Source organism: Arachis hypogaea, chromosome 4 (genome assembly GCF_003086295.3).
Source record: "Arachis hypogaea cultivar Tifrunner chromosome 4, arahy.Tifrunner.gnm2.J5K5, whole genome shotgun sequence".
Taxonomy (NCBI): domain Eukaryota; kingdom Viridiplantae; phylum Streptophyta; class Magnoliopsida; order Fabales; family Fabaceae; genus Arachis; species Arachis hypogaea.
Genome location: NC_092039.1, coordinates 10890701 through 10962789, shown reverse-complemented (window position 1 = coordinate 10962789; position 72089 = coordinate 10890701). Strand labels below are relative to the sequence as shown.

The 72089-nt window shown below is 32.2% G+C and overlaps 5 protein-coding genes, 1 long non-coding RNA gene and 1 pseudogene across 6 annotated transcripts; all 7 read right to left on the bottom strand.

Moving 5' to 3' along the window:
* Positions 1-4900: 4900 nt before the first annotated feature.
* On the bottom strand, positions 4901-6701 carry LOC112796256 (putative stilbene synthase 2). Its single transcript, XM_025838633.2, has 2 exons — positions 6423-6701; positions 4901-6099 (listed from the first exon to the last, which is right to left on the bottom strand). The coding sequence occupies exons 1-2, from the start codon at positions 6598-6600 to the stop codon at positions 5108-5110; spliced, it is 1170 nt and encodes a 389-aa protein (XP_025694418.1). The 5' UTR covers positions 6601-6701; the 3' UTR covers positions 4901-5107.
* Positions 6702-11014: 4313 nt separating this feature from the next.
* Positions 11015-12815, bottom strand: LOC112796257 (stilbene synthase 1-like). The gene is made up of 2 exons (XM_025838634.2): positions 12562-12815; positions 11015-12181 (listed from the first exon to the last, which is right to left on the bottom strand). The coding sequence occupies exons 1-2, from the start codon at positions 12737-12739 to the stop codon at positions 11190-11192; spliced, it is 1170 nt and encodes a 389-aa protein (XP_025694419.1). The 5' UTR covers positions 12740-12815; the 3' UTR covers positions 11015-11189.
* A 16030-nt stretch (positions 12816-28845) lies between these two features.
* On the bottom strand, positions 28846-30423 carry LOC112794637 (putative stilbene synthase 2; annotated as a pseudogene).
* A 2446-nt stretch (positions 30424-32869) lies between these two features.
* On the bottom strand, positions 32870-35927 carry LOC140184286 (uncharacterized). The gene is made up of 4 exons (XR_011880711.1): positions 35757-35927; positions 35612-35666; positions 35366-35524; positions 32870-33187 (listed from the first exon to the last, which is right to left on the bottom strand). It is a non-coding gene; the product is annotated as an uncharacterized lncRNA (long non-coding RNA).
* A 1792-nt stretch (positions 35928-37719) lies between these two features.
* LOC112796254 (stilbene synthase 3-like) lies at positions 37720-39685 on the bottom strand. The gene is made up of 2 exons (XM_025838631.2): positions 39416-39685; positions 37720-38927 (listed from the first exon to the last, which is right to left on the bottom strand). Exons 1-2 carry the CDS (start codon positions 39594-39596, stop codon positions 38104-38106), a joined length of 1005 nt encoding a protein of 334 aa, XP_025694416.1. The 5' UTR covers positions 39597-39685; the 3' UTR covers positions 37720-38103.
* Positions 39686-54652: 14967 nt separating this feature from the next.
* LOC112796250 (stilbene synthase 3-like) lies at positions 54653-56757 on the bottom strand. Its single transcript, XM_025838626.3, has 2 exons — positions 56501-56757; positions 54653-56007 (listed from the first exon to the last, which is right to left on the bottom strand). Exons 1-2 carry the CDS (start codon positions 56679-56681, stop codon positions 55016-55018), a joined length of 1173 nt encoding a protein of 390 aa, XP_025694411.1. The 5' UTR covers positions 56682-56757; the 3' UTR covers positions 54653-55015.
* Positions 56758-61244: 4487 nt separating this feature from the next.
* LOC112796251 (stilbene synthase 3-like) lies at positions 61245-63063 on the bottom strand. The gene is made up of 2 exons (XM_025838628.2): positions 62781-63063; positions 61245-62457 (listed from the first exon to the last, which is right to left on the bottom strand). The coding sequence occupies exons 1-2, from the start codon at positions 62956-62958 to the stop codon at positions 61466-61468; spliced, it is 1170 nt and encodes a 389-aa protein (XP_025694413.1). The 5' UTR covers positions 62959-63063; the 3' UTR covers positions 61245-61465.
* Positions 63064-72089: the final 9026 nt, after the last annotated feature.

Here is a 72089-nt window from a genome sequence, read left to right as displayed (position 1 = left end):
CGATTCGTCCACAGGAATTTCTCCCCGAGTACCTTGCCCATGTCCATGAGACGCCATTTTTGGGTCCTATCCACACCAAATAATTGATATTAAGATAATTAGTCTCAATATCTTAAGTCTAGTGCTTCAAATTTTCAAAAGTATGCTCATGAACAATTATACTATATTTGTCAAGCAGACATCCTAAATAGCATGTAAACACAACCCAGAGTATGCTTAGAAGCATAGTCAGTCCGTCATTCAGGCTCTTCGGGAATGAACTATTTTGATACCATAATGTAGCACCCTACCACAAAGATCTTTACCCCTAGGTCGTAAATCAAAGGTGGTGAGGCGTTGTGACCTCTAAAAGCAAAATACATACCTATATATAGCGAGGATAATATATCTAGGAGCCTTAAAAGAAAGGTACAAGCAAGAAAAACAAAAACAAAATCTCATCGCTCTGGAAAACATTGGGGGTGGGAAGCTTGATAGGAAACTAAAGAGACAAAGATATATAGATATATAATTCCAAACGAGTTATATAACAAGCTTTAGTCTCAACCTGCGAAGCAAAGGCCAGCTAAGAATATGTATAAAACCCAAAAGAAAGTATGACAAAAGTAAAATCATGTTTTCTCCAAATCAACCTCTAAGAGGGATATACAAGATAATAATAGAAAAGTGGAGAATATATATATATATAAATAAAATAAGCTAAGTATTCGCTTCCGAGAGCAATCCAGCATGCTTTGCGAGGTGCGTCACGTCTTGTATCTGAAAAGCAGAGATTTCGGAAAGGGTGAGAACCCTTCCAGTTCCTTACAGGGCAAAAGTTCCAAAGAGACGATGTAAAAGCTACACAAATCAACTAGGAAATCCTAAACTCCAACAGATTAGACTCAGGGTTATACTAATCCAAGATAGGATGAAATATGCTAGGCCCTTCACTAACCAGCACTCAATAATCTCCAATTTTCTCTCTGGCCTTTTTCTCTTTTCATCAATCTCAATCTCTCTCAGCCAGTCTCTTTTCAACAATCTCAATTTCTCTCATCCTGTCTCTTTTCAATTCTCTTAATTTTCACTCATCCTGTCTCTTTTCAATAATCTCAATACTACATAATTTCGGTATTAAGTTCAGTAAGTGCAAACACAAGTAATAATAAGCAAACATAAACAAAAGCAATTACAGCATATATAATCAGATAGCAGTTAGAAATTATACACATAGGCAATCCACGTACAATATGCACACTCAAAAAATTTCATATAAATGCATATAATGCATGCCTGTCCTATTGGCCATGAGCTCACGAGTCGGTTACTTTGCCAGAACCCGAGAAATCTGGTAGCTAACCTAGATATTGTCCCTCTGTTATTTTCTCGCATATATTTATACTATATGTGTCTCGCAGAGTGAGTGCCATGTACACCTCGCAGACAGAGATAATCACAAAACAAGCGGGATATCACCACCGTCCTTATTTTGGCATAGATCGTATCATCGCAAGCGGGATGTGATCATAGTCTTTGCCACATCCTTGCCAAGAGTAAACTGCAAAATCAAAATTACAAGCAAGACTTAACCCACGACCTTGCCTCGCAAGTGGGACGAACCTCTGTCCTTGCCTATCCAACCATTTAGGCCACAATCAATCTCATTATTGCTTTCTAGTTTTATTGATTATGATTCCTATTGATGTTGAGATTTCCTAAAATTTGATTCCTATTTAGTGAATTTAGGTTGATTTGAAACGCTGTTGGTTATTCTTTTCTAGTTTTATTGATTATGATTCCTATTGTTGCTAAGATTTCCTAAAAATTGATTCTTGTTTAATGGATTTAGTTTGTTTGGAATGTTGTTGGTTGTTGTTTTCTAGTTTTATTGTTTATGAATCTTCTTGTTGCTGAGATTTCCTGAAAATTGGTTCCTATTTAATGGATTTAGGTTGATTCTTTTTTGTGGGCTGTTGTTAGGTTTTTTGCCGAACCCAAATGTGTGTACTTAGGATATGACAAATGTCATCAAGCAGATGTATGACCAGCTCTAGCCCGCTACAACCAGGCAGCGCTGGTTTGAGAAATGGGTGGTAATTACTTTCATTGTTTCTATTTTAATTTTTTTAGCTAGTTTATATCCTCTATCTTGTCTAACTGAATTTAAAGCTTTTTTGTTGCAATTGCACTTCATATGTGATGATGAGCATGACCTGGCCATCCGGAAGATATTCGACTATAGAACGGGTCAGCGGCTCCAGCAGATGCTGGATGATGTTCGCCACGGTCGGGACTAGCAGGCACGCTGGCTCCGACCGGAGGTAAAGAAGGGCCTGTTCAGTCATCGGGAGACCGATGCAGGGTTCAGGCATCAGCGTCTCACCAACTGAGCTAACAGGGCATTGGAGAGGTTGTCAAAGTACACCGGCGGCTCGGCGACCTTCATGAAGACAAAAGCCAGGCTGGTATGTTGTTCCTTTAATATTGTTAATAACTTCGTTATGTTATCTGTTTTGCATATCATTACTAGGCATTCTAATAATTTTGTATTTCAATGCAACTTGTGTAGTTGAAATCGTTCGACCGCGTGGCCACATTGGCAGAGACTTTCAAATACACCCACATGCTGAAGGAGAACAAAGCAAGATTTGTTGATCAGTGGTCTCATGACCATTATGTGAGTAACATATGTCTGATTATATTCTGCCATGAAATTATTAGATATTAGCTATACATTTGTCTTAGCTTACTAATCACACAGTAACTTGGGTTAATTGCACAAGAGTCCTACACACAGAGACTGAAGGCCGCAACTCAACAGTCTCAGTAAAGTGGGGAGGATGTCGTCAATGGATCTGCGGCCTCAACCCCATACAAGAAATGGGAATACGGGATGGGGTCATTCTTCGCCTGTAGCCTCCGTACCTCGACGTTGAGGCCATCATCAGGCTCTGCCACCAGTCGAGCCGTCCAGCCCAACGAAGGTGTGGATTTGAGGCTCCTGGTGCAAGAGCTCCAACGTAACCTTCACAAGTAGGCTCAGAAGCTTAACGATTATCGGGAGAGGTATCAGAAGATCCTCACCCGTGTGACGTCTACAGATGAGCTCAAGCTGAAGTTTAAGGAGTCACTGGAGTGGATGCAGCTTATGGAGGCTCAGATGGAGGTGTACCAAGCCCAGTTGCGCGCCGCTGGCATCGATCCTGCTTGTGGCAGTGGTCCTGCTACAAGTGGAAGCGGTAACGCTGGTCGCACACGGACATCGTCACCGCGTCCTGCATCGCCAAATTAGGGCCACAGAACTGACGATGACTACCAAGATCTATAGATATTAGGTTTTTGTATTATTGTTTCATATATTTTTTTGGTGTACCTGACTTTTATTTTATTTGCACATTGTATTATTTATGAATGATCACGAATTGTACCTAACATGGCACGAAACAACTTTTTTTGGCGCCAACGTTACTGTCGGAAATATCCGTCGATAACAAATTGGTTTTCTGAGCTGGTAATCCGTCACAAAATTCGACATTAAACATTTACCGGCGAGGTTTATATTGCCTGATTATTTCCAATGGTATATTTGACGATGAATTCGTTACTATCGGATATATTTGAAGAATCCAGCAGTAAATCTGACAGTACTCAGCATTTTTCTTGTAGTGTTGTGCGTTCATCTTATCTTTAGCAGTTTTAGTAAGTGTTAAACTAACAAAAAATATATAAAACCATTTTTAGGTACAAATACAGCTACTTCAACTCAAGTATAGATAAAATATATTGATAAGTTTCAACAGGTGACAATGTTGGTCATATTAATTTAATTCTAAGAATGAATATGTTACTAGAATACAAAATTCAAAGTAGAATTTAACAAAAATAATTTTCCATAACAGTTTGTTTTGCTATGATAACAAAAAAGGTAATTCAAGAGAAAAAAAATTATCTCATGTTAGATTGTACTTGTTCAAATCGATTTTAAAATTAGTGTAAGAGGATTTGAAAGTTTTACTCATGAATCATAAAAAAATCTACAAATTCAACCTCTAACGTTATTTAAAAAAAAATCTTTGAAAAGATAGGATTCTAATATAAATATTTTAATTTAATCACAAACTACATATTATTATTAATAAGTGATTGTTATACTTTGAAAATAAATAAAAAATTATTAGCCGTTGATTTTCTTATTTTTAATATTAAAAATACTTAAACGTTTAATTTATTTAATTTTATAAAAATTTCATAACAAAAGTTACTATGTATGTTTTTATTTAAAAAATTTTAAAAAGTACTTATATATTTTATATTATTTCGTACAAAACACAAATACATATACCAATTAAATTTTAGAAAAAGAGATATCAATAAATATATACCTTAGTAGGAATAATATAAATTTCTTAATTTACTTTTTTGTATTTCTCTTTATCTTCATACTGAATTTATCGGCATCTCATTTTTAAAAAGTGTTGTCTTTTAATTTATTTTTCTTTTAGCTTTAAACCCTGTTGTTAATAAAAAAAAATGTAAATACAACGACATATAGTATAACTTTTTATGAGTAAATAGCCAAAATAATATATCAAACTTCACATATGTAATTCAAATTGATCTCCCAAAGTTTTGTAGAACCAAATTAGCACCTCGTTTTTTTAGAAGTTAACATCTCACTTTTTTTTCACATATATTTAAAATACAAAAATCTCTAAAAATCAGTATATTTAAATTAGAATAAAAATTTCCTAAAAATAAAAAACAAAACCCTAACAAACTAATCTAACAAGTCAAAATCACCACCAACCCTATGTACTCAAACGGTTTCATATGATTGAGAATAGGAGACATATACTTTTGAAATGTTGTGCACAGTGCAATCAGACTTAAATTACAACCCAATCAATAATGGCATGTGTTATGCTGCTCAATGGAAAAGAATTTGATATATTTTTCACTAACAATTACAAACTTTGATATTAGATCTTTGCATACAGAATTAACTTTAGACATCTTTTTCTAATTTTTTACTCATCTAATAATATATGAGCCATTCAGGACCTTATTTTAGAGCAAAAAAATTATTAAAAAATAACACAATCGCATATATGCAGAATTAAGTGTATTATATGGCCACGCTGCGGAGAACGACAGTTTCAATAGTAAGACCAGGACCAAAGCCAAAAAGCACACCCCAATCAAGTCCTTCTCCGGTAGTTTTAAGTCCTCTTTCAAGGGACTTCTTCCTCATCAAATCCATAATGAAGAACACACATGCACTTGACATGTTACCATAATTACTAAGCACATCTCTAGTGGCTTTCATCTTTTCTGGCTTCAAGTTCACCTTCTGTTCAACCTGGTCCAAAATTGCACGCCCACCAGGGTGTGCAATCCAAAATATTGAGTTATAATCAGATATACCTAGTGGATCAAAAGCTTTACTGAGTGCATCATTGATGTTTTGTGAAATAATATCTGGAACACTCTTGTTAAGATAGAATGTAAGTCCAACTTCACGAAGGAGACCACCAATAGCTCCATGGCTGTTAGGGACAAGTTGTTGATCAGTTGAAACAATCTCAAAGAGAGGATTCTCAACCTCTGGAATAGGATCAGAACCAATGATAATCGCAGCAGCTCCATCGGCAAACAATGCTTGCCCTACAAGACTATCCATGTCTGTCTCACTAGGGCCACGAAAAGTGACTGAAGTATTTTCAGAACAAACAATAAGCACACGAGCATCCTTGTTGTTTTCAGCCAAGTCCTTAGCCAAACGAAGGACAGTTCCGCCAGCGAAGCAGCCTTGGTGGTACATCATGTACCTCTTGACGCTTGGGTCGAGCCCTAAGAGTACGATGAGTTCGTAATCAACGCCAGGCAACGCAACACCGCTGGTGGTGCAGAAGATCAAATGTGTGATCTTGGACATTGGCTGGCCCCATTCCTTGATGGCCTTGGTTGCAGCCTCTTTTCCAACCCTTGGTACCTCCCTGATCATCATGTCTTCTCTTGCATCCAACGACGGTGCCTTGTATGCGCACATGTTAGGATTTTCTTTCAGTATCTCTTCTGTTAAGTACATATGTCTGTTCTTGATCTGTGTTCTCTCACCTGAAATAAAAATGTATAATTCACATCCATCATTACCTTTGATAAAGTTTAGAAAATGATATATAGTAATAATGTTATTCTTGAGTTATTTTTGTAGTGACTTAAATCTTTAAATACCATTTGAATATATAGTTTATATAAATTTATAATTATAGAAATAATGTTATATAGTTATTATTATAATTAATGTCAAACAGTGAATATAATATATTGTATAATATGTTATTTTTCTGTTTTAAGTAATATAAAAGTAAAAAGATAAATTTTTTTGATAAATATTAAATAAAATAAAACTAAAACACTTAATTAATAAAAATACATACAAATGCGCTGAAACTTTTTCTTAAGATCGGTCATATGCTCACTGTTGGTGACTCTAAAATAATAATCTGCATATGTACTCTGATCAACACAGTTTGGTGGATTTGCTGTGCCAATTGCTAATACAGTTGCGGGGCCTTCTGCCCTTTGAGCCGTGCGGATCTCACTAACAGCCACCATCTTTTCCTAGCTGTGTTCTTTGGGACAACAAAGCTTAGCTATGTTCTTTGGGAGAGCAAACTTTAGCTATGTGCTTTGTATTTTGGTGAAGACTTAGGCAGGGAGAAGGGGAATATTTATATGCATGAGTATGCCAGGGGCATATGTGGAATTAAATGGGGGAATTGGAAGTTACATAGAAAACGTGCTAACTCAAAGTGTCGTAATGGTGACAATGATTATTATTTAATTAGTTAACTTCAAAAACGAAGTATTCTGACTTATTGGTTGTTTAATTGTTTTGCTTTCACTTTGATTGATTGACTGTGCATGTATCATGTTACATATATTGTGTAGTTTTAGTGTTATTTAATTCATGATATTCTGTGGATGGCGGACCAGATTGGCGGCATATTTGTTTAGAGATCTTTTCGTCTTTAGTGATTGATGTATGGGTCCATTTTTTGTGGTTGGTACAATATAGTATTTGTTATTTCTTTTAATTTCCTCTTTTATCTCATGTATCCATCCAATCATATTATAGAAATCTTTTATTTAATGTCTGGCGGCTCTATTTATTTACATTACATATGTCTAAAGTATGAATAAGTGCATCCAGTAGGTAGTTGGGCACACGTGCTTATTAATCCATGCATTATATCAATGTCACGTTGAAATTAACTATCTTCGAAGCAAAAATATGTGTGTGATTTATTAACTAATAGTGTACTTATAGTATGTTTATAATTAAGGTGATTTTATTAAATTTCAATATTGAAAGCCGATGTGTTTGACTGGGTGTGCGAGGAGTTTGGTGGATGACATTGGAGTCTACCACCATATATGAGTCTGGTCTTTAGTTAATTAGTAGTCTTGCTTGAACAAATAAAATAATAATATAATTGACTATATTATTTTATACTACTAGAATTTTTATTACTATAGTCACTCTCTCGTCATTTTACCCATGGAAAAGATATTTTCATAAAAAAAAGTATACGTAGAAATGAGAATACTAAATAATGTGAATAATGGATATGTCGAATGTTCAATTCAATAAATATACAGATGATTATGTTCTTTATTTTTAATTGGATGGTTATTTCTTTTGATTCGATTTACTCATGCGCAGTTAACAATGGCTGGATGTTCAATTTACTAGGTATGCAGATAGTTATCTTAATGTTATGGTTTAAGAGGTAATTTAGGAATGGAGTGTTTTTTTTTTACTTTATTGGATCAATTTTAAAACCCATTATTCACATTATTGTTTACAAAAATCATTGTCTACCTAACAAAACCCTTTCGTAAAAAATAGTGCACTTCACAACTTATAAACTTGTAAAACTGTGGAATCACAGATACTCGTCAATATATATACCATCTCAAATATCCCAAGAATAGATTGAATTTAGCATAATATTAAGGACAATGTCATGGAAATTAAAGACCATACAATAATATTTTTCTTAATATCATAGTCATTGAATCCAAAACTCACTCTAACATTTTTAGCTTTAATTAAATTATCATACACAATTAGAAAATTGCTTATTATAGATAGATTTACAGACAGATTTGATCTTTATTACAGTCAAATTTTTAGTTACCGACAAAATTACCAACGGATTTTGTCCCTCTGTAAAAATTTCGTCGAAAATTACTTACCGACAGATTTTTTCTATTGATAATTCTTCTACACAAATTACCGACGAATTTTTGTCTCTCCCACTCTTTCTCTTTTGTATTTTACTTGCCCTCTCTATGAGATCTATTCCCCTACTTTAAAACAACGAATAAAAAAATTACTACAAAGGATATCTATCCCTAAATCCTTCTTCTTCTTGTGCACTAGAATTAGAATGGTAGCTATCGACTAAACGACACCGTCATGTCTTCTTATGTAACAGTTTCTTAACTGGTTTATTCCAGTAACAGTTTCCTAACAGTTTCCTAACATACAGTATATATATATATATATATATATATATATATATATATATATATATATATATATATATATATCATTACATGTTTCTCAATAAGAATTGGAACAAAAGCTATTTTCACATAAAAACATAAGAAAATCATAAGGCACATGTATAAACAACAAATCCAAGACCACATTTATATAATATTTTAATTAATTAATTATTTATTATTTATAGTGTATCTCACATGAGTGTCTTGAGAGCGCTTGCCACTTTTAAATCTGTGGATTTTCTAGAAAACTTCCTCGTCGGTTGGTGTACGGTCTAACCGTTTCTTTTATTTTACATAAAACACAAAATAAGAAAAATTTTACATAAATAAATGTCTATTAAATAAGATCTAAAGTCACTTAAATTATGTTACCATTCTCTCTATAGTTGAACTCAGTGGAATAAAACCACCGCAATGGACAGAACCACCTAAGAGTGACGCTCAATTTTCCTTTGCTTTTTTTCTTATATTTTTTCATTTCTCATCTATTTTCCAATACCTTTCCAACACCTTTTTATAAGCAGGAATTAGCCATTTGTGGGTTGTATCCATACCCTCACAGATATCCGACATCATTTTACTAAATCACTTACTTGTCCTATACTTGAAAGTCTCCCGAAAAAACTCCTCATTATCATCATCAATAAAAAGGTGGCTTTGCACGTAAAAAGCATACTATAATATAAGATAAGACAAGAAATTAACCTAGTTTGTTCTTATTAGAATAATTTATATTATTTGCATGATATATATGTTACTTTTAGTTTCCTTCTGACTCTCTTCCATCAATTCTCTCAATGCGATTTGACTCTCCGTCTTCTCCCCAGTCACAATACTGTTCCGGTGATGCAGTTTGGCTTTCTGTCTTCTCCCTTGCCACACCACCAGTGACTCTCCTCGCATTCCGGCAACACCGCCCCGTACCTCCCATCCTCTCCTTGCTCGCACCTCTCTGTTGTCTCTTGCCACCGCCTCTATGACACCTTGTAGTCGTAGCTTTTCTGTGCAATATCATCATCGTCCGCATTTAGTGCCACTACTACCATGCAAATTAGGATTCAGGTTTCTAATTTTTAAAGTTAGGGTTCAAGGATTTTAAATTAGGATCTTCAATGATTTTAAATTAGGGTTCAATATTTTTTGAAGTTAGGCTCTCTGTCTTCTTTGTTGTTGTTGTTAAATTTGAAGGAGAATTTTTTTTCTTGTTGTTATTGAATTTGAAAGATTTGAAATGTGGTATTGTTAGTGGTGGTGAGTGGTGACCATGGAGAAAGAGGCATTGGTGTGGTGATGCTGACAAAAGGTATTGTTATTGTGTTAAAACGGATAATTTTAATACTAAATGTCACGTTGGAGACTATTTTGACCAAAAAAAATTAAGAAAATTTTGACTTTAACCTCAAATCTTAAAGACTAAAATAGTACTTATCCCACCTTGAATAAATTCTGGGTTATATCTTGCTGTTATTACTTAATTGTAATATTTTGGTATCATTGGGATTTTTTTATAGGTTTTTCTTATAAACATTGTGATAATATAATGTAACTAAACTTGTATAATTTGAGACCTATTTATTTGGTGTCTAATCTAAATTTTACTGTAAATTTATATTTGTATTACATATATGAAAATACAATTTATCAAGTCAGATTTGCGCCTTTTATTAAACTTATTTGATACATTTTGTAGGATAGTTGAGAAAAAAAATATTTGGCTTTTCTTTTGACAATAACAAAAAACTTAAATGTCACGTTTATAAATTGCGATCATAGTCATCATATTTTAAAGAAAAAAAAGACCAAATAGCACTGTTTTTAACCATAACTATAAAATAGTCTAATGTCACAATTAAAAATTATGACTATAGAGTAAAGTTAAGGTCACAGTTAAAAACTTTGACAATAAAAAGATTATGGTCACAGTTAAAAGCTATGATTATAAAATGGATAATGTAACGATTAAAAATTGTAACTATGACATGACTAAGGTCACAGTTGTGAAATGGGACTATAAATAAAAAATGATGTTTTTCACTTTGTAAGAAAAGGATTGTGACCTTTTCTCAGAAGTCGTGACTAAATATATTAGTCACGGTTGAAAACTGTGACTTTTACTCAAAACAGTGAGTATAAATCAAACGTTCTAGTTTTTTTATACCTATAGTTACAATTTTAAAACGTGAATTAAAGCAAAAAATATTGTAGTGACTGAAACTTACCACCACCATTGTATATAATAATGATTGGAGTTTAATTTGTATATAAATTTTTATTTTTATTTCAATAATATCTTTTATTTTCATCTATATCTATTAATAAAAAACATGTATTTTTTATTATTTTAATATTCGAATTATTCAAGATCTGTTAAATGGGAACTCATACAAAGGTGTTTATAGTTGTTCTCACATAAAATTGCAACCCAAATATTGTTATGTGTCATGCTGCTCAATCAATCAAAAAGAATTTGAATTATACTTTACTAACAGTTACAAACTTTGACATTGAATTTTTGCATAAAAAAATAACTTTAGACATCATTGTCTATGTTTTCAGGATCTTATTTTGGAGCAAAAGAAAATTATTAAAAAATAACATATATACGTAGAGATATATAATTAACTACATCATATGGCTATGCTACGGAGAACAACTGTTTCAATAGTGAGACCAGGACCAAAACCAAAAAGAACACCCCAATCAAGTCCTTCTCCAGTGGTTTTAAGCCCTCCTTCAAGGGACTTCTTCCTCATCAAATCCATGATGAAAAACACACATGCACTTGACATGTTGCCATAATTGCTAAGCACATCTCTGGTGGCTTTCATCTTCTCCGGCTTCAAGTTTACCTTCTGTTCAACCTGGTCCAGAATTGCACGTCCACCAGGGTGTGCAATCCAAAATATTGAGTTATAATCAGATATACCCAATGGATCAAAAGCTTTACTGAGTGCGTCGTTGATATTTTGGAAAATAATATCAGGAACACTCTTGTTAAGATAGAATGTAAGTCCGACTTCACGAAGGAGACCACCGATGGCTCCATGGCTGTTAGGGACAAGTTGTTGATCAGTTGAAACAATCTCAAAGAGAGGATTCTCAACCTCTGGAACAGGATCAGAACCAATGATAATGGCAGCAGCTCCATCGGCAAACAATGCTTGCCCTACAAGACTATCCATGTCTGTCTCACTAGGACCACGGAAAGTGACTGAAGTATTTTCAGAACAAACAATAAGCACACGAGCATCCTTGTTGTTTTCAGCCAAGTCCTTAGCCAAACGAAGGACAGTGCCGCCAGCGAAGCAACCTTGGTGGTACATCATGTACCTCTTGACGCTTGGGTCGAGTCCTAAGAGTACGATGAGTTCGTAATCAACGCCAGGCAACGCAACACCGCTGGTGGTGCAGAAGATCAAATGTGTAATCTTAGACATTGGCTGACCCCATTCCTTAATGGCCTTAGTTGCAGCCTCTTTTCCAACCCTTGGTACCTCCCTAATCATCATATCTTCTCTTGCATCCAATGACGGTGCCTTGTATGCGCACATGTTAGGGTTCTCTTTCAGTATCTCTTCTGTTAAATACATATGTCTATTCTTGATTTGTGTTCTCTCACCTGAAATAATAATATGAAATTCACATCCATCAATATCCTTAATGACGTTTAAAAAATGATATATATATATATATATATATATATATATATATATATATATATATATATATATATATATAGCAATAATAATGTTATTTTTGAGTATCCTTATAGTGACGTGAACCTTCATGTCTCATTATTTTAATAGTTTATCCAAATGTATATTTATTAAAATAATTTATTATTAAGTAATTATTATTGTTAATATTAAGCAGCAAATATGATATGTTGTATAATATGTTAAATTATTGCATATTAATTAATATAAAAATAAAAGAATGAATTTTACTATGATAAATATTAAATAAAACAAATATAGAATGTTTAATAAAAATACATACAGATGCGCTGAAATTTCTTTTTGAGATCAATCATGTGTTCGCTATTGGTTACTCTAAAATAATAATCTGCATATGTATTCTGATCAATACAGTTCGGTGGATTTGCTGTTCCAATCGCCAATACAGTTGCAGGGCCTTCTGCCCTTTGAACCTTACGAATTTCACTCACAGACACCATCTTTTCTTAGCTGTGTTTTTTGGGAAAGAAAAGCTTAGATATGTTGTTTGGAATAAGAAAGGTATTTTGATTTGATGAAGACTTGGGCAGGGAGAGGGGATATTTATATGCATGAGAGTCGGGGCATTTGTGGAATTAAATGGTCAATATTGGATATATAGAAAACGTGCTCAACTTAAAAGTGTAGTGATGATAGTGACAAAATAAATGACAATGATTATTATTTAATTATTTAGTTAACTTCAAAGACGATGTTCTCAATCATATAGTATAGTAGACTCCGAATAATGTTCCTGGTCAGCAATAATGTCCCCGCTGCAATTCTTGACCAATAATGTTAGGGGACATGTGACTCTATTAGTCAAGTGATTTGTTAGAGAAATTTATTATTACCATCTTCTATTTTTATTTTTAAATAAATTATTATACATTATTTATGCTTTTAATTATTTATTATTTGTTATCTATTTTTTATTATATAACAAATTTTTATTCTTAAAATATCTTTTAATATATAATTTTTTATTAAAATAAATTTATACTTTCTAAGATTTCTTTGTGATAACGTGACGTTACTAGCTTAACTAATTCCAAATTTGTTAATTACGATATATATTTAATTTAATAAATAAAAAACGAATTACACTATATCTATAATGGCCATTAACCTGATATTCACTTAAAACATCTCTAATATTAGTTTCCATTTTATTTTCATTTTGAACATTTATAGAATCATTTATTATAAATAGTGATTTAAAATTGAAAATAAAATTTGTTTTTCTAATGCTTAATTTCAATTTAATTAGAATTTTATATTTTTTAATTATTTTATTAACATAATTATATGAGTGATGATAAAATTTTATCGATTTTCTATTAAGATAATACCGCATTACTAAAGTGATATCAATTTTATTTTATTAATAAAATTTTAATTTTAAATTGATACACTTCTTAAAAATTAAAAGTAATATTCTAAAAATACTCTATTAGAGAGGTTCAATTCTTATGTACGGAGGGAGACAATATTATTGATGAGGTCCAAGAAGCCATGGAGGAAGCAAACACTTTACAGTAATTATTTTGGTGGTATTATATCTCATTCTAAGGTTTTTTGCACAAGTTTAGAATTGCTAGATATCACATGTGAAATGAAAAGGAAATTTAGTGACACATTTTCTAGTTAAATTTGTCCTTACTATACTAAGTATAGTATGGGTGGAAGAGTACAAGTAAATAGGAGAGTTCAAGACTTGATAAAGTTTAAAATTTGGCTTGAATTCAAGACATATTTTATTGGATTTAATTTAAATTTATTATTTTTATCTATCGTTATTTTTTGGTCGAGTTCGAGTTATGATTCAAGCTATCTTACTATATATTTTAGAATAAAATTAATAATTTCATATTATACTTTTATACTTCAATTAATATTTATTATATTATATGATATTGTATTTATTTTAAAATAATTTATTTTAATATAAATATAATATAATATTTTAACAAATTTAATTTTTAAAATTAAATTTTTATTATTTTAATATATAAAATTTACAAATTCGTGTATATTAATTTTGTTTCGAGTCAATTCAGTTTAATTCGATTTATTTTTTGTCACTTTCTAATCAAACTAAAATAGATCTAGTGACTTTTTAAAAATAACGTCAGGGCTAATTAAACCTGATCTGGCCAAACCCATAAACACAGACCTCTACAAGCAAAAATATGTAATTTGACCTTTTTAATATTTTAGACTCCGTAGTTACTTAATTGGCAACTACTCCCATGAAGATGCCAAGAACATTTTCTCATGATGATCTTTGTTTAAAAAGTGTAACTTATTTATTTTGTAACACTTTAAATAAAGATAACACTTTTACTTCAAATAAAATCAAACTCTACAATCTATTATCTAATGGTCAAAATAATATATTTTCACATGATAACAATCATTAAATCTTTACTGGTATCATTATATCCATGTCATGTTAAAATCTCTTTGAAGCAAAAATGTTATTGTATATATTATCATAATTAGTGATACGTATTGTATATATTTATAAGTGATTTCATTATATATTCAAATTAAACATGCATGATGTAGTTTGACTGGGTGTATTTGTGAAGAGTTTGGTGGATGACACAATGGAGTCTACCACCATATATGAGTCTGCTGGTCTTAATTAATTAATTAGTCTTGCTTGACCAAATTAAATGATATTATAGTTGACAATATTATTTTATATAATTTAAAGAATTGGTTTTTTGACAATGTGCACAGGCAGGATTCATTTAATTGTGCATTACTTTTAAACAATATAATAACATTTTATGCCAATTGTATGTATTATGGTATATTTAAGAAAAGAAAAACACTAAAGCTACATTTGATTTGTGTTCTTTATTTATTTTTTTGTATCTTTTATTTTTTAAATTTTATAAAAAGTTAAAGTTAAATATTTTATTACTTTTATTATTTTTTATAAATTTTAAAAATAAAAATATTGAAAATGAAAAGGTAGATGAAACACACCGTAACATCCTATTATGCAGTTTTTGATTTGCATCATCAAGGATAGATGAATGTAATAACATGGCTGCAACCATATTGATATTGGCATATAAAACGTTCGGCAAAACAGATCACATTTTTTTAGATATTTCACTATTTATGTTCACATCAGCATGCAATAATACATTATACATCCTCTAGTGTATGTATAGTATATAGTAAGAGGCATATGTCGTTATCATGTTCTTCATTCATTGGCGATGCAACTATATAAATATTATTATGTTGTCCTTCTCTCTCTCTCTCTCTCTCTCTCTCTCTCTCTCTCTCTCTCTCTCTCTCTCTCTCTCTCTCTCTCTCTCTCTCTCTCTCTCTCTCTCTCTCTCTCTCTCTCTCTCTCTCTCTCTATATATATATATATATATATATATATATATACTTTCTTGTTAAGAACTACAGGTAAACGAAAAAAAAATAATTGAATAAAAAATTAATATTCTTTTTTTTTGTTAATTTTAAAAAATCTTAAATATTCTTTTGAGATTAAGATTCTGTATCCAAAATTAAAATTTAATTATTAAAGATAAATTGTTTTTTTTGTTGATTTTAAAAAAGCAAAATACTTTTTCAAGATTAATTATTAGAAAAATACTCTTTTAGATTAAAGTGATTTAATTTGTATTATACAATATAAATTTAAATTTAACTTTAAAAAGACTAAAATACAATGTAACTTAATTTTGAAAATATGAAAATTTTCTCTTAGAATTAGAATTTTTTTAATTGTACTAGACATTAGAAATTTAAATTTGATTATAAAAAGTCTAAAATACAAATTTGGTTAATTTTAGGAAAAAAAACTAAAATACCTCTTTCAAGATTAATTGTAAAAGACAATAAAATAAAAAAATTGAATTTTATTTTAAAGAAACTAAATTACCCCATTTAGGATTAATTTTAAGGAAAAATCACGTACCGAAACGATATTTAAAAATTTATATTGTTAAAATATATTAAAAGATATGAACGACAAATATATACTATACTACAAGAGACGCGCTGAATAACGGCGGTTCTTTTAGGGATTTGCAGCGGTTTTTAACTGCCGCGAAACGAAATTCTAACGGTTCCACAAGCGTCGCCTATTAAGAGGTGGAGATTTGATTTTGTGACGGTTTTAAAAAACCGCTAGCGCAACCGCTGCAAATTAAATAATTGATTTTGCGACGGTTGCAAAACCGCCGCTATTTTGGTCAGTGAATTTTAAAAAAATCAGCAGCAGTTTTAAAACCGTCGCAGATTTGGGTGGGTTTTTGTTTTATAAATAAAACTTCGGGAAGCTGATTGAGTATACAATGAGTTAACATTCAAGCAAAGTAAACAAAAAGTGACACTCAAAAAATACAGATATCTCTATCATGAAAATATTCAGGTCAGTAGCACACTTTAATGGCTATTAATTGCTATGAGATAGTCTGCATAATGCATCAACGAGCCCTATGAAATAGTCCGCAATATAAGCTCATAAAGTTCTTCCTGAATGTACAAGAGGAAATCATATCACACTATAAGACTAAGAAGACAATGCATTTAAAATGAGTAATTTCACTGTACATTAATAAGGAGCAAAAAGTAAGCTCTACACATTTAAATTTCATTGGCTAACATAAAGAGAGGAAGATGCCATGGCACAAAAAATAAGTTCTGAGGATCTCTTTTCCTCCACTCCCTTGTATCATTTGATATTCTTTTCCTAATCTCCCTCCCTTTAAAAAAACATTAAAATAAAACATAAAAAGGAGAAAGAGCCCTGTGAGATCCCTTGTGCCATGGCCAAGAGAAGAATATATTGAGAAACTTGAATGCCCAAACGTGCATGAACAAAGTTAAAAAAGAGCATATCTCGCTATTTCAACATATTTGCATCAACATAAATCTTCACTTCTTCCGTAATGCCATCTTATGATCTATCATGGATTCTTGTGGCAAGCCTTTTGGTTACTTATTGAATTTTCACACAAGTGAATCGATAAGAAAGTGGTACTAGCATACTATCTTGTTGAAGAAATCTCACTGACTACAAAAGTGTAGACAAATAGAAAAGTAAGTACTGAGAGAAACACCAAATAAGTCTTTGAGGCATCTGTTTCCTCACTTTCTTTACTCTCCTACTTCTTACAATCTTAATATTAAATTTTACCAACAAAAATAGGTGCCTTTCATTCCTTGCGGCCCTTGGCTTTCTTCCTGAATTTATAATAGATGTACAACTATATGTATACTCAATCCTCAATTAAAGATAAGGATGAACTTTCACACTTTCTTTATTTGGAAGATGGAGTTTTCTTTTATGTTTTTCTTAAAAAAAGATAAAAAGAAACATTAAGCAATTCATTCATGGATTTAGTTGAAGTGGCAAGAAATTTTAAGGCAAAGCTGAAGCACTTGAAACCCCAAATTCTAACTCCATCAAAACTTAAAGATGGGTAAAAAGATGTATTGCACAGGATCAGTTGTTACCTGTCATATACACTAAAAAATGCTCCACATATGTCACACACGTGTAGCTTCTATCTAGTCTGAGTAGTTATATATGAATAAGAAAACATAAGAATCAATTGATATAATATAAGGAAAGCCATTCACACCGACCAAAAAAAGGAAAAATGCTCATGAGTGCCAGCATACATGTGTATTTTGCTCTCAAAAAGGCACAAGTTGCAATGAAATGGTTGGATGCAAGAATATGGAAAAAGACTTGACATTACACATTTCATTTATTTTGATGCATCATTTGAAATGTAATCGAAATATGAGTGCATATTATCTCACTAAAGTTATAGAACAAAGGAAATCTACTTACAATCCGCACATCAGTAGCTGTATATTTTGAAGAATTTGAATTATCCACTACAGGCTCCTGCTTTGCCGGAAGCTGACATAAAATCAGATTGTTAACACACAAATCAAAATTAACAAGAAAAAATCACAGCAAGTATATATGAACTCTTCGATTTAAATAAGCAAGCAGTACCCAAAATGATTTCAATAGCAAGACAAACAAAACCATATTATAAAAAGTGAAGGACCTTCAAGTGCTTCGGCTTCTTCCAATGCTTTTTGCTCCTCATCAACCTGTCCTTGATCGCCTGTTCATTAATCCAAACTTATATATTGAATATAAATTAAAGGGCTTTTTCCTTAAAGAGGGCATCTCTCCTCAGTCTTCCAATGAGCTAAAGAATATCAGATCAATGGCTTACCAAGGTCCTCGGCTTTCTTCAACTTCTCATTTATCATCTCTTGTGTTCGAGGGACAGGAACAACAACAGGAATGGAGCCAAATGAGGTGGATTTGGTAGAGGTTGAGGTAAAGATGCCCTGTCTTTGTTAAAGGCATCTAATAGGAGCATGAACTGTTTGGAAATTGTTAGAAAGTCAAAAGAATTGTTAGTATGTTCCTCTAAAATAGTGATAAGACAACTATCTTAATAGTTTAATGACAAATGGAAAACAACAACAGAAAAAAGGTCAAACAATGATCCAGAGTTTACAACACTGACAACGACACATGGATCTTAGCATTCAAGGGTGATAACTAATAACTGACCTGCTTGTCTGCTCTTTTAGTTCTAAGTTTTTCCACAACCTCTAAAGCACGAATCTTGAGATCTGTCTTGCCTTCAAGATCTGCATCCAAATTCTTTTACATGGTGGAAAGATAAATAAAGACTTAAGTTTTCATCATGGAATACACGTATCAAAATATAATATCTCATATAACTCCATGCTCATCAAAAGGGGGGAATACAAAAATATCAAGCGTACACAAATGTTCAAATCCTAAACACTACAAATTTTTTTAAAGTCTCATAACCAGCTTTGGTGAAAGGAATAAACCCTTTCAACTAATGTGGTTTTACATGTAATTAAACTTGAAAATATATATTATGAATAGATGTAGGCTGCATAGCCATATTAAACAGGATGAAGGTAAATAAAGTTTCATAAACAAATCTCCTAAATATGCCACCAAGGATGAAATGGAAAATGACACCATGGAAATAAAATAAACTTGTTTCGTCCAATAACTATGTGGAATTACTAAAAGCAATTCAATTAGGCAAACCTGGGAAGAAGAAAAGCTACCACATGGAGGCCAGGTATGAGTAAGATCACTAACACAAAACAAAACAGTAAATTGATACCAAATCAAGAAGAAAAGGAATAATGTAGACCAATTTGAATTCTAAATTCAAAAGGAAAATAGAACAAAACAGAAAAAGGGGTTTTGTACATACCAGTAATCTAAACGAAGAAGCTGATCGGTGATGGACCCACCGACAACGGGAAGCGCAATGCAGCTGGTACTGACGGGCAGAAAAGAACGGCGGCAAGGATTTGTGTGCGGAGGTGTGTTTCGCGCCTCTACCCCTTTTGTGTTCGCGTGAGGAAGATAACAAACTATGAATCTGATTCTTGACTGTATATACCCAAATCAAGAAGAACAAGATCAATCTGAGCCAAATTGAAAAGTGAAACCAAAAAGAAAACTCAACCAAATTGAAAAAAGGGCTTAGCAAACCTAAGTTTCTGACCACTGTTAGAGGGAGGAGGAGCGGCTCAGTGATGGACACAGCAATGAGAAGGAGGAGACTACTGAAATTGATAGAGGGGAGCACCACGGCGGGGAGGATTCCCAGAGAATTGGTTTGTGCCCCTTCACAATTAACTTTGTGTGAAAAAAGGATTCTATGAACGTGCTATGTTAATTTCACGTTCATTGTCTTGCTTTCCAGCCATTGGAACGTGTCACCGCCGCTATGCTATTTATTTTTGGTGCAGTTGTCAAACCGCTACACCAACCATCGCTATCCTGCCAATTTGCGGCGGGTTTATAAACAGCAGCCAAGTTCCTACCGCAATTCTCCGTATCTGTTGTAGTGACTCGAACATTTCCATCCTCAAAATTTGATGATTTTGCTACTCGAAATAAAAATTTTACAAAAAACTGAAAAAATAAATTTAAAAGACTGTAAAAGAAGTCCTGTAATCAAATTTTGCTTTGATTTTTTTATGCATTACTTATCCAAATATTCTTACAAAAATTTAGATCAAATATATAAGTATTTTTTTTAAATATAAAATTCGTTTGTCATTTATTAAAAATAGATATTTTTGTGATTTTCATCACATACATATTTTTTGTCATGCTTTTAGTTCTTTCAAACTCTTGTGTGTTTTTTGTAACTACTTTTTAGATTCTTTTTGTTAATGAAATTAATTTTTGAATACCATTTTGATAATTTATCCTAATATCAAGGAGTAAATAGTCATTTCTGATCATGAAAGATTCGGATGCTAATATTTTTATCCATGAAGAATGGAAATTAAAGTTATACCCATGAAAGATGGGCTTTTGCAGACAAAATTATCCGAATTTTAAAAAATTAAATAAAATCTCCAAACTATCCTCTAATATAACCTAACTCAAACCTCTAATTTTACTCCACGTCACTACTTTTTCAATTCCAAACCCTACCCCCATTTTTCATCCTCAACTACCATTATCACTACCGTCGTCATCATCACCACCATGGTCATCAATAACATAATTGGATACTTAAGGTTTTAACATTATATCTTTGTACATGAACTTCACATTGATTATAACATCCCAAGTTTTTGAAAGTTAAATAATAAATTATTTATAATTTATTATATTTATTCAAGATTTTGTTTTCAGAAATTCTTTTATTTAAGATATTTAAAACCTGAATTATAGTAATTTGAGTTTAAAGTAATTATTACTTAGAGATTTTTATATTAATAGGATAATTTTCATATTCAAAATTTAAAGTTTAGCAATTGAAAAATAATGATGATTTGTTAATTTAACTTAAATATTGATATTTTGAATGTAATTTTAAGAATAAAAAATTAATTTATTTATCTCTATTTTAAAAATTACAGTACTTATTTGTTGAGTTAAGAAATTAACTAACATATATGATGGTGACAAACATTAAATTATTGAGCTAATTACCCAATTAGCTTTAATTGTTTTTGGTTGAGTGTTGCAGGCCAAATATTATTATTATAGCAGCCAAATATAAAACAAATGAAATCATGCTGGTGGGCTGATACGAAGCCCAAAAAGAAACAAAGCCAAAGAAATCAAACAGGTTGCTTAATAGATATCCGATCCAAACCCGTTAGCAAGCAAATCTATCCAAGTTGCTTCTTTCATAGCAACGTTCACTTTTTCCTGTCTCAGTCAGAAATCATAGAAGTAAGAGAGAATGCTTAGTTCCTAAGGTATTCAAAGAAGAAGAAAGAAAGAGAAGGTTAGGCAAAAAAGGCCGAGGTCAAATCAACAAAATCAAACCAAATCAAGCTAAGGCAAAGGTTAAAGGTGACTTTATTTCCTTCTACATGCATCTCATTTTCTTCTCTTCATCTTCAACGTTCTGCCTATCCATTCTGAGATACATGGGAAAGATGATCTCTGCTCCCACTGTTGTGCATCTACGGTCATAAATGAGTCTTGGGGACCAAGTAGCTTTTCAATGGCCAAGATCTGGGTTTACCATTGAGAATATCTGTTTCTGCTTTCCTATGGCTTTCGGTCAACAAGAGAAGGTCAGAACCAAAGTTTCTATTTTGAGGATTAATGGAAAAAAGTAAGATGGTGGGTTGGTGAAGCACAAAGCTCAAGAAGTTGACCTAAGGAGAGCAGCCCAGCAACATGCAAGGAGATCAAAGAAGTTTTTGTTCATTCAGAAGCTAAGGAGAGATTAAAAAAAGTGTTCTTGAGGTGTATGTTCTGAGAAGAGCTCTCTGAAGAAGTTCATCTAACTGGACATTGTTTTCTAGCAAAAGGAGCATTCCGCCAGAATGAAGAACTAAATCAGAGGCTAGCAAATCTGGTTTATCACATAGCAAAGAGAATGTTGAAGAGTCAATCTCCTTCATGTTTTACAGATTGTAATTTACTTTTCAATGTTTATCTTTCTGTAATTTCTTGAGTGAAAAGGCATATTGAGAGAGCTCAAGTAAAAGCCAATAAGTGGAAAGAGGCTGAGTGATACACTTGAGAGAAAAGTCTAGAGTTATTTCAGATTTCTTTAGGTAAGTCAGTGTCTTGTATCTTGTACTAGTGAGGTACCCCTTTCTTAGTTGGGTGAGCACTAAGAGTGAAGAGTTAGGTATTAGCATAGCCAATGTCAAGTTAGGTTAGAACTTGAGTGTGAAAGGATTTTGTTAATCCTATGGAATTGGTTTATGTAATACTTTAACTATAGTGGAAATTCCACCACTGTTGTGGTGGAGACTGGATGTAAGTTGCGTTGCACAAGGCAATTGAACCAGAATATATGATGGTGTCAACTTTTCTCTTCTCTGCTCTGTTCTGCTTTCTGATATTCATGAGACAAAAATAAAGTGTCTCATAAATTTTTCGCTGCTGAGTTCAAACAGAATCAGAATTAAAAATTTGTTTTAAATGGTTATTTCAGTAACATTAAAGAAAGGCATAGATTCAACCCCCCTTTTCTAAGCCTTCTACAACATTCATTATTTAAAAATAATTTGTAAATTAATAATTAAATAGTATTCTTAAAGATAATTATATTTGGTTTTAAATTACTACTCCACCCTCTAATTTTATTAAAATTCTTATCCTTACCCTCATAATTCAAAAACTCTAACCCTAACACACTTACCCTTACTCCTCACCCACACTCAGCGTCGTTACTCCCATTCCCACACACACACGTGAATGATAGAAAAGGGGAGAGAGGAGAGGGAGACAGCATCATCAGGGCTTGGTGTTGCCACCACCATCGCTGTCGCACGTGAGAGAGAGAGAGAGAGAGAGAGAGAGAGAGAGAGAGATGGAGGGAGTTGCTGCAGTTGAAAACACGAGCTAAATGAAGATGCGTCTCATCACCGCTACTACTGTCATGGGCCGTCGCCACCGTCGAAGAAGCCGTTGCCACCGAACCCTGGCCTCCGCCATCGTCGTCGAACGAGATAGAGAGAGATAAAGAGAACAAGACGGCCAAAGAGGAAGGAGGGGCTACTTGTATTGCCACTGAGCTGTTGCACTACCATCGAGCTGTTGTGCTACTGCAAAAGCTGCTCGGAGTTGTCGCTGCTGCTGTGCCACTATTGTTGTGAAAGGAGGCCATTGGAACTGGAGTGGTTCGCCGTTGCTGCAAGCCACACCGTGATTCTAGTTACCGGAAATGGCGTAGTTGTCGCCGTGAGCACCGCCAAAGCTATTGTTGTTCTGTTACGTCGTTCCTCCTTATTTACAGTAAGTTTTCTTATTTCAGAATCCTCACCGTTAGTGATTTGTTATAGTTTGTTAAAGATTTTAAGGTATCGCTGTCGCTGCGATGCTGCAGGGAGTCATCGGAACTGTTAGTACTGCTGCGTTGTCGCATTTATGTTGTTGCTGTGTTGTTGGGTTTCGACTAATCGAGGTAGGAGTTGTTTGTTTTTAACAAATTTAGAATGTTTCAAAAGTTTAGAAAATACGTGCATTTGAGTTTATGAGCATTTTATGGCCCAATTATCTCTATTAAAGCTTGATTGATTCGATTTTTATAATTTAAGATTTGTTTACAATGAAACTGGAAATGAATTAAAAAAGGGTTTAATACTCTAATAATAAAACTAATTAGTAACAATACTTGAAGCCTTTTGGTGGGTGGATTAGGACTTGAATAACTTGTTTGCTGATCTAATGTGTGAAAATTTAATAACTTAAAAATAATTAAAGATAACAAGTCAAGAATATTCATGTTGAAAATGGTTAGGTGTTTGAAATGATTGAGAAGGATTTCAGAGTGATTGGATTCAGGTAGAACCCTTAATGAGTGGAAACGTCCAAGTTTTAGGGGAGGTTCTGTAGAAAATTTTATAAGTGTTTGAATGAAATTGAACATTAAGAATAATGGAAACCGATACTATTGTCACAAACACTAGAGATTTTGTTTTGATGTTAAACTTGACTACTTCAAACTAAAGAATTATGTTTTTGGAGTTTTAGTGAAATCTAAAATAATAAAAGTGGATTGAAGAATTAACTTATTTTGGTTTGATTAATTATGAAAAGAATTATGTTTTGAGATGATTTAGTGAAATTTAAAGTAATAAAAATGATTATTTAAGAATAAAATGATTGTTGAGTCTTTTAGAAAAGTTTTAAACTTGAAAAAATTAGTTTTGGGAACTTGGTTAAACAAAATGAGTTTTATTTTATTAATTCTGATTAAAGAATTTTATTTTGGGCTCTTTAGCAAATTTAAAGCAATGAAAGTAATTGTTTTAAGAATAAACGATTATGATGTTACAATTAAGATTTTGATTAAAAGGATGGGGTGATTTTAAGTCTCTTTAGCAGAGTTTTAAACTTAAAATAAAAATGAAGTTAGTTTGATAACTTGGTTAAAGAAAATTGAATTTTTTATGGTTTTGGTTAATTTCTGAAATTGATTTGTGATTTAACTTATTTGATTTTGATTGAAAATGAAAAGAGTAAAAAAGTGATTAATGTTAACTTGAAAGGAGATTTGATTAATCAAATAAAGATTTATAAGGTAAATTATTTTTATCAACTAACGAGTTCGAGTTTAGGAAGTGTGAATATGAGATAGTATTAATGGAGCTAAATAATAGAGTTGAAGGAAAAAGAGATAATTGGGAGATACGTAATTAAGTTGTGATTCCTAAGAATTATGAGATACGGGTTGAGGATCTTGGGTGTACTTTAAAATGAACTTGAGACTCATGAAAGTTTGGCTTGTTAGCCCATAAAGTAAATAATTAAAGAATGAGATGATATATAAATACTTATAAATGATTATATTGTACTTGAGTTGGTTGAAACCTTGACCTCGAGTCTAGGGTATCTTATTAGATGCTTCATACCCACAAGCCATATGTAACGGCCTAAGTCTAAACCCGGTGAATATTAAAATGTGCAGAGTAGAGTTGATGATCATGATAACGATTATGTTTATTATGAGAGTAATGATGAGAAATCATGTTTGATTCAAGGCTTATGACAAAAGTGAGATTTATATGAGGCTTATGATGAAAATATGATTAAGATATGTACTAGCGATTATGATTCATGATGGATGATTATGTCATTGATGATATGATTGGTAAAGTGATGAATTTTACTATGGTGGATGACTGAATTGGCAAGGACAGAGGCATTGTCCCACTTGCGTGATTATGATTGAAGTGTGATTGTTGATTAGCAAGGACGAAGATTTTGTCCCACTTGCGTGATTATTATTATTGAGTACAATCTCGTGAGGATGGTGATACGTAACACTCACCTGAGATATTGTGTCTGAGGCTCAGTGGAGACGGCGATATGTAACACCCACTTGAGACTATGAGTACGGCTCAGTGAAAATGGTGATATGTAACGCTCATGGAAGGAATGTTTTCTGAGATAGTGACGGCAATATATGTAACACCTATTTCAGGAATGTTGTCGAGTGCAGGTAACCAATTGACACGTGACCTGATGGCTTGTACTTGGATAGGCATGCATCATATGTATTTGTTTGATTTGTTTGGGTGTGCATTTTGTTGTTATGTTATGTTTATGTGATTTATTTGATTATGTGCTATGTGATACATGTTTTATATGTGTTTGCTTTTGTGTGATTGAATTGTTTGACTTGGTTGTGTTTACTGGTGTACAGAGGTGATGGAGGTTGAGGCGGATTGAACTCGTATTGTCCTGAGACTCTGGTTTATGTGTCGGATGGATAAGAATGAGTGATGGTAGTCTATTGGGTAGAAAATCTGTAGGTGTATTTTGGCCCTTAACTAAGAGAATCAAAAGAGTTACTTTGCTATGTTGAAATCACATAAGACCGTCCAACTCTTGGATATAAAATTGTATAAGATAAGATTATTTGAAAGTATTTATATATATTGTATGCTTTGTTTTTAGAAAGAGATAAAGCAATGGCATATAGCTAAGTGAAAATGTTTTGAAAATAAAATACTAAAGAATGCAAGCTTTCTTAAAGATAATTTTTTCTGAGATGTAAGTTGACCAGGTGCATTTATTTATATTAAGTTTGCGTCATTCCCTTCTCCTACGGAGGACCTGTGGTTAGGTTCTCACTCCCTACAGCCTTATATTTTTTAGGATGGACGAGGAAGTCTTTGAAAAGCTTCCTGAGCACTGGACGTGCAGTAGTTTATTTTAAAGATTAATTTTGTATTTAGTTATTGTTCTCCCTCTTCATTGTTATTATATTTATAAAGAGGGATAGGAGTTGTAATTATACATATATGTAATATTTGTATGTTACTTATATAAGTTATTCTTGTGAATGTAATAGTGTTGTATGATGATACGAATGTGTGTATGTACGTATAGATTGAAAAATATTTTTTGGTTTTTCAAAGAAAAGTCGACACGGTTTTCAGGTAAAGGCTCTTACTTATTATTATTATTTATATATAAAGGTCGCCATGATATCTTCGTTATTAGAGTGGCGCAGTCGGAAGTGTGACATTCTGGTTGTGAAAGTGTTACATTGCTCCCAAGGGAAAGTGAACACTATTCCACCATGAAATGCAGCTCCAAAGTCCAAACCTCTTTGATTCATTCACATCAGGTAAATATTCCACAAAATTTACCATCGACAGATGCCAAGTGCCTCTGTTCTGCTAAATTCAAGTACTTCATCATATTTTAAATCATACACAAAGCCTCATAACTGTGTATATGAGAGAAAGACCAGTTAGTTTTCTTCGGCTATAAATGTCTCTTGAAACTAGCAACCAGAAAAGATGAAAAAGAAAGGATGAAGGAGTGTCTAACATTGTGTGCAAGTGAAAAGTCATTTTTTGTTTTGTTCCAAAATCAAATATATCCAGAAAACAAAGAAAAAGAACACAGCTCAAAGATTTCATCTTTTCCAATTTCTTCACCATTGGCCTCGTTTTCTCCTTCGCCCTATTCTTCATAATCCTCCCCTGATTTGGGGTTCCCAAGCGCTTCAGCTCTTTTCCGCTGCCACGGCCGCCGGAACCACCTTGCCTCAAAGCTCTTTCTCACCAATTGAAAGACCAACTAAGAAAAAATACCACTATGTGGCTAATGGAGGTCGCGTGACGGTGATTATGGTTGGGGATTAAAATTGTCATTTTTCGCCTAATGCGCCATGCTCGACGATCTTGGTTCTGCGGCTTGATTTGACAACGATGGAATGGGAAGAGGTATGGAGGATGCCGCTGGAGATGTTCCGGTGCTTCAAGGAGTGCAACAAGTTCAAGGTTTTTGGAGGCAAAGACAGGGTTTGGTGGTAGGTTTTGGGATTGGGGGAGTGGTGGTATGGAGTAAAATTAGATATTAGAGTTAAGTTATATTAGAAGGTAGTTTAGGAATTTTATTTAATTTTTTAGGGTTCGAATAATTTTGTTTGCAAAAGCCCATTTTTCATGGGTATAACTTTAATTTCCATCTTTCATGAGTAAAAATGTCAGTATCTGAATCTTTCATAGTCAAAAATGCCTATTTACTCTAATATCAAAACTAAAATACCCTTTTTGAATTAGAGTTGTTTAATTGAATTAAAATCTAATAATTTAAATTCAATTTCAAAAGTAGTAGATACCGGCAGTTGCAAAAAATGCCGCTACTTTTGAAACGTATTCTGCTTGTAGAGGTATAAAACCAGATAACCTGATAATGAATATATTTAAACTACTATATATGCTACTTTAATGTGTGTAACACAAGCTATGACTAGAACAATACAGAATAGTATATATGAAATTGAATTTTATTTCGTATTTGCTACAGCGTTAACACAATATATATGACATGAGTATTCTTTTTTCTATATAATTAATTTTATTATATTCAAGTTTGTACAATAACAGATTAAAATTTAGACAAGAAAGTAACATTATATTATATATAAGATATCTACCCTAATAAAGATGTTAAAAATATTTTTTTATAAAGATATTTATTTAGTCACACTTTAAAAGTGTATTTAATGAAAAAAAGTAACGGTTTAAAAGAAATAATAATATCATTTTTAAATAAAGATAATATTTTTATAATATACTAAAATTAAATCTAAAATCTGTCCTTTAATGATCAAAAGAAAGTATATTCACAAAAAAAATTATAAAATCTTCGTATATAATTATTTGAGATACTTCACACACACGATAATTTAAAAAACTACAAACATAATATTCTCAAGACTTGTACTATCATACATAATACTTTTTGACTTTATTTATATGGAACCTCGTACAAAGGTGTTTATAGTTGTTTTAAGATGAAATTGCAACCCAAATATTGAAATGTGTCATGTTGCTCAATCGAAAAAGAATTTGATATATTTTTTATTAACAGGTACAAACTTTGATATTGAATCTTAGCATAAAGAAATAACTTCAGACGTCTTTGTCAAAAATTTCACTCATCTAATCATGCGTATATATATAGGACATCAGGGCCTTATTCTTGAGAAAAAAAAATTATTAGAAGGTACCACAATCGTATGCGTAGAAGTGCATAGCATTATATGCCTATATTGCGAAAAACAACGGTTTCAATAGTGAAATTAGGACCAAATCTAAAAACACACCCCAATCAAATTCTTCACCAGTAGTTTTAAGTCTTTTTTTAAGAGATTTTTTCCTCATCAAATCTATGATGAAGAACACACATGCACTTGACATGTTACCATAATTGCTAAGCACATATCTAGTAGCTTACATTTTTTTTGGTTTCAAATTCACCTTCCGTTCAACCTCGTCCAGAATTGCACGTCCACCAAGATGTGTAATCCAAAATATTAAGTTATAATCAGATATACCTAATGGATCAAAAACTTTATTGAGCGCATCGTTAATATTTTACGAAATAATATCAGGAACACTTTTATTAAGATAGAATGTAAGTCCAACTTCACAAAGGAGACCACTAATGACTCCATGGTTGTCAGGGATAAGTTTTTGATCAGTTGAAATAAGCTCAAAGATAGGCTTCTCAACTTCTGGCACAGGATCAGAACCAATGATAATCGCAGCAGCTCCATCAGCAAACAATGCTTACCCTACAAGACTATCCATGTCTGTCTTACTAGGACCACAGAAAGTGACTGCGGTATTCTCAGAACAAACGATAAGCACATGAGCATCTTTGTTGTTTTTAGCCAAGTCCTTAGCCAAGCGAAGGACAGTGCCGCCAGCAAAGCAACCTTGGTGGTACATCATGTACCTCTTGACGCATGGGTCGAGCACTAAGAGTAGGATGAGTTCATAATCAACGCCAGGCAACACAATGCCGCTGGTGGTATAGAAGATCAAATGCGTGATCTTTACACGTTGGCTGGCCCCATTCCTTGATGACCTTGGTTGCAGCCTCTTTTCCAACCTTGGTACCTCCCTGATCATCATGTCTTCCCCTTGCATCCAAGGATAGTGCCTTGTATGCGCAAATGTTGGGGTTCTCTTTTAATATCTCTTTTGTTAAGTACATATGTCTGTTCTTGATCAATATCCTCTCACCTAAAATGATATATAATTCACAGCATTCCCTCACTAATGATTAGCACCTAAACAACAAAAACACAAATTTCACTCAAAACCAACACCCACCAAATTCGAAATTCTTAGGGCTGCAGAAAGGAAGGGAAAATTCAAAATTTTACCAACAAAGGTTAGATGAAAGTAACAGGTTCGACGAGAGCTTCGTATAGCCGCTGACGGCACGCGAATCGGAGTATCGTAACTCGAGTTATGGTCACCAGAAGAGAGGAGTGAATAGTGAAAATGGTAGAAAGCTGTCACCTCTCTCCTCACTTCAGCTACTGTTGTGTTTATTTAAGGGTTAATAGTCAAATTAGTCTTTGAAAGATAAGATATTTTTCAAATTCATCCCTGAAAATTTTTTTCAATCAAATTGGTTCTTCAAAGATTGCGAATTAATCATATTTGTCCTCCAATCACTCCATTAACAATTTTCTTCAAAGATTGATGTTGTAAAATGTTAATTGATAACAAATATAATACCTGATATGTCTGATTGGATATTAACCAAATATGTTAATGAAAATTTATTAATTTTGTCATTTTTCCCAATTACAAAAATCATATTCCTAATATGACTTAGTGACTAAATTGATAAATTTTTGTAAACATATTTAGTCAACGTCTAATGGAACATATTATGTGTCATGTATACTATCAATTAACATCTTACATCATCAATCGTTGACGAAAATTGTGAGTGGAGTAATTAAAGGACATATATGATTAATTCGTAATCTTTTAATGACCAATTTGATTGAAAATATCTTTCAGGGACGAATTTAAAGAATGTCTTATTTTTCAAGGACTAATTTGACTATTAATCCGTTAATTTAATGAGGAAGAATGTGGCTGAAATGGGTTCATTTGAGTGTCTTAATATGTTGAGCTTGGGCCAACTTGGACCCGGTCCAACCCGTTAGCGTTTTTGGCCCGTTTGGCACAACTTTGGGCAAACCCTTTTAAAATTAATGCCCGGTTTTTAATTCTAAATATTTTTCTAAGATTTTCTACTATTTTTATTATTCTTGCACAATACCGGACTGAGTTAAGGCGGTACTTCCGGTTAATTGACCGATTCGCGTTTTTACGCTATTTTCTGAAGAAAATTACATTTTTCACTCAGAAAAATCTAGTGAGTCCAAATATCATATTTATATTTTCTAATTAATATTCTAAAATTTTGAGCCTATTCTGGACAATTAATTTATTATTATTTTACGTTAATTAATCGGTTAATTAATTCGCGGTTCTTACAGTTTACAAAAGTTATTGTCTACCTAGCAAAACTCATACATCATTTAAAGTCTATTAACTAACTAGCATCACAACTACAATAAAATAATCTCTATTAAGACGTATGTTCACAATCTTCATCCTCTCCTATATTTGTTTTTCTACCTTCTAGTTGAGGAATTGGAATTTTAAAATTAAGCTTTTTCATCATTTATTGAAGCAAACGGTTATTGAGTTCAACTCTTTTTTCTGTCTTTTCCAACCTAATTTTCAAGTCATCGTTCTCTTGCATTTTCTTCATTATTTTTTCATGTTCTGACCTTTGCAACCAATCGGATGACTGAGAACTTGAGTCACGATAACTAGATCTTTTCTCAACTGTAGTGGATTATATTCTATTCCAAGTTCATAAATTCTTTCTTCTCTAACTCTGGCTATTTTACACCACACATCCATGATCCATCTCATTTGCCGTATTACTTCCTTCTTCAGATGTTTTTGCGTAGCATGTTTTATAACATTCTTAAATTTATCCTGCCAATATCAAAATCAGATTAATTATTAAACAAGACAATAAAAATAATAGGAATCACCATTATGCAGACAAAAACTAGGCACGTCATACATCACATAATATGATATATAAGCACAATCTTATCCTTTTTTTTTCAATAACAACGGTACTAACTAGTGAAACCATACATGCAGCAAATTAAAGTACATGTTAAGTGCTTTCTTGAAAACTAAAAATAAAGCATATTAAGTAACAAAAATAGAAATAAATCCAAAACTTTACTCATCCTAAATTTAATAAAATGATGATGTAAGGAGATAATAATTTAATAAGTACCAAAAATAGAACAAGAGAAAAAGTAAAATGTGAAAAAAAAAAATGGAGAATAGATTCTGCATAATTCTAGACTAACTGATATACTTGTTATCATCATCCTACAATAAAAAATATGTTAGCAAGATCACATATTACATTAAGCCATTAACTTCAATAACCAATTTTTTAACTTGCAAAGAGCTTAATCTCAATTTGCATTGCTCAGCAATACAACGTAGATAAAAAGACCAAATTAGACACTTAGCATACATACTACTAAAATACAACAACATTTAAAACTTTATTTTCCAAATTTAAATGTTTTAAATAATTGCAAAGTCAAAGTAAAGTAAGAATTTTAAAATGAATGAAGGTAAATTTTTTAGAGAGGATTAAATATTACAAATAAGATTTAAGTATTATTAATTTTTATTTCTTAAATAAATCAATTATATTAATAAAAGCATGCCCCCATAAAGTCTTATTATAAAAACACTACAGTATTGAAGCTAATCACATGTATTTGCCTATCAAATGCAATATTGTTTAATACATAATACATACAGAATAATCTCTTTGTATTTTTCATTCACTATTTTTGCATCATACTGTGGTGCACCACAAAATTTACATTCCTTTAAGTCTTTGCAATTTTTAGCATAGAATAACGTGCAACTATTAACACAACAATCAATCTTTACTGAAATTAACCCGAGTTTAAAAACTGTAACACCCTACCATATAGAGTCTTATGCTTAAGTCATAATTCAGAGATGGCAAAGTATTACGACCTCTAAAATAAAAAAAAAATTTAGTACGTATAGTAGTATGAATGATTGATCATAACTAGGAGCCTTTGTTGAAAAAGGGGTAAACAAAAACCGCAACTCAAAAGCGCAACACTCCGATCGATAACGTAACGAACAAGGATAAACCAACGCGAGATTATATATATACAAAAGAGTGTCAAAAACAGGAATATCAAGACTCAAAATCCGGCTGCGAAGATAACCGATCCGAGCATAGCAATATATACATATGATAAAATAAGGAAAACCCCAAAGAAAATCCCAAGGAACACAAATACATAAGACCTATTCTCCAAAATCTCCCATAAGAGGAGTCATCATAGTTTGTATTATTTAATGGAGATAAAAGTATCTAAGCAAAACATATAAACTAAATCAGAGTCCCCAAGAACAAGGAATCTTCGCAAATCTAGAAGTCTCCAGCATGCCTCAGCGGGAAACCACCCGTCCTGCATCTGAAAACCACAAAATCCGCATGGGTGAGAACCAGAGGTCCCCAGCATGGTAACAGCTTCCACATATATAATACATAATAATAGAGGAAAGCCGAAGGCAATCCTAATACTTCCTCCAGATAATATCAAAGCTTATAAACAAGCTAAACCATATAACGGTATCTGACTAAAGATTCTTCAGTCTAACTAATACTTCCCTTTCCGATTCCTTTAAACCTCCCAACCACCAGCAGGAGTATAATGTAGCAAACACAGTTATATCAAGCAAGAAATATACAATTAGGAACAAGTAAGGCGTTTAGACAATTAGCAAGTAATATGCAGTCAAATAGGCAATCTCAAACAATTCATATAGTATGCATATGATGAATGCCTGTCCCTAGTGGCTGATGATATCATCTGTCGGTTATAGAGCCAACCCGACAAGTCCTGGTAGCTAACCATTGGACTGTCCCTCTGTCACGCATCCCCAACTCGAGTTATACTCGTCATAAACTTGATCATAATCATGATCTATATCCATCACCTTCACTGGTGAATATTTACGGGGGCGAGCTCATCCGAGTCTTTCACAGTGCCCGGCCACACTTATGACATAGGGTTAAAAGAGCTTCGAGTCTCAACCTGGAGCACGTGGTGGCTAGCCACTGCTTCGTCCCAGGGAAACTCTCATCTCCAACAGTGGAAGTGCAACATTCACAATTCATTCAACATCATATATGCATTTGTACATGGCCATAATCATGGCTCCGCCGTAACACGGCAATAATCTAGCCATCCGGCTCACGGTTAAATCCATAACCAGCCCATTGGCATCATGGTTAAATCCATAACCAGCCATCTCATTAACAAATATGGCCTTTCGGCCCATGGCATAACAAGCACTTCCACCACCATCCTCCGCATCTCACATAATCATCTTTGATCCTCATTGATCATTCATTTTTCCCTTGCTTCACTCGCAAGTTACCACATTCACTAGCCCTTTTCTAATAGCTAGGCATATCATAATGATTTAAGACAAGAATGGTGAGATCGGAGGCTTAGAAGTATGAGATTTGGCTTTTAAAACTCAAAAATCAACTTTGGGATGAAAACAGGGCTACGCGTACGTGCACTCCACGCGCACGCGTGGATGGCCTCAAAAACTCATCGACGTGCAAGCGTCATGCACGCTAACGCGTGGATTAAAAATTTGCCAATCGACGCGTACGCGTCAACCACGCGTACGCGTGGGTGTTCTCGTGCCCCAGGCACAACACTGGCACAGTTCTGGCATAACTCTCTGGAAAATGGCTGGGCATTGGGTGCATCACAATCGGCGCGCCCGCGCACATCACGCGCACGTGTGGATGGCGCTTTCTGAAAGATCGGCGCTTACGCGCCAAGTGCGCCTACGCGCAAGGTGTTATTCTGCTAAAAACTTTCTAAGTTAAAAGCTGCAGAATTCACAGATTTAAACCCCAATCTTCCAACGGACATAACTTCCTCATTTTAAATTATTTTTCACCCGTTCTTCGAACGGCATGGACTTCCCGGATCCAATTTCATTTCTAAACAGATTTGGTACAAAACGGAGATCTGTAGTCCAAGTTATGTCCCACTAAAGTATGCCCAAAAACCATATTTTCATACAAAACCACAATATGCCATTTTCAAAACAAGCCATTTTCAACTCTTTTCAAAATCAATCAACACATGCCAATTTCATCCCTTTTCTTTGAAATCAATCTAAATATATCAAATTCAACATCAAGCCTCCTCAACTCACACATTGACACATTACCACAATTTACAACATCACTATCTCATCATTTTAACCCACTTCACCCAAGTGGCTCAAACTCAAACATATTGACATATCATATACTCTTCCTCATGCCAATTCTCAACAACACCAATTCCAATAAATCATCATTGTACACAATCAATATCATACTCACCATCAACATGGTTCAACCTACAATTCAACCATAACCAATCATCAAGCATATATCACAACATGCATATTCCTCATACATCATACCACCAAGGCATCAATAATCATCATCACATATATGATCACATCATATATCTCAATCATTCAACAACATCAACCATTCAATGCCTATTTTAGGGCCTCTAGCCTAAGTATTTCCTACCACATTACATATTAGATACGGGAAACCGAGACCATACCTTAGCCGATTTCCCAAGCTCAACCGGAGCACTTCCAAACCACTTATCCACAAGCTCTCAAGGCCTCAATACCTCCAAGAACAGATTTTTCACCACCAAATCCCTTTTTCAAGCTTTTCAAAATCACCAATCAAGCTCCAATATTCACATATACACAACCTAAGCCACAATTATCATACCCATACACAACATCTCAAAATCCAAACATCATAAAACAACAAAATACACTAGGGTTGAGAATCTTACCACACCCAAGGTCCAAGAAGACAAGATTAACCTTCTCCTTCAAGAGGGTTGGGTCCTATAACATCAAAGAGTCCAAAATCTCAACATTTCACCCATGAAACTCGAAAATAAGGGCTGGAATTTCGAACAAAAACACGTAGCTTACCTCATAATTGATTGTATGGGTTTTGTAGAGCTCTCCGCGGTGAACGCGTGGCCGCAAACGGTGCGACAATCGGAGCTCTAGATCAAAAGTTATGGTGGTTTGAAGATCAAGAGAGAGAAAGAACTTGAGAGAGTGTTCTTCCCTCCATGGCCTCCATTTTCAGCATGTGAGTGTGTCTAGTGAGGAGAGAGAATACTGAAAACTAGGGTTTTGGTCTAGTTATGTTGGGTCAAGGGCCCACTTTGGGTCCGGTTGGCCCAATTTGGCCCGTTCGGTCCAATCTTGGTCCGAATTCTATAAAATTGGTACCGAAATTCTCGTCTCAATCTCCTCTATCACATTTAGCCATAAAAATCACATTTTGGACTTTCTAGAATAAATTCTCATTTATGGGTTAATTAGCCGTTAATTAACTGGGTTTTACAAAAACTATTTTTTTTAGTTTCATAGTAATTTTCTCGGATTACATTATCTTTCGGGTGCGTGGGTCTCTCTCATAAACCGAAACAATTAATCGATAGATCGTTGAGAAATATTTTCTTTAGATTTAGTTGTCATTAATCTAACAGAAAATGAAAGTTTAGTGTGATTTGCTTCATTAAAATTGTTTAATTTGTATTATAAAATAGAAAACAACTAAATTTAGTTTTAAAAAGGCTAACATATACCATGTAATAAATTAATTTTAAAAAGATGAAAATTTTCTTTTAGAATTAGGGGTTGTTTAATCGTCCCAGACATTCGAAATTTGAGTTTGATTATAAAGAGTTTAAAATACAAGTTTGGTGAATTTCATTTCAAAAGGAGTAGATACCGACAGTTCCGAGAAATGCTGCTGTTTTCTAAACGTATTCTGCTTGTAGAGCTATAAAATGAGATATATATTTAAACTACTATGGGTGTGTTTGGATTTACGTTGGAGAAGAGAAAAGCTCGTTTGAGCTCCTTGAACGCTTCATCTTTATGTTTGGCAATGGTTTTATTCTGTAAACGTAGAAGTGATTTTTGTCTTCAACCCACGTTTACCAAAAGCTAAAAATTCTAGCTTTTCCGTTCAGCTTTTCACGTTGGATTAAATTTTATGTTCTATGTACCAATTATACCCTTTATTATTCATATATTTATTATTTTCTTTTTTATAATATATCTTTTTAATACTTTCTTATGCATATTATTTTTTATAAAACTTCTGTTTTTTTATATGAGTTCTTTTACTGTTATTGTTATTTCTTTTTTGTATAGAATATTTTTTTTACTTTGTATTATGATTCTATTAATTCTATTAGAGTACTAAAGAATACTGATAATACTAAAAAAATATTAAAATTTATTTAAATATTTAAAATAAAATTATAAGATAACATAAAATAATTATTTAAACTCATGTCCTTTTTTGTAATTTTCTATCTAAAAGTGATTTTGAATAATGTAATCCAAACAATATTTAGTTTACTATAATCCATTTTGAATAAAAATTACCAAACATAAACCACGTTAATACTAACTCACTTTTGATCAAAATCACTTTTACAAAATCAATTTTATACAAATCTCCGTTTGCAAACGGTAATCCAAACACACACTATATATGCTACTTTAATGTGTGTAACACAAGTTATAACTAGAACAATACACAATAGTATATATCAAATTGAATTTTATTACGTATTTCCTACAACACAAGATGACATGAGTTTCTATAAGATTAATTTTATTATATTCAAGCTTGTATAATAACGTAACATATTAAAAATTACACAAGAAAGTAACATTATATTATTATATCATTGCACCAGATACTTCAAACAAACGATAATATAAAAAACTAGAAACATAATAATCCCAAGCCTTGGACTATCATACCTAATATATACTTTGACTTTTTCTTTAATGGAATCTCATGAAGGTGCTTATTGCTGTATTTATAGATGAAAATGCAATCCAAATATTGGTATCTATCATGTTGCTCAATCGAAAAGAATTTGATATATATTTTACTATCAGTTACAAACTTTGATATTGAATTCTTAAACATAAAGAATTAACTTTAGACATTTTTAACTAAGTTTTCATTCATCTAATATTCTATATGGGCCAATCTGGGCCATATTTTAGAGAAAAAGAAAATTATTAAAAAATAACATAGTCGTATACATGCAGAGACATATAACTATATGCATCATATGGCCACGCTGCGAAGAACAACAGTTTCAATAGTAAGACTAGGACCAAATCCAAAAAGCACACCCCAATCAAGTCCTTCTCCAGTGGTTTTAAGCCCTCTTTCAAGGGACTTCTTCCTCATCAAATCCATAATGAAGAACACACATGCACTTGACATGTTACCCTAATTGCTAAGCACATCTCTAGTGGCTTTCATCTTCTCTGGCTTCAAATTCACTTTCTGTTCAACTTGGTCTAGAATTGCACGTCCACCAGGGTGTGCAATCCAAAATATTGAGTTATAATCAGATATACCCAACGGATCAAAAGCTTTACTGAGTGCTTCGTTGATGTTCTGCGAAATAATATCAGGAACACTCTTGTTAAGATAGAATGTAAGTCCAACTTCACGAAGGAGACCACCGATAGCTCCATGGCTGCCAGGGACAAGTTTTTGATCGGTCGAAACAAGCTCAAAGATAGGCTTCTCAACCTCTGGCACAGGATCAGAACCAATGATAATCGCAGCAGCTCCATCCGCAAATAATGCTTGCCCTACAAGACTATCCATGTCTGTCTCACTAGGACCACGGAAAGTAACTGCAGTATTCTCAGAACAAACGATAAGCACACGAGCATCTTTGTTGTTTTCAGCCAAGTCCTTAGCCAAGCGAAGGACAGTGCCGCCAGCGAAGCAACCTTGGTGGTACATCATGTACCTCTTGACGCATGGATCGAGCCCTAAGAGTACGATGAGTTCGTAATCAACGCCGGGCAATGCAACGCCGCTGGTGGTACAGAAGATCAAATGTGTGATCTTAGACATTGGCTGGCCCCATTCCTTGATGGCCTTGGTTGCGGCCTCTTTTCCAACCCTTGGTACCTCTCTGATCATCATGTCTTCCCTTGCATCCAACGACGGTGCCTTGTATGCGCACATATTGGGGTTCTCTTTTAATATCTCTTCTGTTAAGTACATATGTCTGTTCTTGATCATTGTCCTCTCACCTAAAATGATATATAATTCACATCCATCAATACTCTTTCTCAAGTTTAAAACATCATTCACTTATATCTAAAAAAAATTGGGTTTTGACATTTTAAATTTCGATCATTTCGCGTATCAAACCTTTCAAGTTATTCATGTAGTAATCTAATTTAAACTTTCAGGTTTGATTTAAATAGTTTATTAAAATTTAATTATAGATATAATGTATTAAATATAATTATATATGAGTAAATAAATAAGTATGTGAAAGATCAAGAAAGTATATATGACCAAATAGATTTGTGTATATTTAGGAACATAGGGAAATAGTAACTTGTTAGGTAGTTATTATTGTTATTGCTATGAGTTGGATATATATCATATTATGGTACAAGGTATAATATGTTAATTGTTGTGTATCAATAATTAATATCAAAGTAAAATGATGAATTTTAGGTTGATAGATATTAAATTAAACAACATCAAAATATTTGATAACAATACTTACAAATACGTTTGAACTTTTTTTTTAGGTCAGTCATGTGTTCGCTATTGGTTACTCTGAAATAATAATCTGCATATGTACTCTGATCAATACAATTTGGTGGATTTGCTGTGCCAATCGCCAACACGGTTGCTGGGCCTTCTGCCCTTTGTTGAACCTTGCGGATGTCATTCACAGCCACCATCTTTTGTTAGCTAAGTTTTTTGAGATAGCAAAGCTCAGATATGTTCTTTGGAATAACAAATGTATTTTGATTTGATGAAGACTTAGGCAGGGGTGGGATCATATTTATATGCTTGAGAGTAGGGGCATATGTGGAATTAAATGGATATAGAAAACGTGCTCAACTCAAAAGTGTTGTGATAGTGACAACGATTATTATTTATTTAGTTAGTTAACTTCAAAAATGATGTTCTGTGATAATGTCCCAGGTCAGCACTATTCGAAAACGATGTTCTCTGACTTTGAAAGGATAAACCCGCTGCAATTCTGGACCAATAATTTGGAGGCTCGGGGAGGAAATTTCTATTACATCACTCTCTTATTCAGTGATTTATTGGAGAAACTTATAAAAATTGTAAAGCCTTGGAGGAAGCAAACACTTATGATAATTATTTTGGTGGTATTATATCAAATCGTAAAGCCCTTTTGCACTTGTTTAAAATACCTATTTCTACTTAGAAGAAAAAGGGTAGCTGGGCTTATCACGTGCTTCACTAATATCATTATATCCATGCCATGTTCAAATCTCTTCGAAGCAAAAATGTTCGTGTGTTATTATAATTAATGATACTTAGCTTATTGTATATTTATAAGTGATGTTATCATTCTTACATAAATTTCATTATTAAAATTAAACATGATGTAGTAATTGTAGTTGGACTGGGTGTGTGAGGAGTTTGGTGGATGAGAGTGGAGTCTACCACCATATATGAGTCTGCTGGTCTTATTTAATTGACTATATTAGATGAGTTTAGTAGATGAATTTACTATGATGGCCGCAACCATATTTGATTAAGATATATAGCATGTCAGGCAAAACATATTTGACTAAGATATTCCACTATTTATGTCCACATCCCCACTTGTGTATGTATATTAAGAAGCATATATATGTCGTTATCATATTCTTCATTGGCAACTATATAAATATTATGTTGTTTTTTTCTTAATATATATAATATACTTTCTTGTTAAGTATTACAGGTAAACGAGAAAAACATAATTGAATAAAAAAAAACTAATATATCCTTTTTATTAAGTTTAATAGGACTAAAATGCTGTTTTTATTAGGATCAAAGTTCTGTATTCAAAAATAAAATTTTATTATAAAAGACTAAAATACTATTTTTTTTGTTGATTATAAAAGGATAAAATACTTTTTTAATATTACACTACAAGAAATTATTGAAATAACGACTGATTTAGCGATTAATTTAGCTATAAATTCGGGTGGTCACTAAAACCTTGGTTGCTAATCAGAAAATAGCGACCAACTTCAGCCGTTAAATATTAGTGACCGATTTATGAACAAGGTCACCAAACTCTCACCAAAGAGTATCAGTCGATAAATCGGTTGCTAACACAATCGGTTTGTGACCAAATTTTCTGTCGCTAAATCGGTCGCTAACTCAGTTGCTAATTTGCGACCAATGTTTCGGTCTCTAATTTAGTCGCTAAGTAGGGACCTATATTTTAGCAACCAACAATTCGATTGCTAATTCCTAACTAAGCATTTTAGTGACCAAATCTCCATGGCTGATCCTAATTTTTTAATTATCAATTTTTTACTAAATTTCTACATCTAGACCATCAAATATTGAAAAACTATCAACACAAAATATACACTTTAACACATAAAAGCCAACCCATAAGAGATATATCTCAAATAACATAACGCACTTAACCAATAACCAAAATAACTCAACAATTCAGTATCATAGTCAAGAACAATAATAAGTAAACAACACTTTCAAATTACTAATTACATTATTTAAAGTCTATTAACTAACTAGAATCACAACTATAATAAAATAATCACTCTTCAGATGTACGTTCACCATCTTCGTTCTCTCCTATATTTATTTTTCTACCTTCTAGTTGAGAAATCGAAATTTTAAAATTAAGTTTTTTTCATCATTTGTTGATGAAGCAAACGGTTTTTTAGTTTAAATCTTTTTTCTATCTTTTTCAACCTAGTTTTCAAATCATCGTTTTCTTCTTGCATTTTCTTTATTATTTCTTCACGTTTTGACTTTCGCAACCAATCAGATGACTGATAACTAAAGTCACGATAACTAGATCTTTTCTTAACTGCAGTGAATTCTATTCCAAGTTTATAAATTCTTCTCTTTTTAGTTCCGGCTATTTCACACCACACATCCATCTTATTTAGTGCATTACTTTTTTCTTCAGATATTTTTTGTGTAGCCTGTTCTGTAACATTCTTAAATTCATCCTGCCAATATCAAAATCAGATTAATTATTACATGAGACAATAAAAAGAATAAAAATTACCATTATCCAGACAAAGACCACGCACGTCATAGATCACATAATATGATATATAAGCACAGTCTTATCCTTTTTTACCAGTAACAACGGTACTAGCTAGTGAAACCATACATACAGCAAATTAAAGTATATGTTAAGTGCTTATATGAAAACTAAAAATAAAGCATGTTAAGAAACAAAAATAGAAATAAATCCAAAACTTCACTCATCTTAAATTTAATAAAATGATTATGTAAGGGAGATAATAATTTAATAAGTACCAAAAATAGAACAATAAAAAAGTAGAATTTGAAAAAAGAAATGGAGAACAAATTCTACATAATTCTAGAGTAACTGATTTACTTGTTATCATCATCATACAATAAAAAATATGTCAGTAGGATCATACATTGCATTAAGTCATTAACTTCAATAACCAACTTTTTAACTTGTAAAGAGCTTAATCTCAATTTGCTCAGCAATCCAACATAGATAAAAGACCAAATTAGACACTTAGCATACATACTACTAAAATACAACAATATCTAAACTTTATTTTACAGATTTAAATGTTTTAAATAATTGCAGAATCAAAGTAAATGAAAATTTTAAGATGGATGAAGGTAAATCTTTTAAAAAGGATTATAGATTTAAGTATTATTAATTTTTATTTCTTAAACAAATCAATTATATTAATAAAAGCATGCTCCCATAAACTCTTATTATAAAAACACTACAGTATTGAAGCTAATAATATGTATTTGCCTATCAAATACAATATTGTTTAATACATACAGAGAAATTTCTTTATGTTTTTTATTCACTATTTTTGCATCATAGCGTGGTGCACTATAAAATTTACATTCCTTTAAATCTTTGTAATCTTTAGCAAAGAACAACATGCAACCATTAACGCAACAATCAATATTTACTGAAATTAACCCAAGTTTAGAAATTACTTTTTCAGTTTTGTTCTAGTGTGGATGAATTTCTGGGCTATAGCTTGTCTCTTGCGCTGTTGTAATATATCTTTTCTTTAATGGAGTGAGTATAACTCGGACGACAAAGAACACAGTAGATGGGTACCTGCAAAAGACACTCCGAGCTCAAGTCAATAAGTATTTAAGAGGTATAAGAATTTTATGATTATAGAATGTTAAAACATGAAATAGAATATATCATATGGTTTGATGCGTGAGCATCTTCTCTATCTTTTCCTAGTGAATTTGCACTTGAATTGCTAAGTTTAATCAAGATTTAATATATTATAACCACTATGAATGCTACTTTGAGTTGTGTGCAATTCTGTTTACTGCAGGTAGCATTTTGGACAAATTTCATGGAGTTGAAGCCAAGGATAGAGAATGGAGAGAGTGAAAAATCAAGGCTGTTTCATCCACGCCAAACTTGGATTCCCCAAGTTTGGCGCCACAACAAGAAAGCCAAAGGAATGTGTGCTGCCTCCTCCACGCCGAACTTGAAGTTCTTCAAGTTTGGCGCCAGCATCAACTCCTCCAAGGGAATCGTGCTGCCTTCTCCATGTTCAGCGCCAACCCAGAAGCTCCAAGGAAAGCTGTGCGCACAACCTCCACGCCGAACTTGCAGCACCTCAAATTCGGCGCCAATGAAGAAACTCCAAGAAGAATTCACTCTGCCTATCCCACACCGAACTTGAAGTTCTTCAAGTTCGGCGCCAGCTTGAAAACCCCAATGGGGAGTTACATCAATCACTCCACGCCAAACTTGGATTCTGGAGAATCCAAGTTTGGCGCTAACCTTTAATACACATGTGGTCTCCAATTCGTATACATAAGGCTATGTGAATCAATTACAGAATTTTGATTAAACTTTATTACTTTTATAATTAGGAAAAAATATTATTTAGTTTTTAGGAAGTATATTTTACCTTAATTAGGATTAGATATAAAAGGAAAAAGAATCAGCCCTTTGGGCATTTCTTCTCTCAGACCTCATTCCACAATTTTCAGCTTTTCAGAATCCTTGTTTTCTCTTTGAACCATGAGCAACTAAACCTCCACTGTTAAGGTTAGGAGCTCTGTCTATTGTATGGATTGATACAATTACTTTTCTATTTTAATTCATGTATTGATTTATATTTCAAAAATAATTTCTCCTAAATTTCTAATTAGCTAGACTTAACGGGATACATTACATATAATCCTCTTATATTTGGGTAATTAGGGTTTTGTGGCATATAAACTAGAATTGAACTTTACCCTCTAATTGGAATTAAGTGACCAAGGAATTGGCGGTTGATGAAGGTTAGAGGAGACTAAAAAGATCTAAGGAATTAGGTCTTAGTCATATATAGTTTGCCACGAATTGATTCTTGCATGATTAAAATAGTTAGTAAGAAAAGTCAATCCGGAAGATAGATATCTCTGAAACCTTAACTATTTCTCCATATATTATTCATAACTTGTTTACTGCTTACTTTTCTGATTCTCTGAATTACTGTTAATGCTTTTGAACCTTCAACACCATTTTCTGTTTGTCTGACTAAGCAAATCACTTGACCATTGTTGCTTGATCTATCAATCCTCGTGGGATCGACCATCATTTACCTGAGGTACTACTTGGTACGACCCGATGCACTTGCCGGTTAGTTTGTGGATTATAAATTCCGCACCAAGTTTTTGGCGCCGTTGCCGGGGATTGACTGTGATTGACAACTATTTGTAGTTTGATTGCTTAGATTAGGTGTTTTTGCTTTAATTCCATTTAACTTATTTCTTTAATTTTTTTTAAAAAATTATTTTTTGATTTATTTTATTTAAAATATTCTTTTCTCTTAATTTCTTAAATTAAGTTTGGTGTTCCCTTAGTTATTTCATTCTTCCTAGTTATTTTACTTATTGAGTTTGAATTTTATACTCCTTTTTGCTTATTAGTTTTTTATTTTCTTAATTATCCAGTTTATTTTCTTTATTTTATTTTTGTTTTCTTTTATATTTTATTTTATTTTTATTTTTTTATTATTTTTATTTTTCTTTATGTTCTTTCTTCTTTACTTGTCTGTTTACTACATGGTGCATTTAATTCTGTTTGGTGTTTTATGCTAAGAAAAAATAATGAAGAGAGATCACATGGGTTACTACTCACACCCAAGGAGTGATTCTTATTATTGTGGATGGGGAAACTATCCAAATTTTAGTTGGCAAAGTCAAAACTAAAGAAACTTCAGTGCTCCATGTTCTAACTATCAAGAATCACCATCTCCATATTCATATCAAGAAGCACCATCTCCATATTCATACCAAGACTACTACCTCTCTATCCATATCAAGAACCATCATCTTTCTACCCATATCAAAAGCCACCATCTCCCTATTCATACCAAGAACCATCCTCTTTTTACTCTTATCAAGAACCATCGTCTCCTTTTTATTCATATCAAGAGCCACCATCTTCTTATTTATATCAAGAACCATCATCTCTTGAGCTTCTCATAAAAGAATTCACACATGATATAAGGATGAGTGTCAAAAATGTAGATAAATATGTGGAGTTAATTATCAAACCCCAGAAAGAGGAACAAGCAAATTCCTTCCCAAGAGATATAATGCAAGATCATATGGAAGAAAGTGAGAAAATCAATCAAAGGATTTCATACTCCAGTGAATTAGAGAACTCTCCACCTTCACACATGGAAGAAGAGGAAGATGCAAAAACAAAGGAGGAAGATACACAAACAAAGAAGGAAGATGCACAAACAAAGGAGGTTGTAAGGGATGAAAACAATTATGGGAATCTACACTCCAATGAAGCACAGAGTGGCATAGAGGGTGAGTTTCTTGAACCACCAATTCAAGAAGTTCTTGATGAAGGGTACAATCCAACCATCACACAACACCCAAGTTTTGAAATCAAAGAAGTGAAGACAACCAAGGAAAGCACTGAAAAGGGGATTGTGACCAAGAAACAGAAGAAAATATCCAAAAAAAAAGAGAAGGTCGGCAAAAAACAATCCAACCTCTATCCAAACAAGCAAGGTGAGTTAAGCTAACTACAATAAAAAAAGCTTGTTAGGAGAAATTTATATCAGAGGGCACTAATTTTCACCTCTCCCCCCTCCCTCCCCCCCACCTTGGAGACATTTCTTTTAACCAGCTGAAAGAAGAGGAAGAAAATTCAACAATCAAGTGTCAAGCTAGTGACATTAAAGAAGCGCTTGTTGGAAGGCAACCCAACTACTAGTATCCTTGGTTCTGCAGTTACTATGGTTTTAATTTTATAGTTATTTTGATTTTAGCATTATAGTTATTTTAGTTTTGGTTTTAAATTACTTTATCTCAGTTTTTTTTAGAATTTTTCTTGTTTTGCATGTGTTTTGGTCATGCAGAGTGATTAGAATAGGAACAGGAGCAATTAAAAGGAATTTTTGACACCTTGGAGTTTTTCTTTGCTTGGGGACAAGCAAACTTTTAACTTTGCTGTTGTAGAGTCCGCTCTCTGTTTAGCTTATCATCAGTGGCACCATGGGGAGATGAATGTTCTTCATGGAGGAGCACAGTTGGAGGAATGAGACGGCCACCAACATAACTGAGGTGGTTGAGTTCCTTTCATTCTATTTTCCCTTCTGTTCTTAGTTTGTTGTCTTCTATTTTCTGTTGCTTTGATTGCCTGCATGATCTTTAGTACTTTCAGTTCTAAGATTTAGGTTCATTCTGTTATTTGCTTTTAGTTAAAAAAAATTCCTTTTGTCTCATGTACCGCTCACTGAGCTTGAATATAAAAAGAAAAAAATGATGTATTTCATGAGAAATTGAGTTATATTTAAGAGTAGTCTTATTTACTTAAATGTGGTGGTATTATTTGTGATTCTGAATGCATGATATGAACGGTGCATAATTGAATTTGAATCAAGGGATGTTGGTGCATAAGGAATAGAAATTTAGAGAACTATTATGAATTTTTTGAATTAAACAAAATCTTAATCCTTGAAGCAAAAGAAACAGCAAAAGCAAAATAAAAGCAAGGTCCAAGGCTCTGAGCATCAATGACTAGGAAGGTCAGACATGATTAAAAGCTCAAAGAGTTGTTTCCCTAATCATATGCTTGTGGTGTAATTGTGTCAAGTAATCCTTGCGACAGAGCACTAAGAGTCGAGATCAAGTGCATTTAACAGAGTAAGCCAAAGGCTTTGAGCACCACTATCTGGGAGTAACTGAAAGAAAAATCAGTACCTAAAAAGAGTTCCCCAGTTAAGTGCTTGTGGTGTTTTTGTGTCAAGTGAAGCTTGAGACAAAACATTTAAAGTCATGGTTATGCTCAAGGTGCAAAGCACCTAAGAAAAGAGAATTAAAGAAAATTTGTTGTGTTCAAGGATTAATCCAAAGTATAAAGGCCAGAGAATTCATAATATGATCCGGATTCTAAATCCGAATGACAGTGACATTCCTCTAATTCAAAGGAGAGTGAGATGCCAAAATTGTTCAGAATTGCAAGAGATAAACCCCACTTTAAGGAGAGACATGAGCATAATTGAACTCTTACTTCTCATGCATATTCACATCTTAATCATGTACTAACTTTGGTTGCTCGATGACAAGCAACAATTCAAGTTTGGTGTTGTGATGCGTGAGCATCTTTTTTATCTTTTCCTAGTGAATTTGCACTTGAATTGCTAAGTTTAATCAAGATTTAATATATTTTAGTCACTAAGAATGCGAATTTGAATTGTGTGCAATTCTGTTTACTGCGGGTAGCATTTTGGATGAATTTCACGGAGTTGAAGCCAAGGATAGAGAATGGAGAGATTGAAGAATCAAGGCTGCTTCATCCACGCCAAACTTGGATTCCCCAAGTTTGGCGCCACAAGAAGAAAGCCAAAGGAATGTCTGCTGCCTCCTCCACGCCGAACCTGAAGTTCTTCAAGTTTGGCGCCAGCATCATCTCCTCCAATGAATCGTGCTTCCTTCTCCACGCCGAACTTGAGTTTACTCAAGTTTGGCGCCAACCCAAAAGCTCCAAGAAAAGCTGTAAGCACAACCTCCACGCCGAGCTTGCAGCACCTCAAGTTCAGCGCCAATGAAGAAACTCCAAGGAGAATTCACTCTGCCTATCCCACACTGAACTTGAAGTTCTTGAAGTTCGGCACCAGCTTGAAGACCCCAAGGGGGAGTTACACGAATCATTCCACGCTAAACTTGGAGAACCAAGTTTGGTGCCAACCTTTAATACACAAGTGGTCCCCAACTCGTATACATAAGGCTATGTGAATCAATTACATAATTTTGATTAAACTTTATTTCATTTATAATTAGGAAAAAATATTATTTAGATTTTAGAAAATATATTTTACATTAATTAGGATTAGATATAAAAGAGAAAAGAATAAGCCCTTCGGGCATCTCTTCTCTCAGACCTCATTCCACAATTTTCAGAATCCTTATTTTCTCTTTGAACCATGAGCGACTAAACCTCCACTGTTAAGGTTAGGAGCTCTGTCTATTGTATGGATTGATACAATTACTTTTCTATTTTAATTCATGTACTGATTTATTTTTCAAGAATAGTTTTCGTTCTTTATCTTATGAATTTTGGTGGAACGGAAGTATGACTCTTTTTCTAATTGAGTTCTTGTATAACATGAAAAAGTTCTTTATTTGAACAATAGCTTGAAAACAATTTCTCCTAAATTTATAATTATCTAGACTTAACGAAATACGTGATAAATAATCCTCTTATATTTGGGTAATTAGGGTTTCTGTGGCATATGAACTAGAATTGAACTTCACCCTCTAATTGAAATTAAGTGACCAAGGAATTGGTGGTTGATGAAGGTTAGAGGAGACTAAAGGTCTAAGAAATTAGGGTTTAGTCACATATAGTTTGCCATGAATTGAGTCTTGCATGATTAAAATAGTTAGTAAGAAAAGTCAATCCGAAAGATAGATATCTCTGAAGCCTTAACTGTTTCTCCATATATTATTCACAACTTGATTACTGCTTGCTTTTCTGATTTTTTGAATTACCGTTAATGCTTTTGAACCTTCAACACCATTTTTTGTTTGTCTGACTAAGCAAATCACTTGACCATTGTTGCTTGATCCATCAATCCTTATGGGATCGACCCTCATTCACCTGAGGTGCTACTTGGTACGACCCGGTGCACTTGCCAGTTAGTTTGTGGATTATAAATTTCGCACCATGGTTCTTCTTGAGATATAAAAATTGGTGCCTTTATAGGCATAGAATTGATGAATAGAGTTGATGTTATGACCTTTTGTCATTAAGTTAGAATAATGGTTTTTAAGATCATTCATTACAAACTTAGAATGAAGGCAAATAAAGTCGAGTTATGACTCATAGTGCATAATAAAAATCGAGCTATAAGGTGACGGATCACAGTCATCAAATTTTGTCTCCTGATCATATGATCCAAGCTAAGCTTAGAAAATGAAATGAGTTATAACTCGATTAAAAGATAAGTGAATAACGATATGGTGAACACCAAACTTAGTCAGGTTATTATGTCGGTATTTATTCAAAAAATAAATAATTCTACAATGAGTTTTATCTTCTCGAGTTAACTGTGAGATAGATACTTCGTCAATCTATAACAAGAGACCGATGATTATTTATTGCTCATCTTTAATTTATGATTATTGGCTTAACCAATAAAGATATTGTGAACTGAATATGATACTAAATATACATAAATTGTAGAATAAAATAAATGAATCGGTTACTCATATGCTAACTAGTGATATTTTGAATTAAAAATTTCTAAAGAATTACTATGAGGGTTAGAGCCATTTTGTATATATTGGCAAATTTGAATTTGAATTCATGACTTTAGTGTTAAAAATTCTACATGTAAATTCATGAAGTTGTCATAATAAGATTCAATATTTAATAAATGCAAGCATTTATATGATTTACTTGAATCCAACACCTTACTTTCTTAGTTTCTTAGCATGTAATTTCAAATGCTATGACAGAGAAATAGAATAATATTAATTAAATGAAAATGCATTGAAATATAGTGGTTACAAGCTACTATATTTATTGATTTTTGCTCCTATTCCTCTCAAATAAGAGCTATGCCACGAATAGTAGGTTCTAGGAATTAATATAGTAAAAATAAAGAAATAGTTAGTCATGGTCTCATGGAAGATAGAAAATACATAAAAAGAATTATGGATAGAGCATATATAGCTCGAGATCAGTCTTTTTAACCGAGCTTGGTGTTAAGATGTAATATGTATAAAATAGTAATTGAGAGAGTTTGTCCTTGTTTAGACAATATAGCCAAATGTGCTTCATAAGGTAGCCAAGCTTTGTTGTTGGATTGAGTAATAATTGAGTTTGTTCTCAAATTCATTGATAGCCGAGTTTGTATTCAAATTAATTGAAAATTGAGTATTCTGTTTACATTGATTGAAAATCGAATTCGTTTCAGATTGGTTAAAAGCCGAGTTTATTTTCGGATTGGTTGAAAGTTGAGTTTGTTCTCGGATTGATTATAAGCCAAATTTGTTCTCGGATTGGTTGAAAGCCGAGTTTGTTCTCGAATTAATTGAAAATTGAGTATTCTTGGATTGATTGAAAATCGAGTCTTTTTTCATATTGATTGAATCGTTGATTGACTATGATATATAAAATGTTATAATATGTAAAAGTGAGCGATTGGAATATATAAAGTACATAAAAAGTTACGATGTATTAAAATTTGATAAAAGATTTATACAAGCAAACTAGATTAGACATGGTTATACCGATGTATAAATGACTCGGGAATTTATTCTATTGAGGTCATTTGTCTTTCATTACCGAGGTATGAATGACTTGATAATTTGTTCTATTGAGGTCATTTGCCTTTTATTACCTATAATGGTTAAACAAAGAATTATCAGAATAAATAATAATCATGAAATTAGTATAATTATTACTTTGAGCTATTTCATTGTTTGAATGAATCTGTAGTTGTCTGTCTTTTCAAATTCAAGAAAAAATGTTAGTCATCTAAAGAGCAAACCAAATACTACAAAAGAAGCAAAGGAATAGATATTCTAGAATAGAAATAAAAATAATGTCAAGATTGATCCATTGGTCATGAATGTCAGTTTTTTTAGAGTTTATCCTCTCCTCATGTTTGGTACCTGATTAAATTTAGAGTAAAAAATAATAATTTTGGCTTTAAGCAGTTATGATGTTAGTAGAGGATGATCTCAAATCTTGATCTCTATATTGTTTGAATTTACTTTTATAAATATAAAATTAAATAATAATACAAAATATTAAAGATAAATTAAAAACAGTTGTCCCTTTATTTTGTAGATTTGGGCCAAATAAGACTCAATTAAGGGCGCTTAATAATGATGATGACAATTTGATCTATGAAAACTTAGTTAGATAATGATAAAGTAATATAACAGCAATTGTGGTATCGTTCTTCTGCACAAAGAACAAAAATAATGCAAACAAACTAGTGGAACAAAAGATTTGAAATCATCATAAAATTCTATTTTGTGCAATTATTTGGTGACATTATGAATTAAATGGAAGAGCTTTATAGTTTTGCAAAAAGTTAAAGTAAAAAAGAGAATGAGTGATAATTTCATAATTGCAAAAATCTTGTAAAATAGAGCACAAGAACTATAATTTTTGAGAATATATAATAACTTGTTATTTTAGTTTAATATCACCTAAATAGATGAGAGCTTGTTGATTATAGTTTGAGCATATGATTTTGTTAAATTTTTTAGAAAGAGTATTGTTCACTTTGGCTTCACGAGAGTTTGGATAATAAATTTATATAGAGAAAGATAAAGATATAGGACTATGCATGTGTAGTGTATATATACATTTGATTGTATGTGAACTTGAAAGTTCAGAAATATATATCCATTGACGGAATTGATTGTATGATCCGAGGATATAATGACTAATTGTCTTGGAAATTTTTCTGACCCAACTATTGATGAATTTCTCACTCAAAGCAATTAATTATTGAATATTTACAATTTATATTGAAGGTCATATGACATGAATAAGATAAATTGAGAAAATAAATATATGTATAAAGCTGCAATATATATTGAATAATATATATTGTAAAAGTAAAATAGTTCAAAATAGAAAGATATACCTTGAAAGTTGATAATTGTAGAGAATGAGACGACATATATGAATGTCATACATGCCAAATATGAATTTCTTAATTTTATTTATTAATATTTGAACTTTGTTTCGTAAAATCTGCATTAACTTGTTAATAAAGCAATAAAATAATTAGTCATTTAATGATATAATAAATTTTGTTTAGCTATGAAGTATATTTTTTGTGCTAAAATAACAAATTTGCATGTTTGTAACTATTTTTTGCTTAATTTTCAGCATTAAACAAATAGTAACATAAAATTTAATAAAATGAATAGTATAACAGTTATATATTGCTAGAGAATAAAGAATATATAATTAACATAATCAATTAAATGACATAGAGCTATTAGGATTTTTAGGCAATTCAATTTTAGATTTAAGTTCATGCAAAAATATATTCAAATTTATAAGTATTGTAGGAAAAAAGAATGAAGTATTAATAAAATAAATAATAGAGATTAAATTAATATAGTATTGTTGAATAATTTTATTATGAGTTTTGAAAGAATTTTATTTTATTCGAGACTTGGACTCATCTAATTGTATAGATGTTAATATAAAAATATTAAACAATAATAATATAATTTATGAAAAAAAATTAGCATGATCGTATAAAACTTATAATGCTATATAGTAATTATATGTTTGGAATTTGTTCATGTGTGATAATTGAATTCATATATAAATTGAAATTAAAAAAGTGCTAAAGAAATAATTAGCGAGTAATGTTCATGCTTTTAATTTGTTGTTGTAGTTTATCGAACTTTAAGAATGACTTTTAAAATTTTTTTAAATATTTGCATACCTTGACTTTGGAGATGTCCAATGACAAAATGAAGTCATCTTTCAAAAATGTGCAACTGAAGTATAGAGAGCAAAACATGTTCGACAAGTGTGACACATGGATATGAATAGCTAATGCAAAGAATGAATCATGGTACGTTTGGATTTAAAATAGCAATGATATATAGGGAGAGGTTTTGTCATCACTCTCATGACAATAGATAAAAAAAAATGTAAGAGATGAGGCTATTGTGTAGTAGATGATCCTAAGAGCTAAAAATAAAGTAACTATAAGTGACTATATAGCAAGTTTTGTATTCTTTCCGCTTTTGGTCAAGAATAAAAAAGATAGAACATGTCAAGTAATTAAAGAGCTTGAAGTTAAAGAAATTTTGTAGGTGACAATACATTGATTTATTTAAATTTTAGGAGTTTGAAGTGCATATTTTTAGATTTTGAATTATTGATAGAAAGTATAACAAATTAAAGATTAGTGTCAATAGTCTTTTTATTATTCTAAATAAATTGTTTGTAAAATCCTCAATGAATGTTATATGACTTTGTAAAACTGAGTTTTGAATAGAGATTGAGAAAAAAATTAGAATACATAAATTGCTAAAATATGTAAATGTTATTTGAAAATTGATTCAAGTATTTGAATATAATTCAAATTCTTTGAATCTATTCGGTGGAGCAGGAAATTAGTTTACCGGTCCCACCGTGGGTACCAATTGTTCTTGTGTAGATGAACTTCTGAGGTATAGCTTGTCTCTTGTGCTGTTGTAATACGCCTTTTCTTTAATGGAGTGAGAATAACTCGGACATGAAAGAACACAGTGAGTGAGTACCTGCAAAAGACATTCCGACGCTCAAGTCAGTAAGTGTTTAAGAGGTATAAAAATTCTATGATTATAAAATGTTAAAACATGAAATAGAACTTATCATATAGTTCTTCTTGATAGATAGAATTGGTGCCTTTATAGGCATAGAATTGATGAATAAAGTTGATGTTATGACCGTTTGTCATTAAGTCAGAATAATGGTTATTAAGATCGTCCGTTACAAACTTAGAATGAAAGCAAATAAAGTCGAGTTATGACTCATAATGTATAATAAAAACCAAGCTATAAGGTGATGGATCAAGTTTCCTAGAAGTTTCTTAGGACTACATTATCTTTCGGGTGGATCTCTCTCATGTGTTGAAGTAGTTAATCGATAGATCGCTGAGAAATATTTGCTTCAGATTTAATTGTCATTAATCTAACAGCAAATAAAAGTTTAGTATGGTTTTTTTCATTAAGATCATTTAATTTGTATTATAAAATAGAAATCTAAATTTAGTTTTAAAAAGGCTAACATATACCACGTAACTTAATTTTGAAAAGACGAATATTATCTTTTAGAATTAGGGTTGTTTAATTGTACTAGACATTCGAAATTTGAGTTTGATTATAAAGAGTTTAAAATACAAGTTTGGTGAATTTCATTTCAAAAGTAGTAGATACCGGCAGTTCCAAGAAATACTACTGTTATCTAAACGTATTCTGCTTGTAGAAGTATAAAACCAGATAACGTGATACTTAATATATTTGAACTACTATATATGCTACTTTAATGTGTGTAATACAAGTTATAACTAGAACAATACACAATAATATATATCAAATTGAATTTTATTACGTATTTGCTACAACACAAGATGACAAGAGTTTCTATAAAATTAATTTTATTATATTCAAGCTTGTATAATAACGTAACATATTAAAAATTACACAAGAAAGTAACATTATATTATTATACCATTGCATGAGATACTTCAAACAAACGATAATATAAAAAACTACAAACACAATACTCCAAAGCCTTGTAATATCATACCTAATATATATTTTTTGATTTTTTCTTAAACGGAATCTCATGAAGGTGCTTATAGCTGTATTTATAGATGAAAATGCAATCCAAATATTGGTATGTGTTATGTTGCTCAATCGAAAAGAATTCGATATATTTTTTACTACCAGTTACAAACTTTGATATTCAATTCTTAAGCATAAAGAATTAACTTTAGACATCTTTATCTAAGTTTTCACTCATCTAATATTCTATATGGGCCAATCCGGCCCATATTTTGGAGTAAAAGAAAATTATTAAAAAATAACATAGTTGTATACATGTAGAGACATATAACTACGCGCATCATATAGCCACGCTGCGGAGAACAACAGTTTCAATAGTAAGACCAGGACCAAATCCAAAAAGCACACCCCAATCAAGTCCTTCTCCAGTAGTTTTAAGCCCCCTTTCAAGGGACTTCTTCCTCATCAAATCCATAATGAAGAACACGCATGCACTTGACATGTTACCATAATTGCTAAGCACATCTCTAGTGGCTTTCATCTTCTCTGGCTTCAAATTCACCTTCTGCTCAACTTGGTCTAGAATTGCACGTCCACCAGGGTGTGCAATCCAAAATATTGAGTTATAATCAGATATACCCAACGGATCAAAAGCTTTACTGAGTGCTTCGTTGATGTTCTGCGAAATAATATCAGGAACACTCTTGTTAAGATAGAATGTAAGCCCAACTTCACGAAGGAGACCACCAATGGCTCCATGGCTGCCAGGGACAAGTTTTTGATCGGTTGAAACAAGCTCAAAGATAGGCTTCTCAACCTCTGGCACAGGATCAGAACCAATGATAATCGCAGCAGCTCCATCCGCAAATAATGCTTGCCCTACAAGACTATCCATATCTGTCTCACTAGGACCACGGAAAGTGACTGCAGTATTCTCGGAACAAACGATAAGCACACGAGCATCCTTGTTGTTTTCAGCCAAGTCCTTAGCCAAGCGAAGGACAGTGCCGCCAGCGAAGCAACCTTGGTGGTACATCATGTACCTCTTGACGCATGGGTCGAGCCCTAAGAGTACGATGAGTTCGTAATCAACACCAGGCAATGCAACGCCGCTGGTGGTACAGAAGATCAAATGCGTGATCTTAGACATTGGCTGGCCCCATTCCTTGATGGCCTTGGTTGCAGCCTCTTTTCCAACCCTTGGTACCTCCCTGATCATCATGTCTTCCCTTGCATCCAACGACGGTGCCTTGTATGCACACATGTTGGGGTTCTCTTTTAATATTTCTTCTGTTAAGTACATATGTCTGTTCTTGATCATTGTCCTCTCACCTAAAATGATATATAATTCACATTCATCAATACTCTTTTTCAAGATTAAAACATCATTCACTTATATATATATATAAAAAAAAAACGGGTTTTTACATTTTAAATTCCGATCATTTCGCATATCAAAGCTTTCAAGTTATTCATGTAGTGATTTAATTTAAACTTTCAGGTTTGATTTAAATAGTTTATCCAACTTTAATTATAGACATAATGTATTAAATCTAATTATATATGAGTAAATAAATAAGTATGTGAAAGATCAAGAAAGTATATATGACCAAAATAAATTTGTGTATGTTTAGGAACATAGGGAAATAGTAACTTGTTAAGTAGTTATTGTTGTTACTATGAGTTGGATATATATCATATTATGGTACACGGTATAATATGTTAATTGTTGTGTATCAATAATTAATATCAAAGTAAAATGACGAATTTTAGGTTGATAAATATTAAATTAAACAACATTAAAATATTTAATAACAATACTTACAAATACGTTGGAACTTTTTCTTTAGGTCAGTCATGTGTTCGCTATTGGTTACTCTAAAATAATAATCTGCATATGTACTCTGATCAACACAATTTAGTGGATTTGCTGTGCCAATTGCCAATACGGTTGCTGGGCCTTCTGCCCTTTGTTGAACCTTACGGATGTCATTCACAGCCACCATGTTTTCTTAGCTAAGTTCTTTGGGATAGCAAAGCTCAGGTATGTTCTTTGGAATAACAAATGTATTTTGATTTGATGAAGACTTGGGCAGGGGGTGGGGGGATATTTATATGCTTGAGAGCAGGGGCATATGCGGAATTAAAAGGACATAGAAAGCGTGCTCAACTCAAAAGTGTCGTGATAGTGACAACGATTATTATTTATTTAGTTAACTTCAAAAATGATGTTCTCAAACAAAGTATAGTAAACTCGTGATAATGTCCATGTCAGCAGACTCAGCACCATAGTAATCAGAACCGGACCGGACCGGCCGGTTCGACCGGAAAAACCGGTGAACCGGTGATCTGACCGGTTCGATTGATAAATTGGACCGGACAAGCATTCAAACCGGTCAACGGTGGTCAAACCCGTTGAAAACCGGCCGGTTAGTGCGTCAGATCGGATTAGACCCGCCGCGGGTCCACGGTACACCCGCGGACCGCCGAACCATCTTAGCCTCCCACTAGTACGGTACCCAAAAATGATTACCATGGGTTTCGAACACGGGACTACGTGGGAAGATATCCTCCCCCTTGCCACTATGCCAGACTTGCTTGTTATTAGAATACATGACAAATATTATATATATAACAAAACAGGAATGATTTTTTATTTTTTTTATTCATTTAAGTATCAATTCACATGGATACCAAACAAGTAACAACATATAATATATAAATATATTGATATATTAATATTAATTGTGTTATCTTTTTTTATTTATTTAAATTAAAAAAGTATTTTGTATTAGTAACTAATTTATTATTTCTTTTTGCATTATAAATTATATTTAAGAATTGATATTTAATTGTTATTAATATATTTTTAAAAATATGCATTTAATTTTTAATTCTAATTTTATTTTTATAATTTTATATTTTTATTTAATTATGACCGGGTCAACCGGGTAAATCAATGACCCACCGGTTGAACTAGTAACCCAGTGACCCAGTCGTATGACCGGGTCAATTACCAGTTCGGTTCTGATAACTATGCTCAGCACTATTCGAAAACGATGTTTCTCTGACTTTGAAAGGATAAACCCGCTGCAATTCTGGACCAATAATTTGGAGGCTCGAGGAGGAAATTTCTACACGGGACATCACTCTTATTCAGTGATTTATTGGAGAAATTTTTTATTGCCTTCTATTTTTTTATTTTTCATTTCTATTGTATATTATTTATGCTTTCAATTATCTATTATTTATTATCAGATATCTATTTTTTATTATATATAATATAAATGTAAACATATTTAGTGTATAATCTTTTATTCTTAAAATATCGTTAGTATATAAATTTATTAAAAGAAATTTGTGCTTTCTAAATTTTATTTCTAAGTTTTATTTTCTAAGATATCTTTTATTATATATAATATATATAAAACAATATTTTGTTAATTCTAAAACTAAAATATAAGACCTCTTAAAATTTAGAGAGTGTATAATACTTAATTACCATCTAGGCTAATATATATCATATTTATTGTTATTCTATATATTTATTGAATAAAAGGTATTAACACATTAATAATTAATACACTAATTATTACATATGTTGTATTAATATTTAGGTATTTTCTCGAATATTTTTATCAATTATTTAGCGAATCGAAAATGTACCTATACACAAACAGATCTTTTTCCCATGTTTACAATACTTATACGGGTTTATTTATTTATATAGTTATAGTACCTATTCACAAAAATATGTTATTATTTTTTTCCGATCCAAATTGTTTATTTATAGTAAAATCAAATTAGAGGATATCCAGCAGAATTGTTAGTAGGGTTATCATATGAGTAGGTAGGTCGAGTTTGAAGATGTATAGACACTAATACAGACACGAGATACGAGACACAGGATATGACACGATATAGGACACGTCGACATGTAAATTTTAAAATTTTATAAGACATGAGAATACGTATACATATAAAATATAAAGTATTTTTTAGATAAATCATAATAATATTTTGATATTTATTGATATTAATATATAAATTAATTTTTTAATTATTTTTAATATCTTATTTTAATTATATCAAGTATTTAAAATATTTTTTATTTTAATAAATAATAATATATACTATATCTAAATTTATTTTAAGAATATATATTAAGAATAAGACACTGTTGGACACAATAGACACGCGTGTCGGGCGAGTGTCGGTGAGGGGTCGTGTCCGAAATGTGTCTGACACGCGGACACGGCAACTCAGCGAAGTGTCCATTTTTCATAGGTTTGAACTAACTTATCATAACAGGTGAGTCAAAATAAATAAAATAATAATAATAATTTAATATATTATTCCTAGTGTAGAAATGAATAATTACGATATAACTTAGTTACGTTATTTGTATTTTTTTATTTGAATTGAGATATCTATTTTGCGGAGAATTTATATATATTGATTCAATTATATTTAATGATATATTGTGTTGATTATTGAAATTTTTTAGTGTTACTATAAAGACATTGTATATTTTGATAATGAAATATTTAACTGAATTAGATCCCGTAAGTATTTTATCTTTTTTATAGATTTTTCTACGATAAAAAATTAAATGTTTGATATTTTATTTTTTGTCATTGTATTTGCTATTTAGAATTACATAATAACAAAAATTATTTTGGTACTTTAATTCTGCTGTGAGACAGATTTTTGTTTGAATTTCAGTTTTTTTCAACAATTATATAACTTTCAATTAAAAAAAAAATAGTTGGGCGTCACGTGTTTCACTAGTATCATCATATCTTCGAACAAAAAATGTTCGTGTGGGTTATTATAATTAATGATAGTTATTGTATATTTATAAGTGATGTTATCACTTTTATATAAATTTCATTATTAAAATTAAAAAGGATGTAGTTGGACTGGGTGTGTGAGGAGTTTGGTGGATGAGAGTGGAGTCTACCACCATATATGAGTCTGCTGGTCTTATTTAATTGACTATATTAGATGAGTTTAGTAGATGAATTTACTATGATGGCCGCAACCATATTTGATTAAGATATATAGCATGTCAGGCAAAACATATTTGACTAAGAATAATTGACTATATTTAATTAACATATTTGATGATATATAGCATGTCAAGGCAAAACATATAATTGACTATATTTGTACATCGTATTCAAACACAATATATAAAGAATAATTTTTAAGGTTTTTGTCTTATTGTTTCTGTTTCAGTGTCATATTCTGTTCTATTTTTAAAAATAAACGCTACCTTATATACCGTTTGTAGATCTATATATTATTTGGAGATGATGATAATGGATTAAAATAAATTAAAAGCATGATATTTAAAAAATTTGAAGGGAGTTTGCCGAGGGTGCGACGAACTTGCTCTAAACAAAAAAAAATCGTATTTAAATAATTAAAGTTCAAAAATAGTGTTTAGAAAAATATGAATTTTTTTTATTTTATTTCTAAAACATGGAATATACTTTATGTACATGCTACAAACATTTGAAAAAGAAGAAAAGAAAAGTGATGACTATGATCAACCTCTAGCAAGATTTCGCTATCCCGGGTGACACCTTAAAAAATAAGTACTCAGAATTAGTAAAAGGAAAATTTAAAATTCCATCACAAAAAGCTAATAACGCCTAATTCTTAGATATCAGTGTCACAAAATTGTCCATCTATTCTGTTGTGAACAGCTTTCACCGTGGCTACTCTAGCCGCCATAGCAGCCCTGTTATCGCTTATTTCCATGTTCAAAAGTAGTTTTTTCATATAACCTTCAATTTTCCTAAAACACTCCCACAAAAGCTTATGAAGATGCCAGGGAAAGCCTAAAGAAAATCTCAGTTCCCACCTGCAAATGCATATCTAGCAAGGCAGAATTAAATAAATAGAATCAATCATCATAACGTCATGCAAAACATATTTAAAAACAATGTATGAAAAGGAAGTATTTTTTAATTGAGTTTGAACTTGATTATCCATAACCAAAGCACTGTTTATATGAAATCCAACATAAAACCAACTACCTTAACATTTTTCTTTTTTGCTTTTTTGCATTTCAAATGATATAGGTAATTAACTCCTTAATAAAATTAACTATTAAAAACAATGAAAGAGAGGAATCCAGGTTCAATCTTAAAGCATGTATGGCTTGCATCCAAATTCGTAATGCTGCCGGAGCTGGGAAAGACCTATTCAACCTATTCTATGTAAGTTTTTTACGTTTACCTTTTTTTCACCAAACTTAGAGTAACAATTAATAATTACGATGGTAAAGTTAGTTTATTCATGTCCAAAGTAATGAATTATCTGAATAAGTTTGATATATGATAAAAGTAAGCTACTTTTTCTCCATTTAAAGTGATATAAAGATCTATGGGATATTACGGCACACAATAATATAAAAATTACAAACATAATACTATCAAGCTTTATACTATCATAGCTAATATTTTTTTTACTTTATTATAAATGGATCCTCATACGAAGGTGCTTATAATTGTTTTTAGATGAAAATGCAACCCAAATATATATTGGTATGTGACATGTTGCTCAAAAGAAAATAATTTGATTTATACTTTACTAACAGTTACAAATTTTGATGTTGAATCTTCGCATAAACAAATAACTATAGACAACTTTGTCTAACTTTTATCTCAATTAATAATATATGGGCCAATCAAGATCTTATTTTGGAGCAAAAAAATTAAACTATCAAAAAATAACATAATCATATATCTGCAGAGATAGATATATATAATTAAGTGTATCAGATGGCCACACTGCGAAGAACAACGGTTTCAATGGTGAGACCAGGACCAAATCCAAAAAGCACACCCCAATCAAGTCCTTCACCAGTGGTTTTAAGTCCTTCTTCAAGAGACTTCTTCCTCATCAAATCCATGATGAAGAACACACATGCACTTGACATATTACCATAATTGCTAAGCACATCTCTAGTAGCTTTCATTTTTTCTGGTTTCAAGTTCACCTTCTGTTCAACCTGGTCCAAAATTGCACGTCCACCAGGGTGTGCAATCCAAAATATTGAGTTATAATCAGATATACCCAATGGATCAAAAGCTTTACTGAGTGCGTCGTTGATATTTTGCGAAATAATATCAGGAACACTCTTGTTAAGATAGAATGTAAGTCCAACTTCACGAAGGAGACCACCGATAGCTCCATGGCTGCCAGGGACGAGCTTTTGATCAGTCGAAACAATCTCAAAGATAGGCTTCTCAACCTCTGGCACAGGATCAGAACCAATGATAATCGCAGCAGCTCCATCCGCAAATAATGCTTGTCCTACAAGACTATCCATGTCTGTCTCACTAGGACCACGGAAAGTGACTGCGGTATTCTCAGAACAAACAATAAGAACACGAGCATCCTTGTTATTTTCAGCCAAGTCCTTAGCCAAACGAAGAACAGTGCCGCCAGCGAAGCAGCCTTGGTGGTACATCATGTACCTCTTGACGCATGGGTCGAGCCCTAAGAGTACGATGAGTTCGTAATCAACGCCAGGCAACGCAACACCGCTGGTGGTGCAGAAGATCAAATGTGTGATTTTAGACATTGGCTGTCCCCATTCTTTGATGGCCTTGGTTGCTGCCTCTTTTCCAACCCTTGGTACCTCCCTAATCATCATATCTTCCCTTGCATCCAACGATGGTGCCTTGTATGCACACATGTTAGGATTCTCTTTCAGTATCTCTTCCGTTAAGTACATATGTCTGTTCTTGATCTGTGTTCTTTCACCTGAAATAATAATTTGTAATTCACATCCATCATTATCTTTGATAAAGTCTAGAAAATGAAATATATAGCAATGATGTTATTCTTAAGTTATTTTCATAGTGACTTAAATCTTTAACTACCACTTGAAGATATAATTTATCCAAATTTGTAATTATAAAAGTAATGTTATTATTAAGTAGTTATTACTGTTAATATCAAACGGTGAATATGATATGTTGTATAATATGTTAATTTTGCATTTTAGTAAATATAAAAGTAAAATGATGATTTTTTTCATAAATATTAAATAAAATAAAACTAAAACACTTAATAAAAATACATACAAATGCGCTGAAATTTCTTTTTGAGATCAGTCATGTGTTCGCTATCGGTTACTCTGAAATAGTAATCAGCATATGTACTCTGATCAACACAATTTGATGGATTTGCCGTGCCAATTGCCAATACAGTTGCAGGGCCTTCTGCCCTTTGAATGTTGCGGATCTCACTCACAGACACCATCTTTTCTTAGCTGTGTTTTTTTGAGAGTAAAGCTTCGCTATGTTCTTTGGGAGAGCAAAGCTTATTAGCTATGTTGTTTGTTATTTTGGTGAAGACTTAGGCACGGAGTGGGGGGATATTTATATACATCAGATTAGGGGCATAAGTGGAATTAAATGGAGGAATTATTGGAACATATATATAAAAAGTGCTCAACAACTCAAAGTATAGTAAACTCGTAATAATGTTCCTGGATTCAAACCGTCAGCAGATGTATTCTGACTTCTTCGTTGTTTTATTGTTTTACTTTGACTATGATTGATTGTGCATGTATCATGGTACATATATATTTGGGTACTTTTAGTATAATTCATGATATTGTCATTATTGTTGGCTTAATTCTTTAGTGATTTATGTAGTATCTATTTTTTTTTTCTTGCCAAAATATAATATTTTTTATGATATCATTTTTTTTTTAATTTAAGTTCATAAAAAATATAAATAATTATATTTCTAATAATATTTGTTATTTGTTTGTGCTTGGTAGAATATAGTATTTGTTATTTAATGTCTGTTTTATTTTTTTATTTGTTTGTGAAAACTTTCCTTTAATTTTTTTTGTATCATACTATAGCAACTTTTAGCACGCTATCTCCAAAAATGTTATTAGGGGAACATAAGATTTTATATATGTGACGGCTATTTGAAATCACTTATTGCTTCATTAGTACCATTTATCCATGTCATGTTGAAATCTTTTCCAAACAAAAATGTTCGTGTGTTACGTTGTTTATTAATTAACTAGTACTTATTGTATATTTATAATTGGTCCTATCATTTTTTATATGAATTTCATTATTGAAATTGAACATGTTAGTTTGATCGGGTGTATGAGGAGTTTGGTGGATGACAATGGATCGGAGTCTACCACCATATATGAGTCTGGTATTAATTAATTAATTAGTCTTGCTTGACCAAATTAAACAAATAACATAATTGACTATATTATTTTATATTTATTATTAGATAGATGTTTTATAATAAAATATAAATTAATAAAAAATTACAAAAAGAGTAAAGAATTAGAAGAGGTTGCAACTCTATTCGAGATAAGTTAGTAATATCCAAAAAGTTTTAAGAAATTCACCAATTCATTAATTTTTTTATATTCAATAATGACTCAATACTTTTATTTATATTTCTAACAAATTTTAATGTGTTAATCAACTAATTAAGCGATCAAATATTAATTGGGTCGTAACAGTACTCTCCCTATTTAAACAATTTTGTCCTCAAGGTTAGTAAAAAAAGAAAAACACTCTTTAAATCTCAATTGTACATAGACTTAAAATAAGAAGAAAGAAAACGTTATAATCAAGCTGAATCTTCAAAAGGCATATGATAGGGTCAAGTGGAGTTTTGTGGACATTATTCTGTAAAAAATGGGTTTTAGGCATAGGTGGAGAGAGTAGGTTATAGAGTGTGTCAGCACATCTTCTATGTCAGTGTTGATAAATGGTTCACCAACAAAGCCATTCAAAATGGAAAGAGGATTATTGAGACAAAGTAATCCTCTATCTCTTTTTTTTGTTTGTACTTGTTGTTGATGTCCTACATAGAATTATTGAAGTGGCAGTTAGAAACGGCCGGATATCTCCATTATTCGTTGGGAGAGACAATATAGAATTGTCACATCTCCAGTTTGCCGATGACACTGTGTTGTTCTGTCCACCAAAGGAGGAGACTATTACGAACTACAAGAGGCTTCTACGGTGCTTCGAGTTGATGTCAGGGTTAAATATCAATTTTGACAAATCCAGTTTGATCTCAATCAATTGTGAACAATAGTGGGTTCGAAGTATGTGCAGTTTGTTAGGGTGCAAGAAAGCTAATCTTTCGGTCAAATACCTTGAAATCCCTCTAGGAGCTAACCCGAGATTGGTCAAAACTTGGAAGCCAATTATTGACAAAGTGGAGTAGAAGCTCAGTTTATGAAAATTTAAGGTACTCAACAAAGCGAAAAAGTTGGTGCTCATCAAAGCAGTATTAAATAGCCTACCGGTATATTATTTAAACTTATATAAGATGTCAAAGACTATTGCAGAGAAACTGATTTCTTTACAAAGAAGATTCTTGTGGAGTAAAGAGAATGGAAGGAATGGAATGGCGTTGGTTAGATGAGAAGTGGTCCAAGCTCCAAAAAAGTTAGGTGGATTAGGGGTCGAAAATGCAATGCTTCATAACACAGCACTCTTATTTAAGTGGTGGTTGAGATTTTCAAAGGAGGAGTGTCTATTATAGAAGAAGGTGGTATGTTCATGTAATAACCTTTTCCCTAATAAGCTATTATCCACCCAAACATTACCTACTAGAGGGAGTCTATGGAAGGATATCTGTCAGCTACAGATAAAGGAGCAACATATAAGAGACAAGTTAATAACTGGCTTGTCCATGGAGATTGGTGATGGCAGAAAAACTCACTTCTCGAAAGATGTCTGACTAAGTTGTGGTCCTCTGAAGGATAGGTTTCTAAGGCTCTTCTTGGTTTCAATCCAAAAAGGATCCGTCATAGGTGTTTGTGGGTTTTGAGAGGGGTTAGAGTGGATTTAAAATTTTCAATGGAGGCCTGAGCTATTCCAATGGGAGTTGAAACTTGTGAATCAATTACACGACACTTTGAGGCTGATTAAACTAGCTTCTGACAGAGAGGATAGAGTTGTCTAAAAGTTTGACAGGCAAGGTGTATTTTCTACTAATTCTTTTTTGCAGGTGCTACAATCAGAAACGCTTCTGGATGACATAACAAGCTATAGCTTCACTAAGACTATTTGGAAATGTTTAGTCCCTCCAAGAGTAGAGCTGTTTGTCTGGTTTGTCTTGATAGACAGGATAAATATAAAGGAAAGGTTGTGTGGACTCTGAATTGTTAATCAGGGTGATAATATGTGTATTATGTAATAAGGATGTTGAATATGTTCACCACTTGTTTCTTGGCTATAAATTTACTTGGCAGGTGTGGTGCGCTTGATTATCTGATTTTGACAGACAATGGTCTTTTTCGAGTACTTTGAAGAAACACTTTCAAAGCTGGACAGGTGCTACAAGTAGGAAGAAGGAGCATAAGAAGTGGTTCATAAGTTTTTTCGCAGTTGTTTGGAACGTCTGGTTAAAAAGGAACATGAGGTTGTTTCAGAAAACAGAAAAATGTGTTAAAGAAATCATCAACATGACTCTGCTTAATTACAAGGAGTGGAGGTGCGAGAATCCCTTTTGTTATTGATGGCAATACCGGAGATGACATTGGGATAAATTATTGATTTGAAAAAGTACTAAGTGTTTACAATAGGTGTTGTTTTATTGTTTTTCTGGCTTGTTTGCTCCATTTTTGTGTTGAGTTTCTTTTGTTTCAGAAAAAAATTATTAAAGAAATTAAAAAGTAAGTAATTTTCAAACAATGATTTCTATCCTACTACACGTAAGACTAAAATTTTTTTCTGATTTCTAAAGTTTAAATGGGTTAACAAAAAATTTATTTGAGTGAAACATAAAATATTGGAGACATCCTAATTTTGCTGGTTTTTAATTGAAATTGGCCCACTGCATTAGTTCAAATTTAATCAAGGTCCATCAAGAGTTGAGGGAAGTTAGGGTATTTTGCTCCAGCTCTCATTCCCACACCATATCTACCAAAGAAAAACAGAGAGAATTCATAGTGATGTTGTGCTGGTCGTCGGATGCAAGTCAGAAACATTGGGAGTTTGAGCTCAACCCTCTCATTCCTTTGTGTCATTCCCCATCTGTTGTCTCACCTAACTTTATACTCGCCGGAATCTCACTCTGTTGATTCCAAGGAAGGACTGCCACAAGTAGTCGAACATGACAGCGAAGGTTTTTGATGCCACTCGCTCCATGTTGGGTTGGTTTCGTGGTTAGCTCACTAGTTCGTTTAAACAAATGTCGGAGGTTCGAATCTCGCCTTGTGCATGTAATAACCCATTGGCTAGCAGTACACCCTTAAATGGAGCTCCGATCCAAGACGGATTAGTTCTTAACCTGCCGAGTTAGAGGATACCGTGAAAAACAAAAAAAAAAATCGTAATAGTTACAGAGAAACTATTGGGGGATAGTATTTTTAGTATTTTTGGCCATCATTTGACCAGCACAAATACTAAATTGTCTTTAACAAAGAAACTTTACTAATTCATGTGTGTAAATCTAAAAAATATGGGTGCAAACTATATTGATTCAAGTGTATAAAACTCTAGTAAATATAGGTACAAACTATATATATATACTTTTTGTGTATAAAACTCTTATAAATATAGGTACAAATTTTTACTGGCTAAATACTGACAAAAAAAATAAATTTTATAGGCTATGTAGCATTGTTCATAATTAAAATAGGGAGTTAAAATTTGATAAGTGTTAGTTTCTTAAAAAATTGGAAAATAGGTTTAATAAAATTAATGTAACTGATTTATTACATTTATAGACTAGTTAAAAATTGCTAACTTATTGGTTAAATAACATATTTCTAATTTTACAATGCTTTTAAACAATAATATTACAATAATAAATTTGTTTAAGATATTCCAGTACTTGTTTCCATATCAGCATGCATGCTATAATACGTCCCCTCTAGTTTATGTAAAAGGCAGAGGTCGTACGTCTTCATTGGCAACCATATAACTATTATGTTGCTCTTTTCTTAATATATAAAAATATAATATACCCATTTGTTAAGAATTATGACAGATAAATGAATAAAACCATAATTGAATAAAAAAATAACTTGAGCAATAAAACACATTCACCATTTCGTTTTTTAGTACGTTAGATCACCATTTAGTTGACATTATTTCTAATGAAGTATTTAGAAGAGAAATAGAGATTAAACAATATAAATTATAAGACAAAAATTAAAAGATAAAGACTAAATTAAGTCTCTGTATTATGTTTAGTATTAAGTATTTAATATTCTATTTGGTGAGAATAGGTGCAGTAGTGGTGAGGTGAAGGATTAGTGATAGAATAGAGGTGAGGTTTGAAAAATGAGAGTGGTAGAAAGAGTAGAATGAAAATTTGAAAACTTAGATGATGGTATTTTCGAAAATAAATGTTAAAAAAAGTTTCTGTCTCCATTCTCAGGGATTTTAGTTTCCTCTATCTCTATTTTTTGAGGTACTGAAAGAACTGAAATTTTGTATTACGAAACTGAAATTACTACAAGAATATGGGTAATTAGCTACCACAAAAAGAGTCATAAAATAATCGCTAATCTGACATAAAATATAATTTGTGACGGATTAGGTACTACCTAGCAACTAATGCTTTTCTCGCTAATTACAAGTCGCAGATCAGTGAGGCAAACACAATAGTCACTAATTCATCAGAAAGTTTTTTAGCTACCGATTAGATAGTCGCAAATCCATCACTAAATTAAAAGCTAATTCCATAGAAGAAATAGACTAAAAGTTAGTCGCTAATTAGCGACAAACTCTACTGTAGCAGAATCATCACTAATTCCAAGTTAACTTCATAGACAAAATGGAATGCTTAGTTGACGCTAATTAGCAAGAAATTTTTCGAACCTAATTCGTCACAATTTGATTGCAAATCTATCACATTTTGTAGCAAATCTATAACTAATCTTTGAAAATCCTTAATCAAATTTGTAGGAATTTTGTCGTTAAACTGAAGCTATTCTAAATGAGAAAGTAGAGTTATGAAGTAGTCGCTAATTTGCTAGGAAATAATATGTATTTAATTAGTTGAACTATTATCTCAAATGTCATTGCAAATTCTTTTTAACCTAGTAACAAATCAATAAGTATCTCACACTACAAGAAAAATTGGATTTTGTCACGCTTTTAAAGCATGCCAAAAATGCAAAAAATGTAGCGACGAAATAGTGACAATAATATCCCTCGCTACTTTACTTTTATTCGATTGAACCCCTAAGTGACTGATTTGCTAGAACATTGTCACTCGCTAATTAATTTGTGACAAATTAGCGAGAAATTTTTCTCGCTCTTTTGTTAGCTACAAAAGTCAATTTGCAAGAAACAAACTTACTCGTAAATCTCTCACTAATTAGTCGCTTTTCTCAAGTTCGGATATTTTATGACCGCTCATTAATTTTGTGGTTAATGTGTCACTAATTCCTCGCAAGTTAGTGACGGATTAGTAACAAAAAAATATTTCTCACAAAAATCCGTCGCTAATTTGTCAAATTCTTGCTGTAGTGAATTTTAGTTCCAATCTTTAATCATCAAACACAATATTGAGTACTAATCTTTCAATTTCAATTCCAGTCTCTTAAAATAAACACTACCTAAAAGATCATTTCAAATAAACTATTATTTTTGTATCCATGAATATTTAGAATGTTGATAAATCTACTAAAAAAATAAAACTAACATTTTACTCAAGAAAAATCATGGTTCTGAAAATCAGACTGAACTAGTCGGTTAAACCGATTCAATCGGGAACTAGAGGTGCAAGCGGTCCGTTCCTCCCCTTATAACCGTTAGAAGAAAAACCGATAAAAAATTGGCGAATCGGCCAAGAACTGGCTGGTTGGGCCAGACCGGTAACCGGCCAGTTCGGATAAAACGGCGCAGTTTTTAAACTTGTAAAAAAAACAAAAAAAAAAGAAACGTATCCCTCGTGACCCAACCCCCCTCTTCCCCTAATCATTCATTCATCCATGTTCTGAAGAACTCTGAATGAAAGAAACCCTAGTCGCGTTGCCCTCTGCCTAGCCCTCCATCGTCGTCGCCTAACCCAACTCCTCTTCAGCTCTTCATCTTTAATGGCTTCTCGGCACAGACCCAGGTTAGTGGCTTCTCTTCTTCATCTTCACTTTGGTCTTCTTCTTCAATTTTTTTTCCATTTCTAATTTTTCTTCAAGTCTGCTTCAGTCTTAGATTAGGTCTGCTTCAATTTTTATTCAACTCTACTTCAATTTTTGTTCGTCTGCTTCGGTCTTGGTTCAAGTCTTCTTCAATTTTTGAAGTTTTGTTCAAATTTGTCTTGTATTTTCCGATGGTTTGAAGTTTTGTTTTGAATGTTTGAAAGTTGGTTCCGAATCTGTTGCTATTGATGATGGTCCTTGAAGTTTGGTTTTGAATGTTTTGTTACTCTGTTTTCTAATTGCTGTGAATGTTTGAAATTTTGTTACTCTGAAAGTTTGGTTCTGGATCTGTTACTCTGATGGTTTGAAGTTTGCTATGAATGTTTGAAGTTTTGTTACTCTGATGGTTTTTTTAATTTTTCGCTGGTTACTGATGGCTCTATTTAGTTTCTGAATGCTCGGTTCTTCTTCTTACTTTTAATTTCTGAATTTTTTGTTCAAATAATGTTGCTAATGTTCTTCTTCTTCTTCCTTGCTAATGCTCTGTTTAATTTAGTGTCATCACTGTTGAGTCTGTTTCAGTATTTTGAATGTCTCTTACTCTGATTTGTGATTTCTGAATCTGAAATTAATTAAATCATTGATTTTGTATTGTTGAAATTGTTGATTAAAATGGATTTGTTATGCTACTGTTGCCATTTTTTAATTTTTAAGTATGATATTTTTGAATTTTTGTTGAAATAGTTATTGCTTTCAGGGTTTAGAGTGATTATTTGTTACTGGTATTTAACTTTGGTTAGAAGACACCACCACCATCAACATATATATCCTTGTTAGAAGGTTTTTTTTAGCACAATAGTTGAAATTACAATCATAATTACATAATATGTTTAAATAATTATCCCAAAAAAAAAGAAACTCCCAAGAACATCTTGAGGTTTTGATGATTGATAAATCTTTATGTTGACATTTAATATTTGATATTTCTTTATACTATTTGACTTGAGTTTGTATATTAGTAAGATTATATGAATTTGATTGATGACATTTAATGTAGTTTTTAAATTTGAAAACTATTTTAATATTTATATTATACTATAATTATATTTTAGGATGTTTATTTATAATTTATTTATTATTTTATTTTAAAACAGTTTTTTCGGTTGAACCACCCGTTAGACCGGTTAGACCAATAAACCAGTGAACCAGTAACTGGAGCGGTTTGGTGACCGATCCGGTTTTCCGAACCTTGAGAAAAATAAACTCTAGTGAACAAAATTATTTGTACCCTAAAAAATTATCCAATATTTTTATATTATCCTTTTTTAATTATCAATTTTTTACTAAATTCTTACATCTAGACTATCAAATATTAAAAAATCATCAACACAAAACTTACACCTTAACACATAAAAGCCAACCTATAAAAGATATATCTCAAATAACATAACACACTACTTAACCAATAACCAAAATAACTCATCAATTCAATATCATAGACAATAACAATAATAAGTAAACAACATTCTCGAATTATTAATTACATCATTTAAAGTCTATTAACTAACTAGCCTCACAACTACAATTAAATCATCACTTTTCAGACGTACGTTCACCATCTTTATCATCTCCTATATTTGTTTCTCCACCTTTTGGTTGATGAATCGCAATTTTAAAATTAAGCCTTTTCATCATTTGTTGAAGCAAACGGTTATTGAGTTCAAATTCTTTTTCTGTCTTTTTCCATCTAGTTTTCAAGTCATCGTTCTCTTCTTACATTTTCTTCATTATTTCTTCATGTTCTGACCTTCACAACCAATCGGATGGCTAAGAACTGAAGTCATGATAACTAGGTCTTTTTTCAACTGTAGTAAATTCTATTTCAAGTCCATAAATTCTTCTTTTTTTAACTTTGACTATTTCACACCACACATCCATCTTATTTGGTGTATTACTTCCTTCTTTATATGCTTTTTGCGTAGCCCATTTTATAATATTCTTAAATTCATCCTACCAATATCAAAATCAGATTAATTATTACACGAGACAATAAAAATAATAAAAATCACCATTATGTAGACAAAAACCACGCACGTTATACATCACATAATATGATATATAAACACGATCTTATCCTTTTTTTTTTTTTTCAATAACAACGATACTAGCTAGTGAAACCATACTCGCAGTAAATTAAAGTATATGTGAAGTGTTTCTTTAAAAACTAAAAATAAAGCATGTTAAGTAACAAAAATAAAAATAAACCCAAAATTTCACTCATCCTAAATTTAATAAA

What these genes read in the sequence shown, in the direction of transcription:
- LOC112796254 (XM_025838631.2), bottom strand. Translation starts at nt 39,596, where the DNA reads ATGGTGGCTGTGAATGACATCCGCAAGGTTCAACAAAGGGCAGAAGGC. An exon ending in AAAAAAGTTCAAACGTATTT is followed by an intron (nt 38,928 to 39,415) that starts GTAAGTATTGTT and finishes ATATCATTTTAG; the next exon opens with GTGAGAGGACAATGATCAAG.
- LOC112796251 (XM_025838628.2), bottom strand. Translation starts at nt 62,958, where the DNA reads ATGGTGTCTGTGAGTGAGATCCGCAACATTCAAAGGGCAGAAGGCCCT. An exon ending in AAAGAAATTTCAGCGCATTT is followed by an intron (nt 62,458 to 62,780) that starts GTATGTATTTTT and finishes TTATTATTTCAG; the next exon opens with GTGAAAGAACACAGATCAAG.
- LOC112796257 (XM_025838634.2), bottom strand. Translation starts at nt 12,739, where the DNA reads ATGGTGTCTGTGAGTGAAATTCGTAAGGTTCAAAGGGCAGAAGGCCCT. An exon ending in AAAGAAATTTCAGCGCATCT is followed by an intron (nt 12,182 to 12,561) that starts GTATGTATTTTT and finishes TTATTATTTCAG; the next exon opens with GTGAGAGAACACAAATCAAG.
- LOC112796250 (XM_025838626.3), bottom strand. Translation starts at nt 56,681, where the DNA reads ATGGTGGCTGTGAATGACATCCGTAAGGTTCAACAAAGGGCAGAAGGC. An exon ending in GAAAAAGTTCCAACGTATTT is followed by an intron (nt 56,008 to 56,500) that starts GTAAGTATTGTT and finishes ATATCATTTTAG; the next exon opens with GTGAGAGGACAATGATCAAG.
- LOC112796256 (XM_025838633.2), bottom strand. Translation starts at nt 6,600, where the DNA reads ATGGTGGCTGTTAGTGAGATCCGCACGGCTCAAAGGGCAGAAGGCCCC. An exon ending in GAAAAAGTTTCAGCGCATTT is followed by an intron (nt 6,100 to 6,422) that starts GTATGTATTTTT and finishes TTTTTATTTCAG; the next exon opens with GTGAGAGAACACAGATCAAG.